The sequence below is a fragment of the Sciurus vulgaris genome (genome assembly GCF_902686455.1).
Source record: "Sciurus vulgaris genome assembly, chromosome: 8".
Lineage (NCBI taxonomy): Eukaryota > Metazoa > Chordata > Mammalia > Rodentia > Sciuridae > Sciurus > Sciurus vulgaris.
In genome coordinates, this window is record NC_136468.1 from 138123597 (window position 1) to 138177718 (window position 54122).

A 54122-nucleotide genomic window follows, 5' to 3' on the forward strand; every position below is an offset into this window, starting at 1 on the left:
AAATGTTTATATACAAAATTCATATATAATATATATTTATATACATTTATATTTTTATATATAAATATATATATATATATTTTTTTTGTTGTTGTAAATGGACACCAGTGTCTTTTGTTTATTACATGTGGTGCTGAGGACTGAACCCAGTGCCTCACACATGCTAGGCAAGTGCTCTACCACTGAGCTAGAGCCCCTGCCCAGAATGGAAGCTTTGAGGACCCCACAATCAGAAGTTTGCTGTGCTTCGGGGACATAAAACAGGAGCGGGCCAGTTGGGTTGGAACATGATGATCCAAGGGAGATGAGCAGGAGACCAGATTTGAGGTGCAAGGCTTGGAGACCTTTGTGAAGAGTCTGGATTTAATCCAAGTGGAACCGGGAAACCACTAGTGTGGTTCAGCAGGGCCCTGATGAGACTTCATTTACATTTTAAAACATGACTTTGCAACCCAGTATACCACTCTTAGGTATTTATCCAAAAGAATGAAACCATATGTCCGATGCGAAGACTTCCACGCACACGTTCCTGCAGCTTTATTCACAGTGGCCGACCCGGAGGAAACAGTCTCCACATTCCATCCACAGGAAAATGGAGGAACAAACGATGGTACAGCTATACAGTGAGTGGTTGGCAACGAAAGGATGCACAACACCCATGACCCTCACAGACCTGCTGAGCTAGAGAAGCCGACTTCCCTTCAGAGACCCCCAAACAGTACATTTCCATTTCTACCAGGGCATTCTAGAAAACTCAGTAGCTCAGTGGTAGAGCACTTGCTGAACATGCCGAGGCCCTGGGTTCAATCCCCAGCACCAAATAAATAAACCAATAAATAAATAAAAATAAAAAACCCCACAAACTAATCTATAATGATCTGGGACGTATGACAACCCCACAGGAGGGTGGGGTAGTGGAGAAGCTAAGGCAGGATAGATGAGCACTCAGGAAAAGATAAATGATACCATAGTAAGAAAGAAAACCAGGGCTGGGATTCAGCTTTCCCTGGTTCCCCTGGAGCATGCTGGGAGAGTCTGTTCAAGCTCCAGTTTTCACATCTGTCAGACAAGATGCTAAGGATTTTTCCTTCCTGACATGCCTGCCTGGCACAGGAGGGCTTATAACAAAGAATTACAGGGCCAGAAGGGATCTCAAGAGATTATGCAAGGGCTGGGGATTTAGCTCAATAAGAGCACTTGCCTAGCATGTATAAAGTCTTGGGTTGCACCCCATCACCTCCCTTCCTCACCCCACCCAACAAAAAGATGATGCAGCCCTTCTTTGGGTGACCAGCAGGGCAAATTCCTTCCAAAGCTGCTGCACCCTTGGTCTCTGCCATATTGCTGAAGGGCCTCCCATATTGACCAGGTGCACACCTGGACGTGAACCCAATTCCTCCCCACAGCTGTCTGTCCTCCCCACTTGCAAAGCATGGTCTGACTCCCCCCACCCCTTTCAACCACTGTCTACTTGGATCACTGCATTAACTTCCAAACTGGACCCCTCCACTTATTGAGATAATTACACCCAATAAATTGTAGCCATCCCAAGTATACTAGTTCAGTGAGTTTTAACAGCTGTATACCACCATGTAAAAAACGGGCCACGTCAATCAAGACATAGAACCTTTCATCACACTCCTTCCTGCCCCTGGCAATCCATCCCCCCACCCCAATGCTTACATCTTGCCTTAGTCCCTCTTTCTTTTATTTTTGAGACAGGGTCTTGCTAAGTTGCCCAGGCTGGCCTGGAACTTGTGATCTTCCTGCACCAGCCCCCAAGTCCTTGGGATTATAGATGTGTGCCACCATACCCAGCCCGTCTCAGTCTCATTCATCATTACATCCCAGCCCGAGAACAGCACCCTGATATAAAGTGCCATTAAATATCTCACCATTGAGTGACGAAACGAGTGATCCTCTCTCGTCCTTTTTTTCTTTTTTCATTATCTGTGAATTTCTGAGGACAGGGACTATGGTTTGGCTTTTGTTTCCAAGCCATTGAACAAATGTTCATTAGGTACCTACTAGGTGCCACACACATACTAGAAGTGGATATGCGGTAAGCAGAAGTGGACATGCTTTCTACCCTTACCTGTTTGTAGTCTGTTATGGAAGGAGACGTTTGTCAAAGAGTCCCACCACTAAATGTAAATTGTAGGGGTCAGAAGGCCCAAAAAACAGGGACATGAAGGTGTTGGAAGAGCAATGGAAGTACATGTAATGGAGTGACTGCCCAGTTGGGGAGCAGTATTGGCTCTTGGTTTTTAATATAGGAGGATGTGGCAGTCACAGAGATGAGCCATTTGGATATGCCTTCAAAAAGAGCTTGGATAGTTCAGTGGTAGGGTACTTATGTAGCATGTGCAAGGCCCTAGGTTCAGTCCCTAGCACTGAACATAAAAAACAAACCTAAACACTTTATCCTTCAGTGTGAGGTAGTGACAGTTTATAGGTCCAATTTTTTTAAGGCAAGGCCTGCTCTTCCTGGGATCTTCATGGTGGGAGCCACTGGGTCCTGGGCACCTCTGTCCGATGGGCTCTCCTCATTTTTTGTTCTGCACTTCCTGTTGGGCTGCCCTATCTTCGTCAGAACTGAGCCTCTCCTTGCTGGATCCTATTTTTTTACCCTTTCTCTTTCATAGGTGTCACCCCTAACTTTACCTCAGCATCTACTTCCTGGGGGACCTGAATTGACAGAGAGGGACCTGGCAGTTGGTTCTTGAGGGACAAGGAGAGCTGGACACTGTGCTTAGAGTTTTTTGTTTTTGTTTTTGTTTTTTTTGTATTGGGGATTGAACTCAGAGGCACTTTACTGCTGAGCTACATACCCAGCCCTTTTTATTTTTTAAATTTCTATATACAGTCCTGCTAAGTTGCTGGGACTGGCCTCAACTTGTGATCCTCCTGCCTCAGCCTCCTGAGTTGTTGGGATTACAGGTGTGGGCGGCTGCACCTGGCTGGTTGCAGAGCATTTTTATATAAAAATGACAAACTGCCATTACCCATTCTGAAGAGTGGGAAAGGACTAGCAATACAATAATACTGAAACCAATCTCAGTGAGAATTCATTTAGATAGTAGCTCTGTAATATCTGTCCATTCAGACACTCAATAGGTTCCAACCCTTATTATCAACCAGTTTCTGAGTATGTGGGAGCAGAATCCCTCAAGAAACTGTTGGGCAGTGGGTATGACTTTCCTGTAGTTTTCCATTTACTGTCTAATGTGGGGTTCCTTGTGGTCCATGCAGAACTTTGACAAAGTCTCTGAGATCTAAGGGATGCATAACCTCAAAAATAAGGATCTGTGCCCCAAAGCTGGGCTTACACGGTTCTGATTTAGGGTCCTCCCGGTAGGTAACCTACTAGAAGACGGACAAACAAATGGACAAATCTGATTCTCCAGTGGACAGGCAGACGTGTGATGACCGAATGACTGATGGACAGTCACATCTGTCTGCCTGAAGGTCAGGCAAATGACTTCGAGAGGGACAGAATAACCTCTCAAACGCCTGGGAGTCTCCAGCCGGCCAGCACGGCCGCCAGAGGGCGCCGCCGTCACGCCCAGAATCGGCCCCCGCCGGGCTGGGTGTGAGCTCCCTGGCCAGCGGCGGAGGCGTGGCCAGCGTGCGCACGGGGCGTGGCCAACATGCCCGCGGGCGCGACAGGGGGCGGGGCGTGCGGCGGGCGCGGGCGCGCGCGGCGGCGGCGCGTTCCGTTCCGGGCCAACGCTGGCGGCGGAAAAGTTGCCGGGCGGAGAGGAGGCGGCCCCGGGACAGGCCAGCGAGCGCGACGCGGAGCCGGCTCCCGGCCCCGGCTGCCCCGCCATGGACGATCTCGGTGAGTGGTGAGCGGGAGGCCGAGGGAGGAAGCAGCGAAGGGAGCGCGGCCCGGGGCTCGGCGAGCGCGAGCCAGCGGCGGGGGCCTCGGAATCCCACCCCCGGCGGCCCACCCCGAGCTCCAGCCCCTGCGGGCCGGGGCTCCGCGAGGTCGGATCCCGAGCTGGGCCTGAGTCCTGGGCCAGGCCAGTCCCACCGCGGTCCTCACAGCAGTCGCCCCCCCCCAGCTGGGGACGGCCCACCTCCGGACCCCCAACCTCGGCGACCCACCCCCGCCTCCCAGATCAGACCCAGGTACTAGCTCACAGCGCGGGGACGCACCCCGTCCTCCTCAGGCACGGGACCCCGCTCCCTGGGCCGGACTGCCTCAGGTACGGGACCCTCCTACGCAGGACTGCTCCCCACCCCCACCTCAGGTATCCACCGCCTGTCCAGCGAAGCAGCTGCCTGATGTCATGAGCTGGTCTCTCATTTCTGGGATGCGCTTTCACGCCCTCCAGGGCCGTCCCCCCACTTCAGGATAGTCCCTCCGAGCCCACCAGCTTCATTGTACAAGTCAGATTCACAAGCTAGAGATGAGCCTGCCATGACCACACCCCCAATGCAATGACAAGTTTCCCAGTCTACTCCACTAAGCCCCCACCTCAGGTCTGGTCACAAGGTCTCATGGACCCAGTAGTGATCCAGTTCCCTGTAGGGACCAGCCCTCCAATCACAGACCGCCCCTCCTTAGAGGGGTAAGATGGAGAGACATGACCCCACCCCAGACCCCCGTGGAAATGCTAGAGGAATGAGGTGGGAAGTGGGCCGGCCAGGTGTAGCTATCCTGAACGTGTCCTGACTGGCAGGGTCCCCCACCCCTAGCATCGGGTGCCGCTGGAAGCACACAGGTAAGGAGGACAGGAATGCCCAGAACAGAGTTTTTACTGTTTTCATGTTATTGGAGATCCAAGGTTGCTCTTTTCAATCTAGTCTTGATCTGGTATTGGGATGGGAAAGAAAGTATCTACTGGAAGCCGGCTGTAAACCCAAGGGAGCTGGGTGCCAGGGTTCTAGGAAAACCTTGAGCGACATGAATCCCAGAGAGGAGGATTCAATGTCTCCCTCTCTTGGAGATGCAGAGGTGAGGAGTGGGGAAGGTTTCATTTCTGGTAGGAGCCTTGTCTTCCCTCTCTGGACTGGGGGTGGCTTGTGTGACCACTGATGCCTCCTCTCCTCTGTCCCAAGCTCTGAGGAGCAGATTCATCAGACAGGACTGATGGACCTTTCCCATATAGCACAGGGCACTAAGTTAAGACTGGCAATGTTTGATTGGACTGATTGTTTAACTGGGTAGCTTCCTTGTGGGATCAGGGAACCTCTGAAAGGTCCTGGAGCTAGGGTGGTGTAGGGTCCTGCCTGTTTTGCAGAGTGTGATGGCTTCCAAGCATAGTTCTGCCTTTGGGTCAGGCTTGGCACCCATTTTTCCAATGCACTCAGGTTGGCATGGCTTCCAGACAGGTAATTTTTTTTTTTTTTTTTTTTTTTTTTTTCACATAAAAATAACTAAGCTGAAAGGGAGGCTGGGGGATGTGCTTTTGAATTAGGAACTGAAAGTCTTATTGCTTTCCCAGTGGGAACTAGGAAGCAGGTTACAGTTTCTAATGTGCTGGTGAGGTCCTGTTGCTTCTGGACAGTCCCCTGGCTATTTGAAGGACTGAGAAAGTCTTTGTAGAGTCCGCAAAGTCCGGAATTCCTGTCTTCTGACGGTCTTCCATTTAGGGCCAGGAAACTGAGTTAGTCTCTGAAAGAAAGAGAGTGTACTGGTATGGGGGCTGTAGGAATTGAAACTTGCTGTTTATGGAGTACTTCCCTCTACCTGGATTTGTCCCATTCTCATTGTCTTTTTGGAAGATTTCTCTAAGGCCACTACCATCATGACTACCTGCCTTTACAAGTAGAGAAAATTGAGACAAAGAGTGACTGATTCTCTCACCTAAGGCTACACATGATGAAATGGCAAAAGTGTGGCTGGAAGTCCCGTCTTTAGCTCTTTGATCTGCAGCTCTTGTGTACCAAGAAGCATTTCTTCTTGGGGAGGGGGCAAGCAGGCTCTTGAAGAGGGGTTGTGGTGGGTAATGGCTGCCACCTGTGATTTCTGCCCCTTCTACTAGCCTCTTCAGTTGCTTGGGTCTGGGCTGTCAGACTTCTTGGCCTGTGCTCCCAGGGGGCCAGCCACGCCTGGCTGACTGGAGCTGGGGTGGGAGGAATGGGGTGTGCAGGAGGGGAGAGGAATTTGCCTCTGAGCCTAGGCCCCGTCAGCTGTCTGGATGGTTGCTCAGGACACTGCCCGTCAGCTGTTTTCTTTAGTTAGGGTGAACACAAAGGCCAGGCCTTTTGTTTTTATTTTGCTTCTGAGAGTGCTCTCAGCTGTGAGTCTCCTGGTCTCTAACACAGGTGAGAGTTTACAGTGGTCTGTCCTGTGGCAGGGCTACAGGGAACAGATCCTCCTTTGACTTTGTTTTCTGGTCTTGAAACACAAATGGAGAACTCTTCCCTTCTCCATAGCGGCCGGTGACAGAATCACCATGTGCTGTTTAATAAGTTACAAATTTATGGCTCTTTGGGCAGAAAAACATAAACACAGCGTGTCCTGCCCTGCTCTGTGTGTTCTCTCCACTTCGTGCTGCTGGGTGGCTGCTTGGTGGCTTTTCTCATTACTGTTTAGATGCTGGTTTGGCCGGGATTTCACTCTGTTCGGGTTCTGGCCGGAGTTTCCTGGACAGAGTTCCCACAACACTGATGAGCTCTGACTTCGTTTTCTGCCCTGACTGCTCTCTCCCAACCTTGTTCTCATTCCTAATGTATGGGGAGGTGGGGGCAGTGTTGGACCCCAGCTGTGGTCTAACAATGATCATGTGTGCTCTATGGGAGCGAGAGGCCACATACTCAGCACTTTGCGAGTATTATTGCAGCACTTTTTGAGTTTCATTACAACTGTGCAAGAGGAAGGTGCTTTATCTCTGCCTCACAAATCCAGAAACCTGAGCTCAGGAAGTTCCATGGTGGAGCAGGGATTTGAATCCAGGCTGATCCAGTTCCAAATCTGTAATCTTAATCATAAGTCAGTAGGTGCCAGTGACCAACCAGGGAGGAGAGCCACAAGGCCTGCTGACTACGTGATAGTTATCTTTAACATTTCTGCCCTGTGGGCATCCCTGGAAAATGGCACGTATGGCAAAGGGTGGGTCCAGTTCAGGATTTGATAGCTTTGCCTTCCCATTCACTAACAGGGGGAACAGCCAGCTGTTGGCAGTGCCCCAGTTGCTGCTGGAATCTGGACATGTCTTCTTTCAGCTTCTCAGCAGTCCTTGACCCTTTGGAGAAACAGTGCCTCATTGTCCTTGGGGGCATGTGCTAGGGGGGTATGGGAGTCGCCTGGGGCATTCCGGGCTATGGAGCCTCCCTGTTTCCATGGAAAGTCTGGACTTTGGGCTTGCCTGTCTGTGGTGCCTCTGTGTGTTAGACCAGGGTCAGGGCACCCAGCTGCCTGGCCTATGGCAGAGGCAGCATTTGCCTGTGGAGTGATGGGGATTCGAACCCAGGTGTGTTTGATTCTAAGCAGGTGCCATTTCTGATATACATAGCTTGGAGTGGAAGGTTAGGGCTCTAAGGGACTTCGGCCCCATTAGTATGGAGTCGAGGTCCTTTGAGGGAATATCTCAGTATCCCTTTTTCCCCTTCCCTAGCGATGGCCATGAATTAGACAGGTTAGGGGAGTCCATGGCTGGAGGGGCTGATGAAAGGCCAGAGTTACAGCTGAGGTTCTGGATACCTCTCTATCCCATTTACTCATAGCATGTAGTTTTTGACTTTTGAACCTTCTCTCTGGTCTTTACCACATTCCTGGGCCAGAGATGTTGAAAAACTTCTCAGCTTCATTCCAGCCTTGCCCTGGGTTGTCCTGGTCTTAGTTCCTTCGTTAATCAAACCAACATTTATAGAACACTTTTCTTTTTTGAGATGGAATCTTGCTATGTTGCTGGTCTTGAACTCCTGGACTCCAGCAACTCTCCTGCCTCAGCCTCCTGAGTTTTGGATTATAGGTGTACACCTCTATGCTGGACCCATCCTTTCCTTTTCTTTCTTTTCTTTTGCTTTCCTTTCCTTCCTGGTCCTGGGGATTGAACCGAGGGGGCTTCACTGCTGAGCTCATCTCCATCCCTTTTTATTTTGAGATAGGGTCTAAGTTCCCAGGCTGGCTTTTTTTTTTTTTTTTTTTTTTTTTGCCGTGCTGGAGATTTGAACCCAGGGCCTTGTGCTTTTGAGGCAAACACTCTACCAACTGAGCTATATCCCCAGCCCCCAGGCTGGCTTTGAACTTATCATCCTTCTGCTTCAGTCTCCCCAGCATTTGGGATTATTGTTGTGTACTACTACCAGCTTTTACACTTTTTTTTTTTTTTAACAGTGTTTACAGAGGAACTCTTCTGTTAGTTTTTTAGAAGAAGATTTATTTTGTTTCATAGTTTCACAGGTCTGTGGTTGGCAGTTTCGATTGCTCTGGATCTGAGGTGAGGCAGAACATTATAGTGGAAAGGCATGGCAAATGGAAGCTTCTCAGCTAGTGGCAGCCAGGAAGCAGAGAGGAAGAGAGAGGTGGGAGGGGGAGAGGAAGCTAGAGAAAGCAAGCTTCCAAAAATTTTATTTAGTATTTTTTAGGTACAGGCAGTGTGCTGGGGACCTTACATGCACTATTACATTGAATCATCAGTTATATGAGGCAGGTTCTGTTAATTTTAGTGTTAGTAGTAATAGTAGTACTCATTTTATTTATTTATTTATTTATTTATTTATTTTATTATTATTATTTTTTGTGGGTGCTGGGGATTGAACCCAGGGCCTTGTGCTTGTGAGGCAAGCACTCTACCAACTGAGCTATCTCCCCAGCCCTCATTTTACAGAAGGGGAAACTGAGGAGCAGGGAGGGTAAGCCTACCTGCCCACGTTCTATAGTTAGTTAGTGGCAAGCTAGGATTCAATTCAACTTGTCTGCAGAGTCAAATTTAGAACCAACTCTTCTTTACAATTCTGTTCATGCCTACCATATTTGATCTTGGTGGTCTATTGATTTGAGTGCTTTCCATTTCTGGGACACCAAATCTTTTCTGTCCGTTTCTCACATTTCTCATTCTCTGTCCAGTCTCCCACATCTGTCCTTCCCTGTTATCTGTGGCATCTTCCCTCTCCTTTGTCCTTTTTTGGGACACCATGCTCAGGATGGGATAGAGGGTGCTCTTGGTGGTCTCCAGATTAGGGGAGGGCCCCATTCTGCCTTCACAGGGCCACCTGTCCGGCACCTGTCACTCTTGAGACAGAGCTGTGGGCTTACTGCACAGCTGCTGGGAAAGGCTGGGTCCACTCCTCTTAGATCCCCCTCTCCCACCACTTCTTTTTGGGAGTCAGAAGTCTTCCTGTGCCCCCATCCCTGCCCTGTCCCCCGCAGATACTCTCTTTGCTTTGTTCAGATGTAAAATTTTGCTGCCACTTGGAGCCATCATCCCGTTTCTAGCAGAGGAAGATGTTTGAACGTGTTCAGATGAGAATGGAGGTTTTCTGGGAGGGAGGAGGGAGAGGAAGAATTAGGAAGTGAGTTTTCCCAGAAATGTTGAAAAAAACAACTTCTAAATGGGAGATCAGGTTTGTCTCCTCCCGAGCCTCCATTCACTGTCTCACATCTGGCCTCAGCATACATTGTCATCCCGGTAAATCTTCAGCTAGCTAACTGATTGCCTAACCAGTGGGGCTCAGAGCTGGCCTCTCCAGGGAGGCCTTGGATGCTGAGCCAATGGCAGGCAGAATGTGTAGTTGGCCAGGCCTAGCAGAGCCTCAGTGGCCAAGTCCTCCCTTAAAGATGGCCTTTTAATGCTATTTCTTGTGTGATTGTGGTATTGTGGTTTTATGGGAGAATATTGTTTTTGTTAGGTACGTGCTAAAGTATTTAAGAGTGAAATGTCATGTTGTCTGCAAACATACTTTTAACTAATGTAGTTAAAAAAAGACTACATGCACTCCATGTTGCAAACACATACGTGCAAGCATCCCTTGGTATCTGCAGGGGATCAGTTCCAGGACCCTGCTCAGACCAAATCTTGGATACTCTTATGTATAAAATGGCATAGTATTTTATATATAACCTATGCAAATCCTCTGTATACTTTTTTTTTTTTTTGGGAAGTGGTGGATCGAACCCAGGGACACTTTATTAATGAACCCCAACCAGTTCTTTTCATTGCTGAGGTTGGCCTGGAACTGTACTCCTCCTGCCTTAGCCTCAAAGTCGCTGGGATTAGAGATTGTGCCATGGTGCCCTGCTCCACCCATATAGTTTGAATCATCTCTAGATTACTAATCATACTTGATACAGTGTAAATGCTTTGTAATTTGTTATTATACTGTATTGTTTAGGACATAATGATAAGGAAAAAATGTCTGTATGTGTTCAGTACGGATCAGTTTTTCTTACCCCAAGTATTTTCAATCCTCTATTGGTGGATATGGAGGACCAATTGTGTGTGTGTGTGTGTGTGTGTGTGTGGTGTGTGTGTGTGTGTGGTAGAGAGATTTATACAAGATGGCATAGTGTTAATAGTGGAATCTGAGCAGAAAGTACAAGGGTGTTCTTTGTAATAGTTTTCAACTTCTCTGTATGTTTAGACATTTTCCTGATAAAAAGTCATTGAAAAAGTAATAAATCCTGCTTTTCCATGGTGGGCTCTGAGTTGCTGGGCCAGGAGGGATGGCTTGTGTCTGCCTGTGGTTGGCCTGAGTGACTGTTAGCTTCCTGTTACTACACAGGTGGTCAAAAGAACAGTGAGCAGAGACAGGGGCCAGACGAACCTCAGTGACAGTAACTACTGACTGTCAGCTGGAGAAGTGGCTGCACAGTGCTGTGACCTGTGCAGAAAAAATGATAGGGCCAGAGAGACAGTGCATTTCTTTTGGTGTGGCGTCTGCTCAGTAGTATTTGAGTGTGGTGACATGAATCAGATCAGGGCCAGGGCAAGAGAGATGCTGATTTTTGGTTGGAGTTGGAAGGTGTTGTCTGGGCTGGTGGGATGCACAGGAAGCCTTTACAAATGCACAAACAGCCTTTGGGCAGCTGGAGCCCTGGGGGAGGAGAGGAGATGCCTTTTTGCTCCACATCATGAATCTCTTATCTATGGCAGAGGACACCATTAGCCTGTGGGCAGTGGGACTCTTGCTTGCAGCTCACATCTGGCCCATCCTGTTCTCTAGCCTTCAGGCTCTCTCCTGGAATCTCCACTCCCCACATCCCTCTGTCTAGTGTGAGTTGACTCAAAACTGGGCCACTTGGGCTTCCCATCTGTTTCAGGGAAATAGTTGGCTCTGCCACCAGTGGCCCCCAGGGCTCAAAGGCAGAATAGGGCCTTGGAGCTTACTAGAAACATTTTGGGCTGCCAGCAGGCAGGGAGGGGAGCACATCATGGGAGGGTCTTCTGGGAGCCTCACGTCTGTCAGCCTGGAAGGATGCAGGCAGAGGCTGGACACTGGGGAGAATCATAGGGTCTTTCAAGTGAGGTCTGGGAGTGTGTGTCTGGGCCTTTCTCTGCCTATGTGAAGAGCAGCATGATGTGTGTTTATGGGGGGAGGGGGTGGTGCTGGGAGGAAGTCTTATGTAATTCTTGGCTGGGGCTCAGGTAATTGTTTTAATGAAATGGAATGCAGCTTATTCAGAACTTGCTTGGCAGAAACAGCCATGTTCTGTTCTGTTTTCTCGTTGGGGAGCGCGGGGCACACATTTCTAGCTGTTTTGAATTGTAGGATGCTGGGTGAGCTGAGCAAGGTGGGCAGAAGCCTCCAGGGAGCTCCTTCCTAGTGTGATTCAGGAGGTTCAGGCTGCTTGATTTCATTTGGACATCAGTATGTGTGTGTGTGTGTGTGTTGCTGGGGATGGAATCCAGGCCTTGCACATGCAAGGCATGCACTCTCCCCACCAAGCTTCAATTCCCAGCCCTGGTGTGTTTTTGAATGTGCCATGGAGACTTTGACCTCTTTCAACAAAAAGGAAACCATATTGGAAGCAGGCCTGTAAATGGGCCCAGTGCCTGCATTCTGGGTTGCTGGGAGGCAGAGTGAGGAGCCTGGAGGTGCTTAGCACACACTGGACAGACCCTCAGTAAGATGGTCTCTTTGTTTAATCACTCTTTACTCCACCCCCACGTCCCCTTCTTTCCACCAAAACCTTTTACACCTCTCCCAATCCCCCACCCATCTGCCATCGGTGTAACTGTGACCTCATGGTTTCCATCGAAGGTCTGCCTGGACCTCCTTGTTCTTCTTTCTTTTTACCTTTCTTCCTTCCTTGCTTCTTTACTTTGCTTCTTTTTCTATTGTTAACACAGCCTGGCCCATGTCTCTCTCTTTAGCAGCCATATCCGCCTCCCCCTGCCCCCACCTTCTCCACAGAAGATTTTTGCCTTATTTTCCTACTTTCTTCTCTGATTTTTTTTTTTTTCCTTTCCACATTTTTAAATTGATATTTTCTCTGATATCCTTGTGTGGTGATTCTGTCTTTTTTGTGTGTGTGGTGCTGGGTGTGGTGCTGGGGATTGAACCCAGGGCCTTGTGCACACGAGGCAAGCACTCTACCAACTGAGCCAATATCCCCAGCTCATGTGTTGGTGATTCTGTTTTCCCAAAGGATTCTCCGGACTCCCTGTTTTTTTTCCTCTAGGTATCTCAGTCAGTTTATCTACTTGGATGACCTCTTTTATTACTTGTGTGCTGGCAACTCCCAAATTTCTATTTCCACCCTGACGTGGATTCTATTGTCTAGATTCTTCCGTTCTGTGTGTCAGCATGGACCCAACTCATTTCCTTTTCTACTCTCTCTTGGAGTCCTCATCTGTTGTCTGATATCTCCATCATGGCCCTCTCTCCTCTCCTGGCCTGTGTTAAATGATGACATATATGCATCCCTTCAAGGTTGAGGAACACTTTCACACACTTCACCATAACCCTTTGAGGTAGGTGACAGTTATCCCATTTTACAAATGAGGAAGCTAAACTGAAGTTCAGAGGAGTTAGGGGAAGGGGACACACCCAGTGTCAACATGGATGATGCAAGAATTTGAACCTAGGACTTTTGGCACCAGACCCAATCTCTTTGTTTTTCATACTGGAAACCCTTAGACCGAGATAGGAAGCACAGGTTGGATTTGATCTGTAGACCTGTGTTTGGCCTTCCTGGTATTTAAAATATTCCTAATCAGTTGACAATATTTAGAGCAATAGGAGAGCACATCTAAAATATGTCATTTCTTTTGCAAAATCTCACTTGTCTGCTGTGGACACACATCCCCATTGCATCACCCTCCATAGTCCCAGCCCTCCTGTTTGTCTCTCTGTCCCTACATTGGACCTAATTCCCCTCCTACATATTCCTACCCGGTCCTGCTTTGGGAGGGTTCTAAGAATGTTCTCTCTTCAGCCTTATATTTATAACAGATACAACTACCAGATCTAGGGGGTTTCTTGAACTGTATTCTCTTGAGTTAGATTTGACTTTTAGCCATATCAAACACCCAGCATGAGTGCTGGATATTTGTCCAAGTGGCAGAATACAGCCCCTTTCCCCTCTTCTGTCTCCTCATGCTATCTTCCCTTAAAAACTTAGGGAAGCCACCTTTCTGAGAAGGCTTTTCTTCCTGAGTAAAATCAGCCAAGCTGTTGGCTCTCCCACGTATAGCTTGACAGGTCTAATAAACTGGGCTTTCTTTCTCTCCCCTTTGCCCTGTAAGCTCCTTGAGGACAGGAATCTTAACCTCCTTTCAACTATTCCTAACCACCAATTACTGCTCTGTTCTCTCTGCGGTTGCTTGATAAATATTTGATGGTGGTTGATGATTAAATGGGTATAAACCGAGGATACCCATTGTGATTTCAGACTTCCGCAAGCCGCCTCCTCTGGAGAATCTGAGTGAAAAATCCTCCTGATTCCCAGTGGGGAGGCAGCCTGATGCCACAGACAGAACCCAGGCTCTGCTATCAGCCATACCCTTGGTCAGTGTGGATGCTGCCACTTGCTCTTTGTGTGACTCATCAGGTTACTTTACACTATGAGCCTTGGTCTCCTCATCTATGAAGCAGGTACATTTCCTGAAATTACTTTCAAAGTGCTTCATAAATGGTAATGGTCAGCATTTGTCTTGGAATCATCTAGACACTCACTACTCTGGGGGTTCAGCTTTCAGTGTCACCCCCATTATTCAAACTTCCACTTCATATGTCTGCTAGCACTATTTTTTTTGTGGCCTTGATGGTGGTCCTTTAAAGCCCGTGACCTGCTTGGCGGGTTCCACTGCTTAGGGGAGGAATTTGATTTTGGTATTTTTTTGAAACAATGTAATAGGACACTGCATGGCCCTGTGCTTTAGAGAATGTTTGGGACTCTGCTCTGAGGTGAAATGGTCATACCCTGGTGCTGGTGGTATTAGGTTAGGTTTGGGCTTTGTGACATTTCATTTCCCCTGAGCCTCTTTGGTGGCTTTGAGGAGGAAGCGGTAGGGAGAGGAGGTTGTTCAGCGGCTTGGTTGATGCTGATCACTCAAATCATGCTAATATTTGAGAGCTGTCACAGTGAGCTGCTGGGCGATCCTCTTCCATGTCAGCCCCTGGCTTCTCCCAGCACTCTTAGGACATAAAGGATGCCCTGTGACATCCGTAAAGCTTCCCAGGGTGAGCTGGCCACTGAGGCTCCTAGTATTATAGAAAAATGAAGTTCGGTTTTCTGGACTGTGAACCGTGGGGGTTGTCTGGTGAGCAGGCACAGCCATTAAATAGAAGTTGGCCTGGCGACTGTACTCTTTAGGGCAGTTGGGCCTCCCTTGGGCTCTATTGGGGGTTTGGCTTGGCTCTGGAGAGGGCTGGCGAGCCTCTTCTTCTCTCCGTTTCCAAGAGCATTCCTCTTCCTTAGGTGGGAATGGGAGTGTCCAGTGGCTGCACTTGGTTTCCTCAGGACTTCATTTCCTCTGTGGACTCCTGGCTCCACTGGCCAGCTGGGATGGTTTTCTCATCTCTCATGCACTCTGGAACTGTGGATCGGGCTGCTTCTCTGGGGTGGGCACCCATGATGCCTAGAACACTGTACTTGTTCCCACTTCAGCCACCCTCCTGAGCTTGCTTGGTCTCACTCTGCCTGTCTTGAAAAGTCCTGTGTCCCCAGGAATAGATACATGGTTTCTTCACCTCTCAGAATCAGCTGTTGGACAGTTGGGTGGCCTTTTCTCTCTGCCTCACCACCTCAGATTGGCCTCTTCTGCTGTGTCCTGAATTTTCCAAGAATTCATGCCCCTTCCCTCTCTTTGGTAGCCAACACGTGTAGTCATTGCCTGTTACTGCTGAGGCAGCCAAACCGGAAATGAGCCAGAAACAAGCCAGAGAAAAAGAGGGAGTGTCACCTGGAGGTTGTTGTCATGACTGCCTGTGGTCACTTTGTGGTCATCTGTTTCCAAACATCCTGTTTGTGCCCCAAAAGCAGCAGGAACACTGACCAGGAGACAGCTGTTCTCTGCCTGACCTCAGACAAAGCATGGGGCCAGGGTGTCACGGTCCATCCACCCTCTAGGAGATGCTTGGTTTGCTGGTTGCTGGATATTGAAGACATTGCCAGCAGCTCCTTTGGACATCGTCCTGGCTCTGTCCTGCCTCTCCTCTCCGTTTTGATTGAGCGTGAGACTTTTCTTTGAATGTTCTGTTGGTTGGGTCAGTCAGCAGGACCCCTCTGTGCTTTTGGAAGGAGCCTTAGGAGGTCATTGGCTCCTGTGATTGGGGGTCGTGGGCCGTCACCTTCTGTCAGAGCTCTGCTCACCTTCTTTTGTCTTTTCATTTTGGGCTTCCATCTAAGACTATGGTTGCAAAAGGGCTTTTCATGGCTTTAAAATAAAAATGTAAGAACTTTGGAAAAGCACTTGTCAAGTTCGACCTCCGTGTTTTACAGATGGATATATTGTGGGCTCCAGGGAAAAAGTACTTGTTTGGGACACTTGGTTGCATAGCAGGCCTGGGCTTTCTTCCTTTCAACTCTGCATCTCACACCCCCATTACCTTTCTCATGTCTTTTTTTTTGAACCAGGGGTTGAACCCACGGGGCCTTAACCACTGAGTCACATCCCCAGCCCTTTTTTATTTTCAGTTTTTAAAATTTTGAGACAGGGTCTTGCTAAGTGTCTGAGGCTGACTTTGAATTTGGAATCCTCCTGCCTCAGCCTCCAGAGTTGCTGGGATTATAGGCAAGAGCCACTGTTCTGCTCTCTTGTAATTTTGCATCTGCTTTGAGGTTAAAAAGATATATGCTGTTGTCAAAGCAACGTTCAGAAGTGAAAGTCTCTTTCTTCCTCCGACATTGGGGGTAGCCATTGTTGGTAGTTTGTTTGATGTGTATCTTTTCAGACCATTTTCTATATATTTATAAATATATTAGCATGCATATCAAGTGCAAACCCTTCATTGTTATTGTGTTAGTTTTTTTTTTTTTTTTTTTTTTTTTTCCACGGTGCTGGGGATTTAACCCAGGGCCTTGTGCTCATGAGGCAAGCACTCTACCAACTGAGCTATGTCCCCAGCCCAGTTGTTATTTTTTTGTGTGCTTGGGATGGAACTCAGGTTTCACTTGGACCAGGCAGGCACTCTACTACTAAGCGGCACCTCCAGCCCCTCTTGTTATTTTTTTAACCAAGGTGAAATATATGTAGTGTAAATTAACCATTTTAAAGTTTATAATTTAGTGGTGTTGATATATTCACAGTGTTGTGCAGCTACCTCTGTCTGGTTCCAGAGCATTTTGATCACCCTCAAAGGAGACCCCATGACCATTAAGCAGTCACTTTCCCTTCATTTCCCCTCAGCTTTTGCCAGCCATTACCCCACTTTCTGTCTGAATAGATTTGCCTATTTTGGACATTTCATAGAAATGTAATCCTACAATGTGTGTTCTCTTGTCTGGCTTCGTTCACTCAGCATGATTTTTTTTTTATATCTTTATTTTTTTATTTTTATGTGGTGCTGAGGGTTGAACCCATTGCCTCACACGTGCTAGGTAAGTACTCAACCATTGAGCTGTTACAGCCCCAGCCCTCAGCAAGATGGTTTTGAGGTTCATTCAAGTTGTAGGATGCATCAATACTTCATTTGTTTTTATGGCTGAATAATATTCTATTGTGGGCTGGGGTTGTAGGTCAGCGGTAGAGCACTTGCCTAGAATGTGTGAGGCAGTGGGTTCGATTCTCAGCACCACATAAAAATAAATAAATAAAATAAAGGTATTGTGTCCATCTACAACTAAAAAAAATTCCATTGTATATTTATATTATAATTTGTTTATTCATTTATCTGTTGATGGACATTTGGGTTGTGTTCTACCTCTTGGCTATTGTGAATAATACTACAATAAATATTCTGAACATGTATTTATTGAATACCAATTTTTGTTTTTTTTAAATTAAAAAATCAGTTTTGAAAATTGAAATTTTCAAAAACAATAAAACCTCCCTATCTTTAAAGTTCTTTTCTACATTGTTATAAATATCTATTAAAATAAGTAATTATATTCATGTTCCTTTTAGTATCTTTTTTAAACTGATTATCAATATTGTACATGTTCATTGTGTAGAAAATTCTTTTTCTCTTTTTCCTTTTAGTACTGGGGATTGAACCTAGGGCCTTGCAAGTACTCCACCATTGAGCTATATTTCCAATTCTTTTTCTTTTTTCTTTTTTTTTTTTTTTTTTTTTGGTAGGTACTGGGGATTGAACTCAGGGGGCACCAAGCCACATCTCCACATCCCCAGTCCTTGTTTTATGTTTTATTTTGAGACAGGGACAGGGTCTTGCTAAGATGCTTAGGGCCTCCCTTAATTGCTGAGACTGGCCTCAAATTTGTGATCCTCCTGCCTGAGCCTCCTGAATTGCTAGGATTACAGGCGTGCACCTTATGCCTGGCTCCCCTAGTTCTTTTTTGTTGTTGGTGTTGTTGTTGTTGTTGTACTGGGGATTGAATCCAGGGCCTTGTGCATACTAGGCAAGCACTCTACCAACTGAGCTATAACCCCAGCCCCTCCCCTAGTTCTTTTAAAACATTTTTATTTTTAGAGTCTTGCTAAGTTGTCCAGACTGGCCTTGAACTTAAAATACTTCTGCCTCAACCTCCCTAGCAGTTGGGATTGATCATAGGCATCTGCCACTGCACCTGGCTTAGAAAATTGAAAAACTGCTATGATGCACAAAGAAGAAAGTAATGAAAACCCATGAAGATAATCATCCAGAGAAAACCATAATTAATTGATTAGTTAATTAATTAATTAATATTTTTGCATTGGTGATTTAACCCAGGGGCACATTATCTCTGAGCTATATCCGCAGGCCCAGTCCTTTTTTTTTTCTTTTTTTTTTTCCGACAGGGTTTTACCAAGTTGTCGAGAGCCTTGCTAATTTGCTGAGGCTGGTTTTGAACTTGCAATCCTCTCAGCCTCTTAAGTTGTTGGGATTACAGGCATGTGGCACTACAATGGGCTTATTAATATTTTAATGTATTTCTGCAAAATCTTTTTGGTATATACCTGTTACACAATTGACATAATAATTGTCAGCATTAATAGTGTTTGCTCTGTGCTAAGCACTGTTATAAGTACCTTCCTTATATTATCTTGCCTTTTCCTTATGACAACCTATGCAGTAGGACTTCTTATAGATGAGGACACAAAAGTACAGAGTAGATGAGTGACTTGCTTGAGATGAGTCTCTGGTAAGTGGCTGATCCAGAATTGGAACCCAAGGACTGTGCTTTAGCCTTTGGCCACATAACCCTCTGTACATGCTGTGGACTCCACTCTGTTTCCCAGTTACCATGAGGGTGATGCATGGAGGGCCTCTGGGGAGGAGGCAGGGAATGGAACAGGCCAGGGTGGATGTGCGTATTTCACGTATATGAAGGTCACCTGTGGATCATATGTGTATGCTTGGAGGTGTAGTCATTGAGGAAATGGTCAGCCAGGTGTATGGAGAGAGGGGAGTTTAACACTGACCTCTACCCAGTTTTGTCAGGGACCAAAAATCACAAGGAAGTGAGGTGTGAACTGGTGTGCTTCCCTTTGCGGTGTCTGTGGACCAGGCAGAAAGGAGGGGCATTTTCTGCTCTGTGGTTGTCCCCCAGTCCCCTGTGCTTCAGTGAGCAAAGGCTTAGGGTCCCTCCTGTTTCTCTGACTTCAACAGCTTGTTGCTTCTGTTCTCCTACTGGTCAGTTTTTTGTTTATTTGTTTTTAACTACCTCTGGCTTCCCTGTAAAGGCTCCCTACCCCCAATTATTGACTTTCTCCATTGGAGAGTTAAAATCTCTAGAATTTCCAGCTACAGTTGTGGATTTGTCTCTTTCCTTTCAGGTTCCTCGATTTTTGCTTCATCTATTTTGAAGCTCTTTTATTGGCTATGAATGCATTTGGGATGATTATGTCTTCATGACTAAAGGACCCTTTTATTATTATGAAATGTCCTTCTTTACATCTGGAAATATTCCTCTCTGGAAGTTCACCTGGTCTGTTATTAATGAAAACACTTCGACTTAACTTTCCTTTCCCTTCCTTCTCTTCCTCTCTTCTCCTCCCTGCCTCTCTTCCTTCCTTTCTTCCTGATACTCAATTTGATAAAATAGTTGATTGGCGCATTTGCAGTGGTGACTTCAGCCTCGACTCCTGGATCAACCCAGATGGGCATAATCTGTTTAACAATCTTGGGAGGACTATGCACGTCAGTGAGTTGCTTCTGAATCCTCATCTGGAAACAATCTGGTGTCTTAGAACCTTTACCGCAGAGATTTTCTTGTGGTGACTCTTACTTCAAGTGATTCTCACTTTGAAGCTCTATTTCCTTTGCACCTCTGATCAAGTCAGCTCGCACATTCTCTGGGGCTTTTACTTTGAGGCTGGCAGAGTAATTCCAGTTCGGTGAATTGCCACCTGTGGTTCCATGGTGCCTTCCAAAGCCTTGGCTGTGGCATGGCTTCCTGACCAACTGCGAATCATGAGCAGGCCAGGCTAGCTGGGAGCTCTGCAGCAGCTGCCCTGCATCTTCCTCAAGGGGTCACTTTGACATTTTTTTTTTAAAGCTTTTTAATTTTGCTTATTTTTTGTAGTACTAGGGATTGAACCCAGCGGGGGGCTCTGCCACTGAGCTACATCCCAACCCCTTTTTATTTTTATTTTGAGACCGGGTCTCACTAAGTTGCTGAGGGTGGCCTGGAACTGATCCTCCTACCTCAACCTCCTTAGTTGCTGAGATTACAAGCGTGCACCACTGTACCCTGTTTAAGGCTTTTGTGTGTGTGTGTGTTTTAAAGCAAGGTCCTGTCCATGTTGTCTGGCCCAGAATTACTGGGCTTAGCCTCCTGCCTCAGCCTCCCAAGTAGTTGGGTCTACAGGTTTGTGCCACTATGTGTGGCTATACTTTACTTGTACTTCCTTGATTATTAACATTTGCGAGGTGTATCTCTATTTTGAATCTGTTTGTGTCTTTTTATTTAAAGTGTGTTTCTTGTACCTGACGTGTTAAATCTTGTCTTTTTTAACCAGTCTGACAATCTCTCTCTCTCTTTTTTTTTTGGTCCTGGGAATTAGGTTCTCTACCACCGACCCTTTTTATTTTATTTTATTTTAAATTTTGAGAGAGGGTTTCACTAAATTGCCCAGCCTGGCCTTGAACTTTGGATCTTCCCACCTCGGCCTCCTTAGTCATGGGATTACAGGCATGGGCCACTGCACCACTCTAACTCTATATTTATTTATTTAGGTACTGGGGATTGAACTCAGAGGGTGCTTAGCCACCGAACCATATAACCATATCCCCAGCCCTTTTTGTGTTTTATTTTGAGACAGGGTCTCACTAAGTTGCCTAGCCCTCACTAGGCAATTTAAACTTTCGATGACTTTAAACTTGAGATTCTGCCTCAGCTTCCCAAACCACTGGGATTACAGGCAAATACCACCACACCTGGCTCTAATCTATACCTTTCAGTGGGAGCATGCAGACCTTTTAAAGTAATTGTCAATATCCCTAAGTTTAAGTTTACCATCTTTTTTTTTTTTTTTTTTTGGTACTGGGGATGGAACCAGGGGCTCTTAACCACTGAGCCATATACCCAACCCCTTTTAAAAAAAAAAAAAAATTTTTTTGTAGTTGTAGATAGACAGAATGCCTTTATTTTATTTGTTTTTATTTTATTTTATTTTTTGTGGTGCTAAGGATTGAACCTAGTGCTTCTCACATGCTAGGCAAGCACTCTGACACTGAGCTACAGCCCCAGCCCCCTTTTTATTTTTTATTTTGAAATGGGGTTTCACATAGTTGCTGAGGCTGACTTTGAACTTGTGATCCTCCAGCCTCAGTCTCCTGAGCTTCTGGGTTTACAGGTGTGCGCCTCCACACCGGGCTAAGTCTACCATCTTGCCATTTGTTTTCTCTTTGTGCCATCTGTTCTTTATTCTTCTTTTCTGGCTTCTTTTGGATTCATTGGATATTTTTCAGGATTTCATATTATCTACTCTCCTGGCTTATTTAGCCATGTACTTAATATATTTAATTATTGTAGCAGTTGCTCTTAGTTTGTAGGTTTAATTTATCAGTCTGCCTTTAAGCCATATTATGCCATTTCACATATAAGAACCTTATAATAGTAAATTTCCACTTTTCCCTCCCTTCTTTTGTATTATTGTCATCATAAGTTTTACCTCTGCATGTATTACAAATATCACTTTTTAAGTTTACCATTTACATTTATCCTCAAATTTACTGTTTTGCATTTTTTGTATTCCTTTGTAAAAAGGGTCTTTTGAAGTCTAAAAAAATTAAAGTATACTGCATACAGTAGCATACAGTTGTAGTCCCATCTACTCAGAATGCTAAGGCAGGAGGATCACTTGAGCCCAGGAATTTGGGACCACCTTGGGCAAATATAGTGAGACCCTGTGTCAAACCAAGAAAGGAAAGAAAAGAAAATTGGGGGGGGGGGAGTCTGGGGGTATAGTTCCATGGTAGAATGTGTTTACATATATGGGGCCCTGCGTTCAATCCCCGGCACCCAAAAATAAATAGTTAAAAAATAATTGGGCTGGGGAGATAGCTCAGTCGGTAGAATGCTTGCCTTGTAAGTACAAGGCCCCGGGTTCGATCCCCAGCACCAAATAAATAAATAAATAGATAAATAAATAAATAAATAAGTAGTAGCAATAAAATGTCTAAAGAAATTAACAAAAATGTTGGGGTAACATTATTTTTTCTCTTCTCCCTTCTGATAGCTCTTGTAAAAATGTGTCTTCTTCCTTGGCTAGCTTCCTGCCCGTGGAGTGCCCGAGCCTCACTAATCTGTGCACGTTTTGGGGTTGGTTTTATCTGTGGTGCAGTCGTGATAATCAACGATGCCGTCTGCATCTCTGGGCTGCAGAACCCATGGTGGGCGTTGCCAACACATTCCACAGTGCAGGTTTCACAGATTCTGCACATTCCAGCTCACATCTTCTGCCTCCTGTGCTCCATGGGGAAAGGTGTGACCAGATTCCAGGACGCTGGGTCTGCCACTCTTTCTATTCCTTCTTAGCTTGTCACTTGGTAATGCCCCCCTCCTCCTTCCTGAGCACCAAGCCAAGGTGCTGCCCAGTGCCAGCCCCTGATTCTGCCTGGTGCTCACATTCCCTCCTATCGCCTCGTTCCTGTGCACTGAGCCCACCTCACCAAGTTCTCCTCCCCCACCACAGAGGAAGCCAGGCAGGCCACACAGTGAGTTTAAACCTTAAGTGCCCACAAGGGACTGTACTCTGGCCACAAAGTCTTGTGGAGTATTCCTTTGATTTTATTTTGTTTATTTATTTTTTTAAGGGTAGGAGTGTAGGCGTGGTGCTGGGTGGAGGGGGAGGTGGTAACTAGATCACAGTAAAGGGGACATTTCCTGGGATGCAGGAGTAGGAAGACCCCGGGCCATGTGCTTCTCTGTTGCTCTCCTACTTTGTGCTTTGTGTGTACTGAATGATCACGGGGAACCAGGAGGTAGAAGGAACTGAAGCAGGGAGGCAGACCTCTGCACACATGGTTTGGGAGCAATCATCAGTTCATTTGTTTATTACTGTCCATGGAGCACCTATTATATGCTAGACTTTGGGAGATGGATACAAGCATTGCTCCTGGCCTTTGGTGAACTGTTTAGGTGCTGTGGCAGGCAGTTCCTACCAGTTTGTCATGTACTTTTGTTGGGGAGGTGCACGGTGCTCTGGGAAATCAAAAGGAGAGGGGCCTTAAGTCCTGTGGGGAATGAGGTTCAGGGAAGACTTCCTGGAGGAAGTGGTACCAAGATTTGGGCCCCTCAGCATAAAATTAACACATTCCTTTTTTTTTCCTCTTTCATTTTTGTGGTACTAGGGATTAAACCCAGGGCTTTGCACCTGCTAAGTGCTCTGCCACTGAGCCACATCCCCAGTCCTTCTTACTTTTTTTTTTTTTTTTTTGGCAGTGCTGGGGATTGAACCCAGGCCTTGTGCTTGCAAGGCAAGCACTCTATCAACTGAGCTACATCCCCAGCCCTTTTTTTTTTTTTTTTTTTTGAGACATGGTCTCACTAAGTTGCTAGGGGCCTTGCTAAGTTGCTGAGATTTGCCTCAAACTTGTGATCCTCTTACCTTAGCCTGCTGAGTAGCTGAGATTATGGGTGTGTGTCACAGTGCCTGGCTTCCTTTTTCTTTAGGTAGGCAAAGTATTCTCATGTTGCAGAAGAGGAAACTGAGCTATATGAGTCTCAAGGAATAAGAAAGAACTTAGCCTGAAGAAGACAGTGGGATAGTTTTGGGAGAGGGACCAGCATGTGCAGAGGCCTAGAGGGAGGAGGCATGGATGTACACATGTGTGTACGTTCATGGTGAGTTCATTGACTGTGATTTTATAACTGCTTCCTCCTAATTGTACCTTTCAAACAAATCAAATAGACTGAACCATAAAGCCAAGGATAGTCATTGGTCTTTGCTTCCTCCGTGGAATGGCTTTCGTTATGGCAGCTGAGATGGGGCTAGGACTTTGGGGCATCTCTTATCCTCCATGCTAGTGTGCAAAGTCTCTTAGCTCAGCTGAACTGGGGCCCCAGGTCAGTTCTGAAGGACATTTCCATGAGAACTTGGGGCCTGAGATTGTGCCCTGGGCCTGCTGTTCCCAGCAGTAAGCTGTGAGCTCATGTGGCAGGAAAGACTTGGCTCCTCTGATAACGTGCTTGGCCTTTCTCCTCTTTTCCTGGAGGAGGGCTGACAGAGATGGGGCTGGCTTTGTTTGTAGGTTGCAGAGGGAGACTTCAGTGTAGGTGGGAGAGCAAAGGGTGGGAGCCCCAGTATTCCTGAGTATCCTGAGAATTTCTGGAGCAAGCCACATCCAGCCTCTGGAACTTTTCCCAAGGCCTGGCCGAATGACTTATTTACAGGAGAAGGGCAACCAGAGTGGGAACACCATGTCATTTTCCAATTTGCTACTTTCTGGGCCCCAGAATTTCTTGGGAGACTTGGCCAGGTGAAGAAAGGCCTTTGGACTCCCTCAGGTTGCCCTGTGGTTCTGCCTGTCCTTGATCTGACTCTGACTTCTATCCTTGCAGCCTTCCTCACTCCCACCCTTCCATGGAGCTTCTCCTGGCCCTGCTCCCCTCCGGTCTTCCCTATCTCATCTGGTGGCTGTTCCATCCTCCTGCAGGAAACAAATGTGGGAGACATCCTATACTCCCCGCTTTCTCCACATCCACTCAGTTACCAGGTCTTGTTGGTTTTACCTTGTTTCATTTAGAACATTGTAACTCTTGGTCTTCCTCCAGTTGAGCCCTGCCTCCCTCCCTTTTCTCCTGGCTGAGTGATGTAAAAGACAGGCCTGGTCCTGCATTCCCTTGCTGACTGCCCTCTGTGGATTGTCCTTGTAAGTCCAGACTCTCTAGCAGGTCCTGGGCCCTCAATTCCCCTCCATCAAGCTGGGACTTGCACTCTGAGCTTCAGTCCCCTGTAGTTTAGTCTCTTTCCCAGGCTATGTCTCACCTCTGCCTGAAAAGCCCCTTCTTTCCATTTCCCTTAGTCCCTCTATTGACCCCTTTGCGCTTCCCACTTTATGATAATCTCCCACTATTTAGTGTGCCGTAGGGACAGACACTGTATTTTTGCCCTTCCTGTGCTTGACATGTGGATATCAGTGGGGCCACCGTTAAAGGTGAAGCTGTCCCCAGTGAGAGGGATGGAAGGATTTGTGTTTCCTGAACTGTGGTGGATTTGCTGGAGTGGAGTGTCTACTGCTTGGGCCATTGAGCAACAGGTCCATTCTGGAAATTCTAGTCACTTGGGATTGATGTGAAGATGAGGCAGCATCAGTCCCAGATGATCAAATTTGTCTTGAAAGGACCAAGCAGTGAACTCACAGGGACCGGGCTGGTACTGTTAGCTCTGACCTGGGGCAGCGGTTTCCCCTTGTGGATTCCCATTCCCTGGACTCTCACTTTTAGAAGCCCTCTCCCCAGAGTAATGAAGTAGGGACACACATACAATATTTTATGTGTAATTTCAGGTAGTGCTCTAATCCCTCAAAAGTCATCCATGCACACCAGGGTCAGAACTCTGCTGTAAGGTTTAACTAGGGCTCTTCTTTGAGGTGGAAAGGGAATCAAGGGGAATAGAGAATTTTTTTTGCCCTAGGGCTGGGGAGGGGAACTGAGTCAGCAGAAGGAGGCAGGATTGCATGGCCAGGTGTGGCCACACTGAGCGGCTAGGTGCTTGTCATGCCTGACACTCAGGACCTCTGGGGCAGGCTGGAGTGTCTATGCTCTCCATAGGATGAACCCTTGGAATCAATCAGAAGTTAGAACTTCCTTGGTGCCTGCATTGTTGGGAGCACTGTAGGGCTGAGAGGTTGGCCTTTGGGCCAGACTCCTACCTAGGAAGACGAGCAGTACCTTTCTTTGTGTTGGCCTTGTACACTGAGCTCCCCACATCCTGAGCACAGGAAACTCCCACTTGGCAATCCTTTAAACTTGGGGATGACTTTGAAGCCAGGGAGGGAGATTGAAGTTTTGGTTGGGTACTGAAAACCTTTCAAGTTTTAACCAGAGTCCTTGTAACTGACACCAATGGTCTGGTCCTGATGTCTTAACAGATGAAGCTGGGGCAGTGTAGAGAATCGGGTTGCCTAGCTGATATCTTTTAGAGCACCCTCACTGCAGTTGCTCATGGCTTCTAGTACATTCTCATACCTGCTCAGGTGGGGCAATCAGGGGATGTCAGCTGTGTGGGTGGGACAGTTACTCAGCCCCCATCTGTCACCTGGCCTCTCCTGGTGAGGTAGGCAATACTGCTCTATCTGGTTTGTATACTTTTGATATTCCAGACTTGCTTGTTGTTTGTCATCTTATTTGTTCTTCCAGATGGCTTGCGTGAGGCTTGGGAGTCTCATAATCCTATGATGTAAGGGGCCACTAATAAACACAGTGGACAGATGAGGAAACAGCTCAAAGAGGCACTGTGCTAGCAAGTGGTAGAGCTGGGACCTGAACCGTAGTTGTTCAGCTCCAAAACTCATGCTTCAGGGGTTGGGGATTTAGCTCAGTGGCAGAGTGCTTGCCTAGCATGCACAAGGCGCTGAGTTTGATCCTCAGCCCTGAAAAACGAAAACAAAAAAAACCCGTGCTGCATTTTGTTGTAAACTCATATACCTGCTGAAGCCAGACAGGTGATGTGCATGGATGAAGTAGGCAAAAAAGGAAAAAGAACTAGATTGCGTGCTGCATCCAGAGAAAGCAGCCACTGCTAATGATTGCCCTATAGGAAAGTAGACCAGTGTAGATGCTCCTCCACCTTTCTTGGGGTTACATCCCAATTAATGCATCATAAGTTGAAAATATGCCCCTTTTCTCTTCAGTACTGGGGATTGAACCCAGAGGCGCTCTCCCACTGAGCTATACCCCCAGCTCTTTTTGTTTTTTATTTTGAGACAGGGCCTTGCTAAGTTGCCTAGCCTGGCTTTGAACTTGTGATCCTCCTATCTCAGCTTCCTGAGCTGCAGGGATTACAGGTGTGCCTGGCCAAAAATGCCAGGCTTAATATACTTCACCTGCTAAACATCATTGCTTAGCAATACAGTACACAGTAGGGTGTTAATTGTTTCCCTTGTCATAGTGTGCCTCATTGTCAGTGCCCAGCCAGCCATCTCCAGAGCATATTGTACTACATGTAACCAGCTTAGAAAGAGATCAAAATTAAAAATTTGAAGTATGGTTTTTGCTATGTGCTGCTTTCCCACCATTGTAAAGTTGAAAACTTGTAAGTGAAACCACCATATGTCAGGGACCATCTGTATTGCCAACTCTTCTGGCTACTCCAAAGAAGCTAGGATTTTTGGTTTTCATGTGAAATCACTGTTTCTTCAGATTAACTCAGCTTTCTTAAAAAGTACAAACATATCAGTAGGGGGTTTCACCTACAGGCCTCAGACTGGGGTCTCTGCCTCCCTTTGCCCTCTTCTCCCTGCTCTGCTACTTCCAGAATCCCTTCCAGAAGGAGAATAGTCAGAGTTTATTGCTCAAAGAGGTCTTGGAAGGGTTTTTGGCTCAACCCTTAGGCATTTAGATTCCTGTTTCACTAAAAAGACAAGCAGGCCCTGAGAAGAGAGAAACTGTAGTGTCAGGCAGCAAGACTACATTCCAGAATCTGGGACTGTCAGTTGGAGCAGTCTGGGCTTAAGCTTCAAGCTCTGCTCTGCCTACCCACCAGCTCCCTGGGCTCCTCTGTTTTCTCTGCTCCAAAAGCCATAGGGATTTCCAGCTGTCTGTCGCCCCACACCGAGCAACCCTTAGCTCTAAGGGTAGCACAGTCCTAGGGATTTTTCCTCAGAGGGCCTGGATGGTAAGAGAGTGTGGTGGCTTCTGTTTGTGCCTAGGTTTGAAAGTCATCTCTTTCACATGGAAATAGGAGTCTTGGTCATGGTAAGGGAGATTTGATGTCTCTCAATAGCTTAGATCTGACCTCACAGGTTTGGGGGAGGAAATGAAGAGGAGCCAGGCACCCCTCACCAAGGGGCGATATCCATATAGGTAGACATCACAGTTTGGAGCACAACAGGGAGGGGTGGAAGAGGACAGAAACTTCTACACTGTATTTTTATTTTGAGACAGGGTCTTGCTAAGTGGGGCTGGCCTCAAACTTGCAGTCCCCCTGCCTTCTGGGTTGCTGAGATTACAGGCGTACACCATCACACCTGGCCAAAACTTCTATCCTTTATTTATTGATTGATTTTTAAGTGAATTTTTTAAATGTATTTTTTTAGTTGTGGATGGACATGGTATCTTTATTTTATTTATTTCATTTTAGGTGGTGCTGAGGATCGAACCCAGTGCTTTCACACATGCTAGGCAAGAGCTCTACCAGTGAGCTACAACCCCAGCCCCCAAACTTCTACACTTTAAAAAGCAGAAACAAGTTGCATCAGAAAGGGTAGTTGTGGGATAGGCACTTGATCAGCTTGCTGATAGTGACTATTTCCTGTCTGGTCATAAAGATGGGTGGAGAAGTGGCAGCCCCAGCTGAGTTTTGTTCCCACAGAGGATACCTAGTTAAACATGAGGCTTCTTGACTTGCATACAGTTGTGAATGGCCAGAAACAGAGCATTTATTCTCTGATCCTAGAACATTTAACACAGGAGCAACCAGGACAGCTGAGCCCCCATGGATGGCACAGAGCAGGAATGATGGGTTGACTTATGTGGCCTGACCCTTCCTCAGGGTGACCCTTCTGCTTCACACCTCGGAGAGAGAAATCCTTATAAACACAGCAGAATCTAGCACAGGGGACTAGTGATGTTAATGGTCTACCTGAACAGTGGCCCAGAACTGTCCTCAGTGTTGTTTCTGTTAGAAGACATTCTCCACGATTCAAGATCCAGCTTCCAAACAAACTTTTGGAATGCTGCATATGTGCACATTGGTGACTTCCCCTGTGCTGTTTCTAGGCATTACATTTGGGCACTGCTGTTGCCATTTATCTCGGCTCTCCTGGGTTGGTTCCCCACAGTCCCCGTGTGTCTCCTGAAATTAAATCTAAATCAGGGGTGGAGTGAATCCCACTCATGCTGGCCCCATCTATCTCCTGGTATAGCCAGCTGGATTGTCCAGTTCAACCAAGTCAGGTAGAAGTTCTGGAACCTTCTCTGCCTCTTGAGCCCTGGGGCACAGACTACTTTGCTCAGTTAAACCGTGAGGCCTGGTGACTATTTGACTTAAGGCCTCAGCTCCAGTGTTGGTGGGCTTGTTGCAGGCTGCCTCCAGGGTTTTATTTTGGATCTATTCCCATCCTTCCTCCTCTGTATATCAATGTCCTGCAGCCAAAATGAGACCCCAGAGTTCCCTGGGTGTATTTTGTTTCAGGAAAGTCCGTTTTCCCTCCTCTTCTATTGTGGTTTTCAGTGTGACTCTGCTGCTTCCATCTGCTTCCTCCCTATTCAGGAAGAGGCAGATTTCCCAGTGCAGAGAGTCGGCAAGGATCCCAGCTTCCAGCTAAATGGCCTTGCCCTCTTCAGGACACTGGCTGGAGGCATCCTTCTTTTGTGGGTCAGTGCCACCATCCCACTGGGGCCTCATGTTGGGTCAGGTCTGCTCCCTACAAGCAAGTTTGTGAAGCATGGGGGCGGGGGACTGAGCTGACTTGGAACTTCTGTATGTGGGATGGGACCTTATTCAGGAGGTGCCAACTGTCTGTGGTGACACCAGCTGTCAAGGGGCCCCAACATTTCCTGGAGCCCTGAATGCAGCAGATGGCTTCCAAATCTTGTAAGACCAAGAAGATCCAGGGCTGAATGGTGTAAATGCTTCTAGGGAAGCCGAAGTGTCATTGAGGGTCAACTGGGGGTACACTTAGGGGGCAGCTGGCTGGGCTCTTTCTTTTCCTTCCCCCTGAGAGCTCCTGACCATCTGAGATAGTGGTTTCAACTCGTGTTGCTATGACTGACACTCATGGGTGTGTCCAGGGTTCTGGGCATTCACCAGTTTTCTCTCTAGAAAGCTCTTTGGAACATACATGGGTGGGGCCGAAGATCATCTTGAATCCACATCAGTTGATTTTCTCAAAGTAAAAGCAAATCAGTTGCACGTGTCAATGTTTGACAATTGTTAGTCAAGGGTAGGTGGTGGTGCATCTCATGGCTGATTGACTACACATCAGGCTTGAGAACCAGGGGCCAAGGATAGCCCTCAGCTCAGGCCTGTTTGCCCAGTGTGCTCATGTCCTCTGCCAACCTCTAGGCCTGAGAGGTGGGGCAGGCAGGAACAGCATTCACACTGGAAGAAACCTGGAACCGCTTGCCTTTTTGCTCAGTAGAGTAAGTGCTTGGGGGAGGCACTTGGCTGTGCATTGGAGGAACATCTAGGCTGACTCTGTGGGTCCAGGCCAGCTGCTTCCATTGCTCCTTCAGTTGGCTGGTTTGGTGTGTACAGTAGAGCCCTGTCTCCTGATGCTTCTTGTACTACCTTTTTGAGATCACACGTCAGTGCCTGGGGCAGCCCCGTCTGGCATCAAGATTCTCGGATGGTACAACAACGCTGAGTTGGGTACAGGAAGGAAAGGCTCCTGCACGTCAGCCTGGTATGGCAGGAGTCTTCCTCTTCCCTGAGTTCTTCGGCTCCCTGTGCCATCCCCAGGGACTCATCAGTGGCTGGCAACCTGCCTGAGGCAGAAGGTGAAGAATCGAGAGGAAAGAGGACGTGGCTAATGGACAGTGTGGTGTCTACACAATGGCCCACTTTCTTGGATTCCTCCAGGGGCTTAGGGGATTGAGGCCATGGAATTAGGGAGTGCTGGCAGAGAATAGGGGTTAGCTGCTGTTTAGTTCCTCCTTCCTTTGTGGGGTATCCTGAGATGGGCTGTGTTGGCAGGCAGAGCTGTCCTTGTAGGAACTCTGCCTGCCTGGAGGGTGCACTCATCAGCTCTGGGCCTCCGTGTCCTAATCTGTGAAATGGTGTCATGAGGCTGGACTCCTGGTAGATGCCCAAGAAGGGTTATTTCGCTCTGGCCCTCCATCCCACCTTTCTACCCCACAGCCCTGTCTTTGGTTCCTCTGTTACACTGTGCTGGACTCAGAACTCCCTTAGCAGGGGCAGAGGCTGCTCTCTCCTGGACCTATTCCCCTGGGAGCTTCCATGGGGCTTGGGCAGCTCCTTTTATTGTCTCTGTTCCAAGCTACAGGGCTCTTAGGGAGCTGTGACTTCCCGGCGACAGTGAAGATGGGGCAGAGTGCTGAAGCCCTGTAGCTTCTCTGTCTTGCCTCTGCCCTTGCTAGGCAGTGAGTTGGAGGCTTCTGGGCTCAACTAATGTTCTCTGAGGAGGACTTGGAATGAACCCCAGACTGAGAGGGGTGAGGTCAGTGGTTTGCTCAGCAAGAAGGCCCGAGCTGGTGACGACCTGTCACAGCTCCCAGGATCCCTGGCCACGGTCCCTGGCTCCAACTCCTCCCCTCCTGTCCTCAGGGAGATGAAAATTGGTGATGTGGATTTATTTACTGAGTGTCTCCTCTGTGTCAGAGTGGGAGGCCCACGTTTATTTTATCCCCAGCCACCATGATGGCTTTCACGTACTTTTTCATCTCTTACTCACCATGTGCTCTGTGAGGTGTCTGAATAAACTAAAGCCTGGAATGATCTAGTCAGGCTCGTGAGTGGTGGATTTGAAGCCATCTGCCTCTCTTGGGAGGCTTGTTCTTTTCACAGTACCACACTGCCAGGCGGGTGGGATACCAGAAGGGTATACAAAAAGCTCTGTGACCGTCCCGGCCCCCCACCCCACCCCCACCAGAGCAGCCAAATCTGCAGTATGGACAGGGGTAGCTTTATATTCGGACAGTGGGGGCTTTGTGGTACTGTGTAAAACTGTCCACCAAAGTCCCCAAGTGCATGTGCAAAAAGGCTCTTTGAAGCCTCTATCTCTATTTTACAATCTCACTTCCATTTTGCATTTGGCTTTATAATATAACATTACTTGTTTTAATTTAAAACAGTGATTTGAGTTTCTTGTTTCTCTGTAAGTCTGACCTTCAGAAGGTGTTCTGGGTTTATTCTGAGGTGACTTACTGTGGTCCTGACCTTCCACTGTCCCTTGGAAGTATGGATGGTGGTAGTGGTGGGACACATGCAGTATTGAGGATAGAGGCACATGACTGGGGGCGTGGAGGGAGAGCCCAGTTTGAGAGGCAGGTGGCAATGAGGGAGCCTGAGCAGGGAGTGAAGGCTAGTTTGGGGCTGTGTTCTGAGAGACTTAAGATCAGATTGTGAACCCCACGGGTTCTATACTTGTGCTATAGGCAGAAAGCCACTGATGGGTAAGTATAGTTGGCCCTCTGTATCTGTGGGTTTTGTTTCTGCAGATTCACCCAACTACAGATCAAAAAAATATTAAAAACAGGCCAGCTACAGAGGTGCACACCTGTAATCCCAGCTATTCGGGAGGTTGAGGCAGGAGGATTGCAAGTTTGAGGCCAACCTCAACAATTAGATCCTTTCTTTAAAAAAACAAAAAAAGAAAGAAAGAAAGAAAAAGAAAAAGAAAAAGCAGGGAAGTGGAGATGTAGCTCAGTTGTAGAATATTTGCTTAGCATGTATGAGGCTCTGCCCGAGTTCAATGCCCAGTGCTGAAAAAGAAAAAAAAAATTTTTTTTTAATTGCATCTGTACTGAACACGTGCAGACTTTTTTTCTCTTGTCATTATTCCCTAAACCATACAGTGGACAACTATCTACAAAGCATTTAAATTGTATAGGTAGTCTAGAGAGGGTTTAAAGTACTTGCGAAAGCTGGTGTGGTGGCACCTGACTGTAGTCCCAGCTACTTGGGAGGCTGAGGTAGGAGGATCACAAGTTCAAGACTAGCCTGGGCAACCGAGAAACCCCATCTCAAAAATCCATTAAGTATATGGGAGGATGTGTACAGGTTATATGCAAATACTGTGCCAGTTTATATAAGGAACTTAAGCATCTGTGGAGTTGTCATCCAAGGATTATATTGTGACTGCCCCTTGCTCAGCATACAATCTTGCCAGCTTTCTCTGAGAAGCCCAAGAAGGTATTCCTACTGTGGGGATCCAGGAGGTGGAAGCAAGTGACTGCCCACAGAGAGCCTGCCAACCTGTAGGAGACTGAAGTGTGGGGCACATAGAAAAGGTGGGGTTCCAAGAAGTTCAAATGGACGGTGTCAGTGAGAAGGGACAGAGTAAAAATCCAGAGTTGGGGGCTGTGGGCAAGTTGGGAAAAGGGACTGGGTCCATGTCTTGGCTGCAGTTGATGGAGAGAAAGGGAGCTTCATGTGAAATGGAGAGAGGCCCCGTGAAGAAACAGCTGGTGCCACTTGGGGACTAGTACCTGTGGGAACTAAAAGAGGACTGAATTGTTAAAGGTACTTTGGAAAGGAGAACTGGGAAGTCAGGGAAGCAAGGGCCAGTTCAGAAAACAGCTGATTGCCTGAGAAAAGGGAAGTGTTAGCCTGGTCTCTGATCATCCTGGGCTGTGTTCATTTGTCAGAACTTGACTAGCAAAGAGTGGGTGACTAGTGCCATGAAATTCATAAACATCACACAAAGACTCATCCCAGGAACCGGCAAACTTTTGAACTTTTTGTTCGGGTCTCTGTGGGGTGGGTGGATGACTCACTCACTGCTGAGCCCCTCCTAACCTCTGTTGGTGATTAGCAGGGGGAGAGGCCCCTGGAGCCACCCTTCTGTGCAACAGACCTACTTGCCTGGAAGAGCACACATTGCAGGAAGGGACTGGAGTGAATTTGGAACTGCTCAGGACATTTCCAGCACATGAGTCTCCTGGGCTCCAGGCCGTCTGTCTTTTTGTGTATGAATGTGTTTTACCCATTGAAGGAACTGTGGGATGGGCCTGCAGTGGGGCCCTAGACTTGACCTTAAAAGGTCCTGAGTCCCTGGGAGACCTGAAGAGGTGGATGAAATCTAACCAAGGAAATGTCCTTGGTGTTCGGAGACCTCTGGGGAGGGAGTGGCTCTGAGGGCGGGACCATGATCTTGGCTGTGAGGATGAGTTCTTTAAGGGAAGAGACGCCACTGCTCTGCCATCCTGGACTGTGTGGCTGAGCCTCTAGCCGGGGCAGGCATGTGTGTACCCAGAGACAACGTGGGCCACTTCCACCTCTTCTCACCTGTTGCTGCTTAACGTCCTGGAGCCCAATGAGATAGGGAAGCCGCTGCAGCCAGGCGCCTGGTATGTGGGCCCTGCGTGGGTGCTGTGTGTTTGATGCAGAGGGGACATGGCACAGTTGGGCTTCTGCCTGGAGCTCAGGGTGACCTCTTGAGTTGCCTTTCAGCCTTTATTCTTTCTGGTCTCTGGTTACCCGTGCCCTGTGACCTTGGGCACGACCAAGGTACCCAATAAAGAAAGTGAACCTGCCTGCACACTCTGTGTCAACCTCTGCAAGGCAGGGCTTGTCAGCAGACAGGAAACCAGCCTCTGGCACACAGGAAGCCAGGAAGGAACCATCTTATCCAGACAAGCAGGCCCCCCACCCCACTGGCAGATTGGAAAACTCTCTGGCCTTCTCCCCTCGTTTCCTGTGTGTCACCCCAGCCCACACTTCCTACAGGGCTGAGAATAAAATGGCAGTTCCTGTTGAGTGAGGCATGAGTCAGCGAAGGAGAATCGTGGCTGAGTCTTTATAACCTGCAGGCATGGCTATTAAATATTTAAATGACACTATGGTATTGATCGCTTCTTATCCTTTCCCTGAGGGAGAACAGTTCCTGTCTGGGGTTCAGATAATAGCAGTATCTTGGATTTAGACAAACTCCCAAAGAGCTCAAAAGTGCTATATAAATCCCACCCATAATGATATTCCTTCCTCAGAGCTTGCTACCAAGAATGGGGACAAATCACACTCTGGCCATGTTACTGAGAGGGAAGACGTCCAGAGAGGGTGTCCAGTACTTTGATGGGCATCTAGCAGGTTGGGCCTGGAGCATGGCATCCTGCTCGGCAGTGGCTCTTTTCTCTGTTCACTCCCTCCTTCCCCGTCTTCCTGCTCTTCACAGTCCCTCTGTCATTCAACCATTTATTGTGCTTGCTGCTGGGGATGTAGCATCAAGCAAGGCAGACATGGCCCCTTCTCTCCGGAGTTTAATTCTTGGAAAGGAGACAGACATTTGACAAGAACCCAAATTGGCAGGGTAGGCCCCTCCTGGAGATTGAGTTCCTAATCAGTGTCCAAGTCCTAGGTCCCTGGGCTGGGTAGGGGCAGAGCTGATCTGGCCTAATTATGGATTGGCCCTTACTGGCTGCAGATCTGCCTTGCCTCTGAGGACAGGACGGTTATCAGGATAAATATACCCAGCTCCCCATTCCTGGGGTGTTACTCACAGAGTAAAAGCACCCTGCTGCGGATTAGATTACCGCTGCTCTAACTGCTCATGTGCTCTGGGCTGTGGGAGGGGACAGGGACTTGGGGCCAGGGGAGGGGGAAGACCTACCTTCCGGCCCAGCTCTCCTTCCTAATGTGGAAGAGTCTCACCGAAGGGGCTGAGATGAGACCATCCCTGGGCTGGTCCTGCTGTTTACATAGCTCCTTCCATAGGAAGGGCTGAACCCATTTTACTGCTTATATCCCTGGGCTCAGGCAGCTCTAAGGGAGCCCATGAGCTCTGTGACATCTGAGGCCACAAGGCTACCCAAGTGGTCAACAGGGAGCCTGAATCCTCCCTTGCCCAGACCACCTGGGTGTAAGGCTGGGCTTCTCTAATCCCCTTGGTGTGGGGACTTGTGGAGCTGGTGCTGTCTGTCTGGAAGCTTGGGTTTCACATGATGTGACAGGCCTGGGACTATTGGGAAGGCCCTTTAGCTGTGGCAACCCCGTGTTGCCTTTGCTAGGCATGAAAGGGGGGCATTGACTGCCCCTTCCTCTTGTCCACTCTAAGGAAGCTGGTCTTGACCCTGCCTGGGGGCATGCAAGCTGAGCTAAACTGACCTGCAGAAAGAAGGCATGAGAGGGCTTCTGCTTGCTGTGGGCCTCTCCTCAGCCAGGCCCCAGGAATACAGGCCAGGTGGGATAGGCCTTCCTGGTGGCCAGAAGACCATCTCTCTTCTGGAGCTGCCTGGGGCTGCTATTGGAGGAGTCTCCAGAGGAGTGGCCAGGCGGGCCAGGTGGGAAGGGATGGGAAAGCCGGCTCAGTGCCCCACAGTGACCTATCTCAGCTGTGGGTTCAGGAGTAAAGATACGCAGGAGGCTTTGGCCAGAATGACGCCCTTCCTGCTGTTCAGGACTAGAGAGGGTGGAAGGCGCTTTCTCTTTCTAGGGCTGACTGTTTCTCTGGGGAAGAGCTCCTGTCTTCCCCATGCCTCCCACTTACTCTGCGCTCTGTTTCAGACCCTGTGGTCAGTAGGCACTTTATGTCTGTTTTCTTGTCTAATCTTAATCCTGTGAATAAAATGGTGGCATTCCTATGGGGCAGGCAAGGAAACCAGAGCACATGAGCCTGGAGCAGTCTATCCAAGGAGTTCAGCCACCAAGCAGAACGTGAAGCTCGGAATCCTTCTGTGCGAGCTGTCACTTCTAGTGTACTTAGAGCCTGGGAGGGGAGAAGGGAATAGCTCTGGCTCCTCCTCCCTCTCCTGCACACACGAGCCATCCTGGTGGACCTTTATCTCATCTCTCTTGGCACCTGTCCAGCTCCAGTCCCCTGGTCTTGACAATCTTTATCACATGCTAAGATGCCATGGCTGGGCCTAGGTTGAAGAAAGCCCAGCTTGTGAAAGAACCCTGACTTTTTTCTTTGCTTTGCTTGGGGGTAGGGTGGAAAGGTTTCATTGATTCATATTTTCTCTCTCTCTCTCTCTCTCTCTCTCTCTCTCTTTCCTGCTGGGAATTCAACCCAGAGCCTCCTGTCTGCTAAGCAGGAACTCTACCACTGATTCTCTTTAACCCATTACTGAGTGCTGCCTGTCAGCAGATCAGCCTGGGTACCTAAATGCTAGTCTGAAGGACATCCTTATATTGGGGGGATGAGGGGACACCTGGCTCCTTCACCCCGTGCCTGTGGGCTGGTATGGAAACCTGAGGCACACTGCAGCAGCATTTGCCTAGGAATGCCAACGGCCTGGCCCCTTGGGCTCACCCCTTAGGTGATTGGTGGGGCTAGGGTTGCATGCATCTTAACTCTCCTAGGGCTGCAAACCTGTAGGCTTCCATCGAGTCCTAATTATTACAGTTGGCCTCTGTGGCCCAGGGAAGGGCTTCTTCCTCTTGGTCTGGCCCCCTATGCACTGTGCCCATCTTGCCACCAGCCCTGGGTAGCCTCTTGGTGATAGCCACTGCTACTCCAAGCTGTTGCTTGGACCAGGCACGGCCATGGGGTGGAAATGGAGGTACTTGCAGCTTTACATTTTCTGAGTGACCACTGGAAGTGAGAGAGCGTGTTCCTCTGGGCCACACTGCATGTCACCCTCAGATTGCACCTCCAAATGATAGTGTGTTCCAAGCACGGTCCTGGAACCCAGCCACCTGATACTTCTCCTGGTAGCTTGCTCTGTCCCTCCAGTTCAACCAGCTTACCTCACGATTGGAAATTCAGTGCACCCATGCCTGGGGGTTTCCCTGACTAGACTCAATTCACAAATTCTGTTAATTGCAGATTATCTTTGGTTACTCATCCAACGACAGGAAGACAGTGGGCCAATGGTGCCCTCTGGTGGTCAGCAGCAGATGGTCTGCATCCCTTCCTAGCCAGAGCATAACTTTGTGGCCTTTGCCCTTGGCCACTTGGGGACTTTACACCTATCCTACCCACCAAACAGACAGTTTGCATGGTCTCGCTCAGTGATCTTGGCTTTCCTCTTCTAAGAATTCAAGTGTCAGGGTCTGCGTTCACTGACCCAGAGAGGCAAAGAGACTGCAGAGTCCAGGGTGGGTTCCTCCAAAAAGAGGATAAAGCCATCTCAGGTGGCTTCCCCCCTCAGGGTGACCTGAGTCAGGATGGTCTCAGGCCTGGAGTCAGCAAATTAGTGGAGTGACGTTGAGGAACTTTGAGGCCTCCCATAGCCTAAATGAGAACCCCCCTGCCCACACCAACTGCTTCCAGCCAAAGCATTTGGAACTTGTCCTTCTATATGTGGGAAGGGAGGGCATGTTGCCGGTCTTGCAAGGTTCTGGTGTCTCTGAGGAGGGGCCGACACACTCCGTGGGGTATGAATAGAAGGACTGTCTGAGCCTGCCCCTTCAGAGTTTAGAGCTGAGCCAGGCATAGTGTGCTCGTCAGTAGTCCCAGCTGGGCCAGAGGATTGTTTCAGACCAAGAGTTTGAAGCCAGTCAGCCAGTCTGAGTAACAGCGAACCCATCTCCAAAAAAAAAAAGACCCAGGCACGGTGGTGCAGGCCTTTAATTCCAACTGTTCAGGACGCTGAGGCAGGAGGATCACTAGTTTAAAGCCAGCCTCAGCAACTTAGCAAGGCCCTAAGCAACTCAACGAGATCCTGTCTCTAAATAAAATAGAAAAAAAAGGCTGGAATGTGACTTAGTGGTTAAGTGCCCCGGAGTTCAATCTCTGGTACCCACCCCAAAAATGCTATAGCTGTAGATCAGATTTGGGGGAACCCCCTGGGATGGGTTTTTACCCGCAAGTAGACTCCTTTGTATGCTGTTTGCCTGACTGTTTACTCAAGCCAGGGGAGGAGTTTGCTGAACTGGCAAGGAGACTTTGGCCCTTAACCATTTTGCAGCTTGTGGAGAAATAGTAGGCATTTGCAGCCATAAGAATCCAATGTAGACCTCAGAATCTACACCATGGCTGCCTCTTATATTCCTGACTCTTTTCCTTGAGCAGTTTGTGGTGGGTTTTGGGAGACAGTGACACCATGCCCCGTCCAAATTACCAAGTGAGGAGAAAGAGAAGGAAACCACACCAGAGACCCTGTGGCTTACACAGGTACCTGCTGGGGTTCCTCACTGAAGGGGAAAAGGTTTGGAGAAAATTGGAAGGCAGCGTGCCTTCTCCCTGACAGCTACACATACTATACTTTGAATGTTACTTTATTACTGGATTTTGCTCCTCAGGTTCGTGCTGTTCATGTCTTGCCCAGCAAAGACTTGGGAGGGTAAGTCAGTACTTTGCATCCTACCCTTCTCCTTGGAGGAGGATCTTTTTGTGGATTGCACAAAGCAAATAAGATCTGCCAATGTACTATAGCATCAACCATCCCAAATAAACTTCATACTAATACTATGGGGTAATACTAATACTATGGTCCTACCAGGGAAACTGAGGCTCTCCAGAGAAGCTGAGTGATTTGCTGTGCAGAAGGAATGTAGTAGATGGGGGAGCTGGGACTCGAACTCAGGTCTGGCTCGGCTCCAAGACGAGTGCTGTTTTGTCTCAGTGCCTTGGGACTGCACCCTTGAACCAGCAGTCTAACCAACATGGGTACCTGTGTTGAAAAGATTCCATTGACACCTTAGACCAGAATCCAGTACATAAACCAATAAACCAGACTTAGAATCAACCGTGGGGCTTTGGTGAGGCAGCAGTAGACTCTGATTCAGATGTTGAACAGGGAAGATTGACCATTTGTTTCCCATTGAGTGTCTGGAGCCTGAGAGACCTGAGTTCAAAGCCCAGTGTTGTCACTTCAGCCAGCTTCGGCAGTGGGGGACGTGACTGCCTCTGAACCTTGGTTTTGCTGTCTGTGTTAGTTTCGTCGTGAGGAGGAAGGCAGGTAACAGATGAAGCTCTGGCCCCACTAGGCATTTAGGATTGTGACTGCTCCTGCCAGCTCTGCTAGGGCTGCGCTTGCCTGGAGAGCCTGGTGGGGTTTCCCAGCTGTGCCTGTAATGAAGGAGGGACCCTCCCCCTTTAGGTTGGGCCTGTGGGAAGCCAAGGCAGCAGGTGTGGCCCTGGAGAGGCCAGTGGTTCCTTTTCTGCTGTTATCTGGAGACATAGCAACTCCCTCTGGTTCCTGTTTGCTGGAGACCAGAAGCTGAACCTCTTCCAAAGAACCTGGAGTGGAGGAGGGCAGTGGGAACTGGTCTTCCTCTGAAGTAGGAGACCAAGACCCAGGCTCTTGGACCCTGGAGCAGGCTTCCCCTCTGACCATCTGGGCAGGAGCCCAGAGTAGGTGTAGCCAGCTTGGGGGTGGGGAGGGGACCAGGGCAGACAGTTGGGCAAGGTGTGGCCCCATAGACCTGGGTGAGGGCCTTGCTTCCCTCTTCTCTTCAGGGAAGTGGGGGTGGGGATAGGACTGGATAGAAAGGATCAGACTGGTAGCCTTCAAAACTTGAGCCCCTGACACTCAGGAAGTTGTCCTATTTAAACATGGCATCATGTTCTGGTCACAGCAATATAGGCTGGGTATTTGGGGTTTGAGGCTTCTGAGGAGTCACAGGCTTTGTTACCTGGGGTAAGTCACTGGCTTTGTTATTGGGGCAGATGCCTCTACCTCTCTAAACCCACCTCCCTCAGCTGTACAGGGAAGATCAGGATTCCAACCTTTTGTGTTATTAGGAGGAGTTCTTGGAACCATGTATGCAAATGCCTAGCCCTGTGCCTGTTATTAGTAAATGGCAATAAATGCAGCCATTGCTTTTTTGATGCTGATTATTCTGAGGGCCAGGAATCAAGCAGTTCTCCATGGAGCTGAGAGTGAGCAAGTCCAAGAGCAACGGCAGGAATGAGGGTGTGGCATCTGGGGCTGGCCTGTCTGGACTATGGGGCTGTTAAGGGTCGGGAGGGGCGGGTGTGGTGAGAAGGTCAGCAGTTCCCACCCCTACCCCTCAGCTGTACCTTTCCCTCCTGTTGGCTGCCGGTGCCAGGATAATGGAAGCTTACACTCGAGGGTTGATTCGGCTCCCTTGCTGCTGTTAAGGGCAAAGTAGTGGGGCCCTGGAGCCTCTGGGGCCAGGCTGCTTGCCAGATTTCTGCAGAAACAACCAGCCGAGCAGTCCTGCCCACAGCTTGCCAGGGGGGTGGGGACCACCGTACTGACTTTGTGTCAGCTCCTGTGTCCCCCACACACCTTACCTCAGAGCCTGGAGCCTCAGGAGGAGCTTAGAGCTTGAGGTTCTACTTTTATCTGATTAGGAGGGCAGATACCACTCAGTGTCCCCTCTTGCCCATTGGCTAGGAAAATGTAAGCTCTTGGAAGTTCACTGAGGGCCTGGCGCAGCGTGGGGCCCCTCCCCATGACGTGGGGCCCCTCCTGTCCATTCTCTGCGTTGCTCTGCAGAGTCAGAGTTCCAGGCAGGCAGTTCTCACTCACACCAGCCAGCGGCACAGTCCCGTGGGGAGGAACGCAGAACCAGGTGCCCAACACCCAGAGGTAGGAGAGCCCCAAGAAGCAGCCCAGAGTGAGCTCCAGAGCACCTTCAGTCTTGGCTTGGGGAGGACAGTCTTGGGAGCCTGTTCTTGGCCAGGCTCCTGGGCTGGCAGCTTTCTCTCCTGAGGCTGGTCATTTCTCCCCTGGGTGGGGCAGGTGCCCATTAACTCTTGAGGTATAGGCAGGCACGGCACTGCCCTGGAAAGTTTCCAGGGCTCCTTGTTCTCACCTGCTCCCCATGCCTTCTCTTTACAGACGCCCTGCTGGCAGACTTGGAGTCCACCACCTCCCACATCTCCAAACGGCCTGTATTTTTGTCCGAGGAGCCCCCCTACTCCTACCCAACTGGAAACCACACCTACCAGGAGATCGCAGTGCCACCCCCTGTGCCTCCACCCCCATCAAGCGAGGCTCTCAATGGCACAATCCTTGACCCCTTAGACCAGTGGCAGCCCAGTGGCTCCCGATTCATCCACCAGCAGGTAAGGTGGGGAGAGGATCTAGGAAATTCCCCAGAGCCTTGGGGGCAGACGGAGCTTATCTCCCAGGGGTTTGGGGAGCCAGTGGAGGAGTGAATCAGGGAACTTGCCTGTCCCCAAGCAGACACTGCTCTTGCCACCCACCACGTGAGGGGGTCAGTGACCAAGTATTAATCACTGGTGTCCCAGTCAGAGTGTGGAAATTCCCTGGTGAGACTGGCTGTGAGCAGGAGCCGCCTGGGAGAGACTTGAGCTCCTCCTGTCCCCTTTCTTTCCTTCCCCTTGAGAGAGTTCTCTGAGCACTTTTATTCTCGTAGCCTCCATCCCCATCATCTGTGTACGGCTCCAGTGCCAAAACTTCTGGTGCCTCCAACCCCCAGGACGGTGTTGGCTCTCCGTGTTCACGGGCGAGCGAGGAGGAGCACGTCTACAGGTACAACTCCATCCCCCCCCAGCTGCCCTTCTTCCTGCTCAGAAATTCTGGGAACGCCCCCACCCCTGGGACGAGGCAGCCGAAGCTGGTAACCAGGCATGGCAACTGGCCCTCGGAGGGTGCTGCCTCCAGGGTCATTGGCTTAACCTACAGAGGGCCCTGAGGCTCCTGGCCATTCATAGATCTGTTAACGATCCTGTCCACCTTATCACTAGCATCTCCACTTGACGGATGGGCTGGCCCATCACAGTGGTCCCTTGTAATAGAGGAACTGAAGCAAGACTTCCTTCCTCCTCCCTCCTTACCACATCCCTTCCCTAGTCTCTGCCCTCTTGCTGAGGGAGACTTTATGCTGCCACCTTATGCTCCTTGAGAGTCAAGTGCCAGTGCCAGACCGTGGAGCATCTTTCATTGTCTTCTTTCCTTTGCTTCTCAAAGCTTCCCCAACAAGCAGAAGTCAGCCGAGCCTTCACCCACCGTCATGAGCTCCTCCCTGGGCAGCAACCTTTCTGAACTTGACCGCCTGCTGCTAGAACTGAACGCTGTGCAGCATAATCCCCCAGGCTTCCCTGCAGGTAGGATTGGTATCCCAGGCCCACCTGCTGGCCTCTGGATCCTCAGAGGGCTCAAGGGCTAAGCAGCCTTTTTCTTTCCTTCTCTCTAAGATGAGACCAACTCAAGTCCTCCACTACCTGGGGCCCTGAGCCCTCACTATGGCATCCCAGAGAATAACAGTCCCATGGGGGTCAAAACTGGACCCCTGACTAAAGAGAAGCCCAAGCGGAACGGGGCCCGGGGCCTGGAGGACGTTCGGCCTAGTGTGGAGAGTCTCTTGGATGAATTGGAGAGCTCTGTGCCCAGCCCTGTGTGAGTATCCACTGAGCTTGCCCAGCCTGGCCCCGGGCTCTGCGTGTGTTGTTTAGCCCCGGTGTCACCCATTCCCTTAAGTGCCTGTTGTTTGCCAGACCCTGAGAGTACAGTGGTGAGTCATGTGGACACCATTCCTGTCTTCAACTGGCCACTCTCCATCAGAAAAGGCAGACCTAGTGTATACGGAGGCTGCCTGTAGTTCAGGGACTGTTAGCACAGACTTTGTAGCCATACAATGGGGTTTAAGTCTGGCTCTGCCAGTTACTATGTGTCAGCTCTCAAGCCTTAGTTTTCCCATCTGTAAAATGGGATAAGTGGATGTGGGTTAATGGGGATAAGGCTACCTATGTCAGCAGAGCTGAGATCAAATAATACACGTAAAGACCTTGGAATGGTTTCTGGCTCATGATACTCGCGGCAAGTACTTAATAACGTTAGCTCTTATTAGCGTTATGTCGTAATACTCTCACATCTATGTACGGTCTCTGCCTTCTCCCAAGTCAGCTCACCTCAGTGCTGTCCCCTGGCCGATAGCCCTCTCCCAGTGGTGGGTCTCCAGGAAAGAGTGGGCACTTGTGGTCTTCCCTGGAGCTGGAGGTGTTAGGACTCCAGTGTCAGAGCTGAGGTATTGACCCAATCCCCTGTGAAGCTTGGGGCTGACCTCTGGACTCCCCACTGACACCATGCTTGCCCTGCAGCCCTGCCATCACTGTGAACCAGGGTGAGATGAGCAACCCACAGAGAGTCACCTCCAGCCAGCAGCAGACGCGCATCTCGGCCTCCTCTGCCACCAGAGAGCTGGATGAGCTGATGGCCTCACTCTCAGATTTTAAGGTGCCCTGTAGCCCCTCTGTCTTCCCTGCCCTCCTCCCCTCCCTCATCTTTCTCTTCCCTTACCTCAGTGTGATTAGCTGGACCTCGGTCCCTCAGTGTCTGGGTTCCTTGCCCCTGAGCAAGGACCCTGCAATACGCTGGCCTTGCAGTGTAGCAGGGTTTGGGGAAGGGAAGCCAGGCAATCTGGGATTGAGCTGCAAAGCAGCCAGAGAGGCACTCAGCTGGGACATTCCTTCCTCCCTGGGTGCTCTCAGCCACCCAGGTCGAGGGGATCTGGAGGCTGGGACATTGGGACAAAGAGCCCTGTGTTGATGGCTGCTCTCAGTGGGGGAGGGTGTGCTCTGCTGGGCCTGTGGGACTCAGGATCCCATGCCTGAGAGGTCACTTGCCCTGGAGCCTCATCTCCCACGCTGGTTGTCCTCAACACATTCTCTTTCTTTCTGCCTCTGGCAGATGAATTCATAGGCCTCCCTTGTCAGCCTCCTTCCACCCTTCCCTCTCCCTCCAGGGCCTGGCCACAGGGCCTCTGAGTTCCCATGAGTCCTGTGTGGGGGAAACCTAACCTGACTGGGCTGGTCCTGCAGGAGGTGCCCCTGCCCCTCCCCTTCTGGGCCTCTCCCGTCCTGCAAGCCTGTGATGTTTTATTTAGAGGATGCAGTGCCTTGATTGGGATTGCTATTGATAGACCTCTCCAGTAACTGCTGACTTTGCTTCCACATGGGTCAGCTGGAGACCGTGGGGGCTGAGTGTAGGGGATATGAGAAGGGTCAGGACGTTCTTGGCCCTGACGGCACCTCCTGCTTCCCTTTGTCTGGGGGCTTACACAGGAGAATGGGAGTGTGCTGGGCTGAGGGTTGCACCTGGCTGGTGAGTCTTGGGTACCATGGTTCTGAGCAGCCTACAGGAGGCAGTAAGCTGGGTTCGGGCACTGGCCTTAAGGAGCCCTGCCCGGTGCCCTGAAGGCTCTCACTGCTGTCTGAGATAGTCTGTGTCCCTAGGCCTCATGAGGAGAAGCTCAGCTGCTTCGGGTTATGCTCTTGGAGCAAGGACTTGGAGATGTTAGGAAAGCTGGGATTGTCTAGGAAGGACAGGGCTGAGTTGAGCCACAGTCTGTAGGGACTGAGCAAGCAGCTGATGACGGACCCTGCCATGGTTTTTGCCTGAGGCTGATCTCCTTGGTCACCTGTCTCCTTGTGGTCTACTTCATCTTGCCCACTGTGGGTGACCCCATGGGCATGGCATCAAGGCTGCTTTCTGCTGGCCTGGGTTTCCCAAGGGCCAGGGATATGAAGCCCAGGAAAATCTTTTTGGGTCTGAGTGTTCAAGGGTCATCCCCATACTTCAGCTTTGCACCTGGGTCAGTGTTGATGGTGGGTCTCTGAGCCCTAGGACCAAGCCCACCCCTTGCTGTGAGCATTTTTCCTCACCTGACCCCTGTCTCTCTGTTTCTTTTCTCCTCTCTCCCTTTGTCTTTCTCCTCCAGACCAGTTCCTCTGCTGTGGCCCTCAGCTCCCTGGGGCTGCCATGCCCAGCTCCATCCCCACTCCGTGCCTCTCCCCCTCCCCCTCCCCCTCCCCCTTCTCCTCCCCTGCCTTCTGTATTCCTGCCATCCACCTCTAAATCTTCCCCTCAAGGCCACGGCCACACCCCAGAAGTCCTCTGCTCTGAGGAAAATAGACGGGGTCTTCCACCTCTTGTGGCCTCTGGCTGGCTTGACTTGGCTGGCTTCGGGGTGACACATGACACCTGCAACTCAAGCTGTCCCTCTGTGGAGGGTTGTCCAGGGTCATATGGTGCAAAGAGCCAGGGTCCAGTTAGGGGGGACCTCCTAAACTCTATGAGTGAGCCCTCTAGGGCTCCTCTCTGCTATATTCCATCCCCTGCTGAAAGCATAGGGTCCCAGGAACCTGGAGATTCCCAGGGGCCACCGGCTAACACTTTGTGTTCAAAGACAGCTGAGCTTGCCTCTTGGAAATGGCCATGGGCTTTGGAAGCATCCAGGCCTGAAGCTCCCCATGGAGCTGCTTGCAACTTTCAGGAGCCACCTGTGGTGGCTGTGGACCGTCAGGCCGTCTTTCCAGATACCTGGAGTCTCACAGAGGAATGTGGCCAGCAGAAGGAGAGATCCAGGCCAGAGCCAGGGATGCTGGGAAGCAGCTGCTCTGCCTCAGTTCCCAAGGAGCAGTTAAATGGAGACATGCCCCCCAGGGGAAGCCTAAGGGGGCCTATTCAGGGACCTGAGACCCCAAAGAGCCCAGAGGGCACCACTGAAGCTGCTATCAAGACCAGGAAGGAACAGCCGGAGCTTCCACATGCCATGGTCATGGGCACACCCAACTCCACGGAGAGGATTTCCACCTCTGGCCAGGCAGGCGCTGGCTTGCGCAGCTACTAGGCATGGCCCTGGGCAGGTCTGAGTGTGGGCCACTCCTGGCTAACTGCATGCAGCCCCCTACTCCATGCATGTCTGCCTGGGCAGCAGATGCTGAGGTGCTGTGGCCTGTGACCCTGACAAACAGTGCTTGGCAGTGGGTCCTGTGGGGCCAACAGAATCTCCCTGGACCCTGACTTTCCTTGTAGTGAGGACCCACTTCCTGCTTATTTAAGGCTTTTCCCTTTGGTTGAGCTATCCTGATGTGCAGATAACCATTCTGATGTGCAGAATGGTTAAAAGCTGGACTTCGGAACCATGTAGCCCTAGATGTAAATCATACTATAGCCAACAGTTGATACCTATGTGACCTTGGGCAGCCACTCCCAGCCTCAGCTTTCTCTTTCTGCCACCCTTTATTTTTGTGTGTGTATGGTACTGGGGATGAGATCTAGAGCCATTTTACTACTGAGCTACATCCCCAGCCCCCCCTTTTTTTTAAATTTTGAAACAGGATCTCAATAAGCTGCCCACTTTCCGAGGCTGTCCTTGAACCTGCAATCCTCCTGCCTCAGCCTCCCAAGATACTGGGATTACAGGCATGTGCCACCACGCCTGACTTGTTTTCTCATCTTTAGGATGGGGTAATAATAAGACAGCTTTCCACTAAGGTTGTCCAGAGGATTAAATGAGAGAATTTCTGGCAGATGTGTAGAACGTGGTACATGATTTCTCAACAAGCCCTGGTTGCCATCACTGTAGTTATTATTTGTTCTTGCTTGATTAAAACTGTACGTCCTTTCCCAAAACAAAACAAAAAAGTAACACCCCCCCAAAAAAAAAAAAAACTGCAAGAAGTTATAAAGTAAACAAGAAAGAAAACTGATTAAAAGATTTACTGAAAAGAACAAGCCTTCATTTTTCTATTGTAAATCAAAGAGAAAAAGAAAAAACCTTTTACCCTGTCAAGAGTGTTCACTTACATCCTCTCAATTCTTGTGATAACCCTGTGAGCAAAGCCAAGAAATTAGTTACCCCATTTTAAAGATGGAGAGGCTGAGGTCTCTGGAAGTTAGGGTTCTGCCCAAGGTCAGAGGCCCACTTGGAGGAGAATGCTGCACCCGAGGACTCTCTTGCAGCCTCTACTCCTGAGCCAGTCCCGTCTGCCTCCTGCCACCCACCTCAGCTTGGCTTTTCTTTGGCCTTTGCGTTCTGCCCTCCCTTCCCTTGGGACACCTGAGTGTGGACTGAGTGGCATCATGCCAGCCCAGAGTTGAAAAGAGAGTGACAGCTTCCCCCTTTCCCCCCAGATCCGCTCTGTGATCAGGAGGAGCCGGGAGACGGGCCATGCGCACCCCATGTCCCGGGAGCCCTCCCCTCGCCGCCGGCTGGACCCCGCCACCCTGAGCAGGACCCCATCTCAGGAGCAGCTAATTGCAGAGCTGCAGGGCCGGCTGGGCATCCAGCCGGAGGTGGAGGAGGCAGCAGGGCCAGCAAGGGCCTGCCCCCAGGACTGGCTGACTGAGGGTGTCGTCATCACTGTACAGCCACGCGGGAGGCGGGCTGGGGGGCAGCTTGTGGAGAAGGTAGCCAGGAGATGCCGGGGCAGGTCAGGGCCTGGGCAGTGGGTGTCCAGATGCTCCCTTGGCCCTATCCCTGGCCAGAGGAGAGGTTCAGGGTGGTGGGGTGGTTTCTCACCCCCGTGGCCTTGTTGGGAGGCAGCCTTTGTGCTTGGTGCCAGAGCAGGAAGGCCCAGGGGATCTGGGACCTCACTTCCCCACCCCTCTGCTCCCTGGTCTGACGATTTCTTCTGTCTCCCTCATCTCTCTCCCTCCTTTCTTCTTCCCAGGTTGTCTTCCCTCCTGACTCTCCCATTCCCCTCAGAAGAACCATCTCTGTTCTGGCTTCTCCTCCTTCTGTCCCTTTGCTCCAGCATCACCAAGACGCCCCGGCCAGCGGCTCTTCTCCCCTATCCTCTTCCTCCCCCCTGGGGCCCTCAGCTTGCTCCCATGGTTCTCCTGGGGTCCAGAGTGCAGGGGAGAAGCCCCGTGATGAGGATGGGCAGGGCGCCACCTCTCCCACTCCTGCACTGCACGCTGTGAGGTCGGTGGGCTGTCAGACCGACGAGGACCCGCTCTTCTCCCCGCTGCAGGCAGGCCTCCCAGGGGCCCCAGCACCGACCTCGCTTGTTTCCTGTGCTGACACCTGAGCCATCCCCAGCTCTGCACGCGGCTCGTGCACGCATGCACGCACACACACTCGGGGTGTCTTCCTCCATTCATAGCCCCAGCACGGGACCCGCCACAGTCCTTCCCTAGACCTTGACCCTGGACCCTCACTGGACATGATGTCCAGGCCGCACCCCTTAGGAAGTCAACTGACTTCTTGCTTCCCTGTGAGACCTCCCCTCTGCCTGCCCTTCCCTACTTCCTCTGGGTACTGCCATCAGAGGGATTCATTTCCAGAGTGGAACCCAGAAGCCCATCTCTCCCCTTCCAGTCCCTAGGCCCAGTACCTGGTGAGGCCTTTCTGCTCTCTGGCCCCAGTCACCACCCTTTCTTGTCCCATGCCTTTGGGTGGCTTGCCTCTCTCTCCTGGGCCTTCCTGTCTCCATTTCTCTACATTTTTTTTCTCCTGATTTTGGTATTGCCAGTGGAGAAAAAATCCTCTTATCTCATCCTGAATTCCTGTGTGAAGTGGCCCAATGACAGGTCTCTTGTTCTTTAGTTTTTTTTTTTTTTTAAAGTTTCTTCTCCTTTCCTCTTCTATCTAAGATGCACAGCCTGGAACAAAGAGCGGATGGAGAGCGGCACTCCGGCTGGCCTCTAGGCGGCAGGCAGAGCAGCCCTGAAGGGCAGGACGAGGGAGGGGTCAGTGCCAAGGCTTTGGGCTGAGTTCCTGTTTGTGGTGTTTCCCTGGGCTTGGTCATGCAGCAGGGTGCTATGAGCCCTTTCTTCTGACCTCTGGGAGCTCCCCATCCACCAGGATGGCCTGCAGATGTCACTCCCATGGTTAGGGCTCTTCAGGCCCCTAGGGGATGTTATACTTCCTGCTTCACTGGGCCTACCTGCCCAGGAGGTAGAACAGTCCCCAGGCTGCAGTGCTTCAAGATGCCCTGCCTTGCCCATGCCCCAGACGTCCTGACCAGCCCTCTCTCTCTCTCTATCTCTCTCTCTTACAGTTCATGGCTCAGGGGAAGACTGGGAGCAGCTCACCACCAGGGGGACCCCCAAAGCCTGGGAGCCAGCTGGACAGCATGCTGGGGAGCCTACAGTCTGACCTGAACAAGTTGGGGGTTGCCACGGTTGCCAAAGGGGTCTGCGGGGCCTGCAAGAAGCCCATCGCCGGGCAGGTGATGAGCAGGGGAGGTGGGCACAGAGACCTGTGCTCCTCTCCTCTCCTCTCCCTGAGCCACCTTCCACCTTCCTCTTCAGGTGGTGACTGCCATGGGGAAGACATGGCACCCGGAACACTTTGTCTGCACCCACTGCCAGGAAGAGATCGGCTCCCGGAACTTCTTTGAGCGGGATGGACAGCCCTACTGTGAAAAGGACTACCACAACCTCTTCTCTCCACGCTGCTACTACTGCAACGGTCCCATCCTGGATGTGAGCTCATGCCTGTGGCAGGGTGGGTGGAATGGAGGGGGTGGCAGCCAGGATTCTCCCTTATCTGGGCACAAAGCCCTCATCAGCTCATTTCATCTTTGCCACAGCTCTCGGAGGGTGCAGGCTCAGAAATGATGGGACTGGGATTCAAACCCAGGACCGATCCACAAGCCATCCTGACACACATTAGGTAGTTCCATCTCCCTTCCATTTCTGTCCTGAATTCCTTCTGTCAAGACTCCCAGGAATTAGGAGCCCTGACCAACAAATGAAACTGAATGCCTGCTGTCTCCCTCTTCCTGCTGTGTGATGTTAGGAAAATGCCTCATTTCTCTGAGCACTTACAAAATGGGAGTCTTGAACCTATGATCTAAATCCTGTGTGAGGATTAAGGGAGAGTGTCTGGCATGTCACTTCCTTCAATAAATCTGAACTCTTTAGTGGTATTTGGAGTATAAGTAGGAGAGACCCTGTTGGGAGCATTTTACTCTTTTTGGGTACGAGCTAGGGACAAGGTGGGAAGGACAGTTGCCCATGAGTCTTAGTTGTGGGATCTATCCACTGGGTGGTAGCTGAACTTTGAACCCCACTCCTTACTTTCACAGAAAGTGGTGACAGCCCTTGACCGGACCTGGCATCCTGAGCACTTCTTTTGTGCCCAGTGTGGAGCCTTCTTTGGCCCTGAAGGTATGGCAGGACTGCAGGGTTCTGCCCCCTGGGAGGGTTGAGAGGAGGGCTGGGAGACTCTGCTGATGTTGGGGTAAGGGTACCTCCATTTCTGGAGGCCCTAAACCTGCCCCCAACTCCCTTGCTCCCCAGGGTTCCATGAGAAGGACGGCAAAGCCTACTGCCGGAAGGATTATTTCGACATGTTTGCGCCCAAGTGTGGTGGCTGCGCCAGGGCCATCCTGGAGAACTACATCTCGGCCCTCAACACCCTTTGGCATCCTGAGTGCTTTGTGTGCAGGGTAAGGAGGGGACTAAAGGAAGCAGCTGGGGGTCCAGCAAGGGTTCTCTGATCAAGTAAGCTTAGGAAACAGCAATCACTGCAGACCTTCTCAGAGTCTTTCAGAGCTTCAGAGCTTCTAAATGCTCATGTGAGTCTGTGACTCTCCAGATGGGACTCTAGGATGCAGAGTCCAAGAACAGTCCCATTAGTTCAGCACCAGGGTTTCTGGCAACATAGTCACAGCCACCTGCTTAAGTGTCCAGGAATCAGACCTTTGTTTGAGTCCAGGCCATGCACCTTAGTAGCTGCGTGACCTTGGGCTGGTCACGTCCCTTGCCTGCCTCAGGAGAATGAAGCAAGCACTTGGCCCAGCACTCTGTACATGGGACACGATGATCAAGTGGGAGTCAGTATGAGCGTGCTGACCTGGATGTCCTTGTGCATCACGCCAGGCGCTGCCCCAGCCAGAAGGGACAGCTCCTGAGCCCCTGTCCTCCAGCCCTCCCCCTCCCCTGTCTGGCAGGAATGCTTCACGCCCTTCATCAACGGCAGCTTCTTTGAGCACGATGGGCAGCCGTACTGCGAGGTGCACTACCATGAGCGGCGCGGCTCGCTGTGCTCCGGCTGCCAGAAGCCCATCACGGGCCGCTGCATCACCGCCATGGCCAAGAAGTTCCACCCGGAGCACTTTGTCTGTGCCTTCTGCCTCAAGCAGCTGAACAAGGGCACCTTCAAGGAGCAGAATGACAAGCCTTACTGCCAGAACTGCTTCCTCAAGCTCTTCTGCTAAGCTCTTCTCCCTGGCCCGCCTCCCTGACTGCTACTGTGACCCAGAGACGGAAACTGGAATCCTCATCCTCAGCTGGCACAGGATGGGAAGAGGGCCATGGGGGTCCTGCCTGTTCCTCCAGTCCCCACCAAAGCCTCTGGGCTTCCCTCTTCCTTCTGTGGCTCTCCCCAGGCTGCCCACTCCTCATCCTCCAGAGGTGGAGGCTGGGGGCTCCACCCCACCCCACATGCATCCCCATGACTGGCCTGGCCTGGCCAGCACCCCACACTGGAGCCATCTTGTCTCATATTTCAGCAGTGGAGCTGGGGCCCAGCAGAGTCAGATGGAGTCTCTTTTTATCCTTATCCCCTCAAACCACAATCTAACTATCCTGAGAGTATTGGGGGATCCCCTTCTCCCTCCAAACAATGCCAGCATAAACCTATCCATCCAAGGGTGGAAGTGCCCAAGGGACCACAGGTTTCTTGGGCTCTCGCCTTCCAGTCTCTCCAGGCCTGGGGTGACTGCCCCTTTTCCCAGCTGCCCCTTTTTTTATAACTGCTCCGGTTCTACTGAGAAAGGCCTCTCCAGCAATAATGTTTTATAGCCACTTCCTCCATCTCCCGGGACAGCATGGGGTGGGGAGTGTCGCCTGTGCCTGGACACTGTATCGACTTTGATAGATTTCTACACTGAGGTTTGAATTCATATACCCGAGTTGCTTTTATTTCTTGATACAAGATGATTTTGAAGAGATTTTAAAGATGTTCCCTTTTATATTCTCCTCCTCATCCACTGCTGCTGGTCCTATCAGTGACCATGGCTTTGGCTTGGAGTTTGCTTTGTACCAAGGGCTTGGGGTGGGGAAGCAATTTGTATTTTATTTTTTTTTTCTTAGCATAAGCAGGTGAACTGGGAGCAGCTCTGTGACTCTTCTGTAACTTCACAGCTCACCGGGACTGTTTTATAAACTGCTGTATTTTGAAACCCCTTCCTTACTGCCCAGGCCAGCAGCTCTTAATTAAAATTGGCCTGAGTGTGTCTGGCCCTTTGGGACCTGGAATTCTGAACCTCATCTGTGCTATTCCTAAGGGAAGAGAAGGGGAAACTATACTTGCGGGGTGGGCAAAATGTAAGTGAACATTTTGGCAACAAAGAGAACCCACTGAACATTCTTAGCCTCCTCACTACTTCTCTGGGGCTTTCTCCTGTCTTCTCAGGAAAAACTGGTTTCTGGTTTTGACCATGAAGATGATAAATCTCTTTGGTCCTGTTGATGCCACTGGGCGTATTCCTTCCTCAAATTTCCTGACCCCTGGAGACTGGCACAGGTTCCTCCCCTTTTACAGGTGGGATTGGCACTCAGGAGCTCTACAGAGAAGGGCCCGTGTGGGTGCAAGGGAGCCCAAGAGGATTTGGAGCAGAGGGACAGGATCCTGCTGGAGCAACAGGAAGCCCTAGAGTGCTTTCCCAGGATAAAGCAGGAGCAGAGAGACCTGGGGTTCCTGGTCAAGGGAAAGGGAACCCAGAGTGGTCTACTGTGAGGGATCCAGATCTCCTCCCCTAGGAGGCTGAGTGTGCTGGGGTCTCAGAAGAGGATCCTTTCCTTGGGGCTGGCGTGGGCCCTCCAAAGGTCTGACATCTCCATTTCCACCCACAGGCCTTATTGCTCTGTTTACAATGACCCATTCCAGGCCCCTCTCCAAGAGGGACTGGGGTTTCTGGGGTTGACCCTCTGGGTAAATGGTTATTTGAACATTTGATTTTTTTTTTTTTTTCTCTGAACTTCTAACCCGACCTTTTCCATATCAATTCCTGTGATTTATGCCAATAAATTTTGCCATTATTTTCACCTGTGCTAGTGCCATTTCTTGGTGATTTGACAACCTAGTGGTCCCAGAAGAGAAACCAAACCCTCCCCAGACTAAGAAGGAGAGAACCATTGGTGGTCTTTTCCTTGGAAGCTGTGCTTACATGCTATTACATGGATTCACTGAGGGTATCCTTGCCGACCTGTGGGTCTTTCCACTCATTTAGATGGGGAAAGAGGTTTGGAAGGACCTTGACATGCACAAGGCAATCCTCAGTAACCACAGAGACATGACGTGAGCCCAGAACTTGCCTCTGCCTGTGTTTCTGTGTGGAGCCAGACACCAGCACCTTGGCTGCAGCCCCTTTTTGGCAGAATGCCACTGATGTACAGTTGCAGGTGGGTCTCCACTGCCTCCTTGTGGTCATGTCCCTATTTGCATGCTTCCTCTTTGCCCTTGTCAGATCCAAGGCACCCAAAGCTGTCTGAATGGTGTTATTTCACTGTGAGCTGTGGCCCCATTTCCCCTGTCATTTGAAACAGTCCTCCAGCAGCAGTGTGTTGAATTCAAGCCTGAACCCTGGCCACTTCACAATGAGCTCTGGAGTGAACATTACCTTCAACCCCAACCCAAAGATAATGATTTAGTTTATTCAGCCCTGTTGGAGTCATTCTATTTATAGAAATGGGTATGGCACACTTCATTGGATTTGCCTTTTCACTCGACATTGCTTTGTGGACACTTTTCCATGTCAGTGAATATAGATCT

General features: G+C 49.8%; 1 protein-coding gene across 7 annotated transcripts; it reads left to right on the forward strand.

The window, feature by feature from the left end:
• The first annotated feature begins 3677 nt into the window (after nt 1–3677).
• On the forward strand, nt 3678–52606 carry PXN (paxillin). Of its 7 annotated transcripts, none has more exons than XM_079151273.1 (15): nt 3681–3841; nt 41486–41712; nt 42027–42142; nt 42581–42717; nt 42808–43009; nt 43711–43846; nt 45330–46214; nt 47528–47803; nt 48067–48369; nt 48992–49087; nt 49399–49569; nt 49652–49825; nt 50431–50512; nt 50645–50793; nt 51298–52606. In XM_079151273.1, exons 1-15 carry the CDS (start codon nt 3829–3831, stop codon nt 51562–51564), a joined length of 3234 nt encoding a protein of 1077 aa, XP_079007399.1. In that variant the 5' UTR covers nt 3681–3828; the 3' UTR covers nt 51565–52606. The 7 variants fall into 7 exon arrangements, with proteins under 7 accessions (XP_079007404.1, XP_079007405.1, XP_079007399.1 ...); XM_079151276.1 differs by lacking the exon at nt 3681–3841 and adding an exon at nt 39919–40029; XM_079151275.1 differs by lacking the exon at nt 3681–3841 and adding an exon at nt 41112–41233.
• The last annotated feature ends 1516 nt before the right edge of the window (nt 52607–54122 follow it).

What these genes read in the sequence shown, in the direction of transcription:
- PXN (XM_079151273.1), top strand. An exon ending in GGATTTCCACCTCTGGCCAG is followed by an intron (nt 46,215 to 47,527) that starts GCAGGCGCTGGC and finishes CTTTCCCCCCAG; the next exon opens with ATCCGCTCTGTGATCAGGAG. An exon ending in AGAAGCCCATCGCCGGGCAG is followed by an intron (nt 49,570 to 49,651) that starts GTGATGAGCAGG and finishes CTTCCTCTTCAG; the next exon opens with GTGGTGACTGCCATGGGGAA.